This window comes from Budorcas taxicolor, chromosome 5 (assembly GCF_023091745.1).
Source record: "Budorcas taxicolor isolate Tak-1 chromosome 5, Takin1.1, whole genome shotgun sequence".
Taxonomy (NCBI): domain Eukaryota; kingdom Metazoa; phylum Chordata; class Mammalia; order Artiodactyla; family Bovidae; genus Budorcas; species Budorcas taxicolor.
In genome coordinates this window covers 32,372,327-32,444,415 of record NC_068914.1, presented here as the reverse complement: position 1 = coordinate 32,444,415, position 72,089 = coordinate 32,372,327, and the positions used below count along the sequence as shown (strand labels likewise).

The 72,089-nt window shown below is 40.4% G+C and overlaps 2 protein-coding genes and 1 non-coding gene across 3 annotated transcripts; 2 read left to right on the top strand and 1 right to left on the bottom strand.

The window, feature by feature from the left end:
- Positions 1 to 4,629: 4,629 nt before the first annotated feature.
- TRNAS-GGA (transfer RNA serine (anticodon GGA)) lies at positions 4,630 to 4,701 on the bottom strand. Its single transcript has one exon. It is a non-coding gene; the product is annotated as a tRNA-Ser (tRNA).
- A 10,562-nt stretch (positions 4,702 to 15,263) lies between these two features.
- LOC128047262 (40S ribosomal protein S26) lies at positions 15,264 to 15,695 on the top strand. The gene has a single exon (XM_052639351.1). The coding sequence runs from the start codon at positions 15,273 to 15,275 to the stop codon at positions 15,618 to 15,620; it is 348 nt and encodes a 115-aa protein (XP_052495311.1). The 5' UTR covers positions 15,264 to 15,272; the 3' UTR covers positions 15,621 to 15,695.
- An 11,293-nt stretch (positions 15,696 to 26,988) lies between these two features.
- Positions 26,989 to 55,339, top strand: LOC128047260 (zinc finger protein 248-like). Its single transcript, XM_052639349.1, has 5 exons — positions 26,989 to 27,031; positions 28,871 to 28,912; positions 48,067 to 48,193; positions 48,474 to 48,569; positions 53,850 to 55,339. Exons 2-5 carry the CDS (start codon positions 28,898 to 28,900, stop codon positions 55,337 to 55,339), a joined length of 1,728 nt encoding a protein of 575 aa, XP_052495309.1. The 5' UTR covers positions 26,989 to 27,031; positions 28,871 to 28,897.
- Positions 55,340 to 72,089: the final 16,750 nt, after the last annotated feature.

Here is a 72,089-nt window from a genome sequence, read left to right as displayed (position 1 = left end):
ATGTTATTAATTCCTCGAGTTTTACACATGAGGAAATGAAGTACCACGAGGTAACTGCCGGATAATTCCTATGTACCAAGTTCTGCCCTGAACCGCAGCGTCCCTCAAACCCGCCCCCTCTTTCAGGCAGGGCTCACCCATCACGCCTATGCACTTGCCCGGCTCGCATCTACGCAGTCCACCTCGCGGAGAGGCCGGACACATGCGGAACCGCAGCCTCACCGAGGTCCCCTGTCCCCTCGTCCGACTCTGGCTACTTCCCCTGACAGAGACTCCGCTTAGGCAGCCCCTACCTGTCCGCCCTCTCAGGTTCTGACGCCGAGGGTCCTGCCCCCCGCCCGCTCTCTGGAGCCGCGTAGGGTACCCCTCAGCTGTCGCCCAACCTTTCTGCTTCGTCTGCCACTCCCACTCGGGCGGCACCTACTCAAAGCCGAGGACGCAGACCTAGACGCTTCAGAACCGTCTCCCACAATACCACCTGAGACATTTTAGAGGTAGAGCCTAAAGGGTATTGCACATGCGCAGAAGGAGCGGCAGACGAGCAAGTCCCATAACCACGCGCGGCGAGCTCTCGAACTTCCAGACTCTTGTTTCCCAGAAGCCGGCTCCCGGAGGACCTTGAGAGAATTTTAGAAATCCGACACCTTCTTTAGGAATTCAGAGTTTCTGGGCTAGGGTTATCACTTCTGCTATATGCAGCCCTGAGGGGTTTGGTTTGTTTGTTTGTTTGGGGTTTTTTAGTACCTCAGAAAAAGTCTCACAGCCAATGTGCCTTTTAAAACAGCAAGTTGCCCAAAGAAGCAAAGTTGCAAATCAATGTAAATTATGAATAAAAATAGGAAAGTTACTTTAAATCCCAAGACATAAATGAATTAAATACTAGGAAATAGTATCAATAAGATGGTACTCTTTTAAAGTAAGCAATAAATAAGAGCCTTTCTTTCAGCAATGACAAACGTAAGTTGGCACTTCAGCTATCAAGTAAAAATAAATCCAGGCTTCAGGTAAAGAGGAACATTTTTAAAAGACGATTGCAGTAGAAATAATGCCCTGATTTAAATATCAGAAAGCATCTCAAAATTAAATAGAAAAAGGCTTTTCTTTCCTAGGAAGGAATAAGAAGAATTAACAGGAACAACAGGAACTAATTGGGCAAGTGAGTGGAGGAGGTGAAAAAACAGCAGGATGGGGTAGTCTGACAGGAAATTTGTCTGATTCTGATTAGCCGTTTTTAGAATGAGCCCTTAAGGGACAGAGGGATATTCTGTATATCTGTGTTTGGTCAGACTAGGAGAAAGTTCAGGGGCTTATGAGGGTGAGAGAAGTCTGATTAAAGTTTGACCCAAGCTACACCTACCATACAAGAAATTCTTAACTGAGTCTGTTAGCCTGAGAAGGAAGGCTACTCAACACCAGGACAATAACTTAAAGTCATATTAACATATAAAGAATACCAGTGAAGATTACATAAGTAAATATAAAAACCAGTATTTTGGGGGTTTTTGTTAGTAACTCTTTTGTTTCTCACGTAATTTAAAGACAAACCCACCAGTGGTAATTGTAAGACAATATTAACTCCAGCCTAACAGAGGCAATTCTGACCTAACAGAGGCAGAAGAGATTAAAAAGAGGTGGCCAAAATACACAGAAGAAAATACAAAAAAGATATTAATGACCTGGATAACGATGGTGTGGTCTCTCACCTACAGCCAGACATCCTGGAGTGTGAAGTAAAGTAGGCCTTAGGAAGCATTACTAGGAACAAAGCTAGTGGAGGTGATGAAATTCCAGCTGAGCTATTTCAAATTCTAAAGGATGATGCTGTTAAAGTGTTGCACTCAATATGCCAGCAAATTCGGAAAACTCAGCAGTGGCTACAGGACTGGAAAATTTCAGTTTTCATTCCAGTTCCAAAGAAAGGCAATGCCAAAGAGTGTTCAAATTACCATACAATTGCACTCACTCACATGCTACTAATGTAATGCTCAAAATCCTTCAAGCTAGGCCACAGCAATACATGTACGGAGAACTTTCAGATGTACCAGCTGGATTTAGAGAAGGCAGAGGAACCAGAAATCAAATTGCTCACATTCACTGGATCTTAGAGAAAGCAAGGGAATTACAGAAAAACATCTGCTTCATTGGCTACGAGAAAGTCTTTGAATGTGTGGCTCACAGCAAACTGTGGAAAATTCTTAAAGAGATGGGAATACCAGACCACCTTACCTGTCTCCTAAGAAACCTGTATGTGGGTCAAGAATCAACAATTAGAACCTTACATGGAACAGCTAACTAGTTCAAAATTGGCAAAGGAGTACGACAAGGCTGTATATTGTCACCCTGTTTATTTAACTTATATGCGGAATACAGCATATGAAATGTTGTACTGAATGAGTTACAAGCTGGATCAAGATTGCCAGGAGAAATATCAACAGTTTCAGATATGCAGATGATACCATTCTAATGGTAGGAGGAGAAGAGGAACTAAAGAACCTCTTAATGAAGGTAAAAGAGGAGACTGAAAAAGTTAGCTTAAAACAGCATTCAAAAACTGAGATCATGGTATCCGGTCCCATCACTTCATGGCAAATAGGCGGCGAAATTTTTTCTTTTCTTGGGCTCCAAAATCATTGTGGATGGTGACTGCAGCCATGAAATTAAAAGATGCTTGCACCTTGGAAGGAGAGCTCTGACAAACCTAGATAGTGTATTAAAAGCAGACATCACTTTGCCAACAAAGGTCCATATAGTCAGAGCCATGGTTTTTCCAGTAGTCATGTATGGATGTGAGAGCTGGTCCATAAAGAAGGCTGAGCCCCCAAGAATTGATGCTTTGGAATTGTGGTGAAGAAGAGACTTAAAGGAAATCAAACAAGTCACTCCAAAAAGAAATCAATCATGAATATTCATTGGAAGGATTGATGCTGAAGCTGAAGCTCCAATACGCTGGTCACCTGATGCAAAATCTGACTCATTGGAAAAGACCATGATGCTGGGAAAGACTGAAGGAAAAGGAAAAGGGGGCAGCAGAGAATGAGATAATTAGATAGCATCACCAACCCAATGGACATTCATTTAAGCAAACTCCAGGAGATAGTGAAGGATAAGGAAGCCTGGTTGTGCAGCTGTCCACAGGGTCACAAAGAGTCAGACATGACCTAGCAACTGAACAATAACAAAATCAAATATTTAAAGAATTTTCCAAACTCTCCCATAAAATAGCAGAGGAGAGGTGACTTCTTAACTCATGCTATGATACTAGCATTATCCTTGATACAAAGACATCAAAAAACAAAAAATACAGATGACAATTCCTTATCACTATGGAAATAAAAATCCTCAACAAAATACTAGCGAACTATTGAATAAATCCAACACCATATTAAACAAAAAAGACTACACACCATGACTAAGTAGAATTCATTCCAGGAATACAAGTGATTTAACATACAGAGTTGCTATCACATACAATTAGCCATCTTGCATATTTTGCAAATTGCTTCATAATAACAGTTGAGAGCAACTTAAAAATAAACTATACTGATGCATAACATGAAACAGTAGATGGCATATAAAAGTAATAACATAGATATACTAACTCACAAGTGGGAGTGGTTTTACATGTTTTTAATAAAAATTGTAGTTCAACCAAGAATGTGAAAGTTCTCATTGTTTCTTAATAATGAGAGTTAATATTTACTAATTGAAGTTAATCCTTCAATACTACAGTCTGCTTTATAATTAATAATTCCTTATATTAAAATTTCCCAGTTCAAGTTACTAAGTGCTATGTTGGCTCTGAGCAATACAGAATTGGTATCAGGAGTGATCAATACAGAACGGATACCAGGAGTGATCTCAGGAGACACTCACACAAAATGGAATTTTAGGATTGGTTTGGCTCTGCCTTTTGATTTGAATGCAGTACTGCTCTCCTTGCCAATGTAATGCATGATATGTAGAGACATCACAATTAATGAATCTACCATGTATGAAGCACTAACTGAAACGTGTGTCTTGCTGGCCCAAGAGGCTATAGAACTTGACTATTGTAGCAGTAATGATGAATATAAGGATTGTGATGTGGAAGAATTTCTTCTGAGTGCCTTTGGGAATTTACAAAGAGGAAATAACAAACTTAGGTCTGTCAGCAAAATCACAGTGTGAGAACCAGACAATTTCCATGACAGCCCTAAAAGAAGCTCTTATTCATTGCTGCTGTTATGTCTGACACTGATAAAATTCAAACAGACTTCTGTTTCTGGCCAAGGTGGAGTCATCCCATTTTTTACAATTATTCTCTCTTACAACAAAAATATCCTGAACATAATACAACAAGAAACCATAGAAAGTCTCTGAAAGGTGGAAAGAAGGCAAACTGTCTGTGGGACTACCAAGGCATATAGTACCACTAGAGCAATGGTGATGATTTCCCCTGGTTTTCTTGTTACCTCTTATACATCTCAGACTGCAGAAGCCCGAAAATAAAACAAAAGTGAAAGTGAAGTCGCTCAGTCATGTCCGACTCTTTATGACCCCATGGACTGTAGCCTACCAGGTTTCCTCCCTCCATGGGATTCTCCAGGCAAGAGTACTGGAGTGGATTGCCATTTCCTTCTCCAGGGGATCTTCCCCACCCAGGGATCAAACCTGGGTCTCCTGCATTCCAGGCAGACGCTTTAACCTCTGAGCCACCAGAGAAGCCCAAAAATAAAACAAAAGCCAAGCTTTTTCCCTCTAGCCAAAGGGCCAAGAAAAGAGATGCCTAACAGAACCCACTCGCCCACTTTGTGCTGTGTGGTAGCAGATGATGGTGCTCTGATTCCCCTACTCATCCACCATTCCTTCCTAGTGAAAGTAGGCAGTGTTTCAATTTCCCCTGCTGGGCCATGCAACACAAGCAGGGATGTGAATTTCCATCTCTACTCAATAAGAAGCAGAAGGTTCTCTGATTAAGCTACCACAGAAGTGTCAATGGGGCTGAGCCAGGAGCTGATTTTTCATCTCTCACCTAGTGGAAGCAAGTGGTATTTGGATTCCTCTGCAAAGGTAATGACAGAGGAGTCCTGTCACTGATCCGACTGAGCAAGGTAATACAACTCAGCACTCCACTTTCTTTCCATCTTTAGTGTCAGTGAGGCCCAGTGGGTAGCTGAAGCTATTTAGTGACCTGGCAGCAATAAGATTAAATAAGGCAATATAAGTTCTTTTAATTTGGTGCCTCCAACCACCTAATGTCAGGGGAGCCCAATGAGCAGCTAAGTATCTACCCCCACTGGCAACAATGAGGCAGAGCAAGTGATTCAAGGGAGAGATAGTTGACACTCCACTTCCCATTTCTTCGTGTCAGGTGGCACAGGAGAAGCTAAGCCTCCACAATTCAGCATCAAAAAAGAACTATGGGTGGAAGGCAGGTACTGAGCTACCTTGTTCCCCTGGTATCAGCAAGGCCCAGCAGGGAGCGAGCTTACATGCACAGCTGGAGACAATGAGATGGTGTGAGTCAGGGCCCTTTTCTACAAAGAAGATGTCAATGCGACTGAGGCAGGGACTGACAATATATCCCACCCATCTACAAAAAGGCAAAGTGAGTCAGAACTCCACTTTTTCCAGGGTAGTATCAGCAAAGCCCAGTGAGAAGCAAAACATACACTTCCAACCAGGTTTTCATGCTGCAACTAAACAATGGGACTGCCTATTTAAAAAGAAAATGAAATAGGTCCAATTGTCCTGAAATATAATATCCCAAATGTCCAGGCTACAATTGCAAATCTCTCATCATACCAATACCTAGGACAATAACAACTTGAATGAAAAAAAGACAGACACCAACATTGAGATGAATTAAATACTGGAATAGTCTGATTGGGATTTTAAAGCAGCTGTCAATCATCAAAATTATAAATATGCCTGAAACCCAATGAAAAAAATAGAAAAATCTCAGCAAATAGATAAAAGTTAAGAGAGGGAGAGAGGGAGGAACAGGGAGAAAGACAGAGAAAGGGAGAGAGAGAGAGAGAAGAAAATGGAAATTAGAGAACTGAAAAAATTCAATAACTAAATTTTGTAAATAGCTGTGTGGGATCAATAGTAGAGTGGAAATGAAAAGGACAGAATCAGTGAATCTGAGATCAATAGAATTTACTCAGTTGACATTGAAAAAATGAACAGAGTCTCAGGATCTCTGAGATAACAATAAAAGAGCTAACATCCCTGAAGAAGAGGAGAGAGAGGAACTGAAAAAGTACTTAAAGAAATAATGGCTGAAGCTTTCATAAATTGGGGGGGGGGGGGGGGAATTAAGCCATAATCATAAAATAAACTGAGCAAATCTCAAATAAGCCTGAAGAAATCCATACCAAGTTACATCATAATTAAACTTAAAATAAAAATCTATAGACAAAGAAAAAACCTTGAAAGCAGACAGAGAAAAAAGACACTTGGAAAGTTACTGTCATTTGAATTGATATTCTCCTCAAATAATAGAGATGAAAGGAGAAACAGATGAATCCACAATTATATTAATAGTTCAAGATTTCAACACCCCACTCTTAGAACTACTAAACAGTAAATCAGTAAGAATACAGAAAAACAACACAGTCAACTAACAGGACCTAAGTGAAATATATAAAACACTCTACTCAAAATCAACAGAATATATATATTTTTCAAGTACCAAAGAAACCTTCACTATGAGAGACCATACTGAGTCATAAAATAAGTTCATAAAATTTAAAATTACTGAAATTATACATAGTATTCTCTCTGATCACAATGTAATAAAATGAAATCAGTAACAAAGACAATAGGAAAATCTCTGAACACTTGAAAATTTTAACAACATATCTAAATAACAGTTGATAAAAGAGGTAGTCTCAAAGGAAAATTTAAAAATATATAGAACTGAATGGAAATTAAAATACAGCCTATCAAAATATTTGAGACAGTTAAAGCGGAGTTGTGAGAAGTTTATAGCACCAAATGCTTACTTCAGGAACAAGGCAAGACCTCAAATCAATTATGTTAGTTTCTATTCCAAGAAACTTAAGAAAAAGAAGAACAAAATATACCCAAAGTAAGTAGACAAAGGAAATACTGAAGATAGAGCAGAAATCAATGAAACTGAAAACTGGAAAGCAACAGAGAATATCAATGAAAGAAAAAGTTGGTGCCCCAAAAAAATCAATAGAAGTGGTAAACCTCCAGCAAGACTGACAAAGATAAAAATAGACATAAAACATCAATGTGAGTAAAGAAACAGGTACTTTCACTATAGCTCATTTATTCATTAAAATGATAATAAGAGAATACTGTGAACAACTTTATAAGCATAAATTCAAAAACAGAAAAAACAGATCAATTTCTCAAAAACAACAAACTTACAAAATTCGACCAAGATGAAATAGACATCTGAAGAGTCCTATAGCCAATTTTTAAAATTGAATTTGTACTTTTAAAAATTCCCTTTAAAAAGAAGATGCCAGACCCACTGAAGAATTCTATGAAAAATTTAAAGAAGAATTCATATCAATTATATACAATCTTGTTCAGAAACAGAACACTTCTCACCTCATTTTATGACATCTGTATTATTCTGATATTAATATCAAATCAAGACAGTACAAAACTAAAACTATAGACAAGTATTTCACATGAACTTAGATGCAGAAATCCTCAGCAAAATACTACCAAACTGAATCCAATGATGTATAAAAAGAATTATACACCATAATCAAGTGGAGTTTATTCTAGGTTTGGAAGGCTGGTTCAGATTTTAAAAAAATCAATCAGTGACATCCACCATATCAACAGGCTAAAAAAAAAAGTCATATGATCATATCTGGCTCAGAAAAAGCATCTAATCAAATCCAACATTTACTCATGATATAAAAATAAAAACTCTCAGGAAACTAGGAGTAGAGGGGAACTTCATCTTGATTATCTACAAAACATCCTACATTTAACATCACAGTTAGTGTTGAGGGACTGAATGTTTTCCTCCTAAAGTCAGGAACATCATCATTCACCATGCTTATTCATTCAGCATAATACTGGAAGTACTAGATGGTACAATAAAGCATACATATAGATACACAAGCAATAAAAGGCATACAGTTTGGGAGGAAAAAGAAATAAAATTATCCCTGTTTGCAAATGACATTGTATATTGTATATAGTCTATGTAGAAAATCCCAAGGATCTATAGAAATCTTTGAGAATTAATAAGCAAGTACAAAAAGGATCATAGGGTGCAAAACCTATCACATTTTCATATACTAACTAGGAGCATATGGGAACTGAACTGAAAAACACAATACCATTTACAATTACTCCATAGAAAATGAAATATTCAGGTGTAAATGTAAAGCTAGCAACTTACGAAAGAAAACCAAAAGTATAAACAAATGGAAAGGCAGAACTTGTTAATAGATCAAAAGCCACGACATACGAAAGGTGGTTGCTGACCGTGTACCAGGAATTAGGACTGAAACAAGCATCTTGAATTATAATTTTGTTATTTGTTCTTTACTTCACATGGGACAAGAAATCTTGGTGGCTGAGACGGTAAAGAATCTGCCTGCAATGCAGGAGACCAGAGTTTGATCCCTGGGTCAGGAAGATCCCCTGGTGAAGGAAAGGGCAACCCACTCCAGTATTCTTGCCTGGAGAATTTGAGGAGACTAGCAGGCTACAGTCCATGGGGTCTTAAAGAGTCAGACACAACTGAGCGACTAACAACAAAAACCAAACTCGTGTGGGACATGGAAGAAGAGTTAAGGAGTCTCCAGAGCTGCATCTATAGGGCTTTGGGAGGAGTGAGCCGCAAGCAGCTGCTCAAACCTGAAAGTAAATGTGTCTCTCTTGTGCGGAGATATTAGTATTTTCTATATGTCTCACTGATTCCTCATCCGCCATCTACCCTAACTTCAGCTGCTTCAAATGAGGGATGGGTTCTTCCTATCCTTAAAGGGATCAAAGACCCTAACAGATCAATCTGAATATGCTGGGGGACCTCAGGGAAGAGTCTTAAACTTTTAGAGCTGTATGGGATACAGGCAGCCTAGTCCCCACCCTACCTGGTCCCCTGGGGGAAAAAAGGCACTGGACAGGGATGCAGAAGGTGCTGTGGACTATAGGGCAGAGCCATTGCTTCATGTAAGGGGGTGTAAAGAAAAAGCTCCTGAGCCCAGTGCTCCCCAGATGCCGGAAGGCACACAGGAGGAGATAAGATTGGGGATATGTACCAAAGAGAAAAATTAAATCTCAAATGCTTCAGCCATCTCCTTAACCTAGCATCCAATACTCTCCATCCTTCAATCCCCTCCTTCAAACCCCCAACCAAGAGGTAGCAAGATCTGGAAGCTGTTAACGCCTGCAACAAGCAGATGTTAAGCGCCTGTGTTCCTGTAGGAGAAAAACAAACAGAAAACCACACATGTCCAACTGAGCCAGTTCAAAGAAACAATGCAGTGAAAAAGAAAAAAATGTAAAAGTGACTTTGTGGGTGGGGCCCTTTGGACAGATTTGATGTACAATATTTTAAAACAAGACTTTTTAAAATTCATTTCCTCTTTAAACGTTTTGGCCACATCCATGTGGCACGTAGAATGCCTGAGCAGGGATATAACTCATGCCCCCTGTGTTGGAAGTCTGGAATCTTAACCACTGGACCCTGGAAGTCCCTTGATGTACATTTTTACTGTTGTTTTTGCATTAGAATTATAGTAGAATATTATAAGCTCTACTTCCCTGTCTCATAAGTTTCACAGGATATTCATCCCATGGCTGAAGAGCTGCAGGTAGAGAAGAATATTGGGCCTGACTTTCTGGTCATTAGCCACCAGTGATCAGGTCATGATTTAACACGAGTTCCCCTCACCTTATTGAATTCTTTAGAAATTGGAGATGGTACAAGGTTCTGACACTGATGCCTTTTGCCTACTGGAACCTCTGGCAAAGGGACTGGTATTTCTTATGGCTTTGGACTTTGGGTTTTGGCATGGCTACTACAGCTATTACAATACCTTGTTCCTGAGCTGTTGTCCAATTAAATTCCTGATACTTAGAGACCTCGTGAGCCTCCTATGTCCATTTTGAGGGTGAGTAACCTTGAATCCATGATGGATAAGGTGGGAAAGGACCAAAGAAACCTTCACTTGTGAAATGGATATGTACACTGGAAAATGCAGTAGCATCTCAGCTTTACTTGCAGCTATCTCTGTGGAGGAAACTGTATCTCCCTCTGTGCTGCCTCAAAAACGCCCAAAGTCACCAGCTCCTTGGGGCTTTCATTTCACAGATGATTCTGTGACTGCTAGGTCCTGGTTTACTAATGCTCCAACTAAATTGAAACTCAATATTGTCCACTAATAGCCTCAGAACCAGCTTGACCAACTATACAGACTGAAAGGGCTTAGGGTTGTTCCTACTGTGGGCAGAATGAAGACTTTTCTTTCCTTCTTTTTTTTCTTTTAACCCAGTAAAGAAACTCTCTTTGGGGCCAGGAAATTGGGAAACTGGAAACAAATTGCAGGTGATGATGGAACTGTTTCACTCATGTAGGTGCCCACAAAGAGCTCTCAGTTCAGTTCAGTTCAGTTGCTCAGTTGTGTCCAACTCTTTGCGACTCCATGAACCGCAGCATGCCAGGCCTCCCTGTCCATCACCAACTCCTGGAGTCCACCCAAACCCATGTCCATCAAGTCGGTGATGCCATCCAACCCTCTCATTTTCTGTTGTCCCCTTCTCCTCCTGCCCTCAATATTTCCCAGCATCAGGGTCTTTTCAAATGTGTCAGCTCTTCGCATCAGGTGGACAAAGTATTGGAGTTTCAGCTTCAACATCAGTCTCCCAGTGAACACCCAGGACTGATCTCCTTTAGGATGGACTGGTTGGATCTCCTTGCAGTCCAAGGGACTCTCAAGAGTCTTCTCCAACACCACAGTTCAAAAGCAACAATTCTTCGGGGCTCAGCTTTCTTTATAGTCCAACTCTCGTATCCATACATGACCACTGGAAAAACCATAGCCTTGACTAGACGGACCTTTTTGGCAAAGTAATGTCTCTTCTCTGCTTTCTAATATGCTATCTAGCTTGGTCATAACTTTCCTTCCAGGGATAAAGCATCTTTTAATTTCATGGCTGCAATCACCATCTGCAGTGATTTTGGAGCCCCAAAAAATAAAGTCAGCCACTGTTTCCCCATCTATTTGCCATGAAACTCAGCAGTGGCCACAGGACTGGAAAAGGTCAGTTGTCATTCCAATCCCAAAGAAAGGCAATGCCAAAGAATGTTCAAACTACCGCACAATTGCACTCATCTCACACGCTAGCAAAGTAATGCTCAAAATTCTCCAAGCCAGGCTTCAACGGTACGTGAACCGTGAACTTCCTGATGCTCAAGCTGGTTTTAGAAAAGGCAGAGGAACCAGGGATCAAATTGCCAACATCCACTGGATCACGGAAAAAGCAAGAGAGTTCCAGAAAAACATCTATTTCTGCTTTATTGACTAGGCCAAAGCCTTTGACAGTGTGGATCACAATAAACTGTGGAAAATTCTGAAAGAGATGGGAATACCAGACCCCCTGACCTGCCTCTTGAGAAATCTGTATGCAGGTCAGGAAGCAACAGTTAGAACTGGACATGGAACAACAGACTGGTTCCAAATAGGAAGAGGAGTGCGTCAAGGCTGTATATTGTCACCCTGCTTATTCAACTTATATGCAGAGTACATCATGAGAAATGCTGCACTGGAAAAAACACAAGCTGGAATCAAGATTGCTGGGAGAAATATCAATCATCTCAGATATGCAGATGACACCACCCTTTTGGCAGAAAGTGAAGAGGAACTCAAAAGCCTCTTGAGGAAGTGAAAGAGGAGAGTGAAAAAGTTGGCTTAAAGCTCAACATTCAGAAAATGAAGATCATGGCATCTGGTCCCATCACTTCATGGGAAATAGATGGGGAAACAGTGGAAACAGTGTCAGACTTTATTTTTTGGGCTCCAAAATCACTGCAGATGGTGATTGCAGCCATGAAATTAAAAGACGCTTACTCCTTGGAAGAAAAGTTATGACCAACCTAGATAGTGTATTCAAAAGCAGAGACATTACTTTGCCAACTAAGGTCTGTCTAGTCAAGGCTATGGTTTTTCCTGTGGTCATGTATGGATGTGAGAGTTGGACTGTGAAGAAGGCTGAGCGTCAAAGAATTGATGCTTTTGAATTGTGGTGTTGGAGAAGACTCTTGAGAGTCCCTTGGACTGCAAGGAGATCCAACCAGTCCATTCTGAAGGAGATCAACCCTGGGATTTCTTTGGAAGGAATCATGCTAAAGCTGAAACTCCAGTACCTTGGCCACCTCATGCGAAGAGTTGACTCATTGGAAAAGACTCTGATGCTGGGAGGGATTGGGGGCAGGAGGAGAAGGGGACGACAGAGGATGAGATGGCTGCATGGCATCACTGACTCGATGGATGTGAGTCTGAGTGAACTCCGGGAGATGGTGATGGACAGGGAGGCCTGGTGTGCTGCGATTCATGGGGTTGCAAAGAGTCAGACATGACTGAGCAACTGAACTGAACTGAACTGAACTGATGGGACCAGATGCCATGATCTTAGTTTTCTGAATGTTGAGCTTTAAGCCAACTTTTTCACCCTCCTGTTTCACTTTCATCAAGAGGCTCTTTAGTTCTTCTTCACTTTGTACCATAACCTCTCTAAGACCAACTGGAATCAGCTGCCAGCATCCAGGTTGCAACAAATGTTGCCTGGATTCATTGCCTTTCTGAACATGGCAACATGTCCACCTCCACAGACTGGGCTAAAAGGAAAAGACTGTTGCTGATGCAGAAGCTATTGCTGCATGCCACACCTGTGACTCTTGTCAAAGCCAGGCTTGGACCAGCCATTTCAGGGCCTGTGGACACACACGTGCCTGTGAGCACGTGTGCAGGAAGGCAGTGCAGGCAACCTTGGAAACGGGCCAGGCAGGCTGGGTGGGGTAAGGGTGTCTGTGAGGCTAGAGTTCTTTCAAGAAGCAGCAGCCTTGGGCCTGCATGTCTCTCGGTAGTGAGCCCACATTAAATGGAGCATGCCCTCCCTGCCCACTCCTGGCAGATGCCAGCTTCAGTATTTGACCTCTTCTGGGGACTATCTGGCACCTTACCACTGCTGACATTTTCTTCTGGTTCCTGACCAACCAACACCAGCCACATGAATCCATTTCACATGTATGGCTTTCTGAACCATTTCTAGTTTGACAACCTGCACCTTTATATGGCAAAAGGTACTCAACACAGACTGGTAATCTTCAGATCTCAATGCCATATTTAAATGATGGCCATTGAGATATTGCCCTATTAATGATGCCTTATTAATAAGGATGCCATATTAAATGATGATGGCACATCTGCCATCACATATGAGAGGAGGAATGGATAATTGGTTTAAAGCAGAGACATTGAGCACCAGTCAGGAAGTGCATCCCCAGTAAGGACCTCAGAAGGTGCCCCTCAGAACCTGGCCCTGGGGAGGAGCTGGGCCTTGTTAACTGCCTGGCACCATCTGCCTGAGGTAACATTCCCCATAAAAACCTCAGGTTCTTAACCATTTCCTCTGAGGTATTATCTTTTAGACCATTGCTCTCCTAGTCAGGACTTAAATGTTTAGCATCCTTGCAAAGTTACTTGGGAATGCAAGCCATGTGGCACACCCAAAATAAATTTTTTTTAAAGTGTATGTAAGGATATGGAAAAATAGGAACCATCATACACTTAAGGTGAGAATGAAAAATGGTGCAATCACTGTGAAAAAAAGTGGCAGTTCCTCAAAATATTAACCATGGAATTAACATCAGAATCAGCAATTCCTAGGTAAATACCCAAGAATAACAAAAACATGTTCAAACAAATCTTCAGCTGAGTTCAGTTCAGTCGCTCAGTTGTATCTGACTCTTTGCGACCCCATGAATCACACCACGCCAGGCCTCCCGTTCCATCACCAACTCCCGGAGTTCACTCAGACTCACGTCCATCGAGTCCGTGATGCCATCCAGCCATCTCATCCTCTGTCGTCCACTTCTCCTCCTGCCCCCAATCCCTCCCAGCATCAGAGTCTTTTCCAATGAGGCAACTCTTCACATGAGGTGGCCAAAGTACTGGAGTTTCAGCTTTAGCATGATTCCTTCCAAAGAAATCCCAGGGCTGATCCCCTTCGGAATGGACTGGTTGGATCTCTCTGCAGTCCAAGGGACTCTCAAGAGTCTTCTCCAACACCACAGTTCAAAAGCATCAATTCTTTGACGCTCAGCCTTCTTCACAGTCCAACTCTCACACCCATACATGACCACAGGAAAAACCATAGCCTTGACTAGACGGACTTTAGTCGGCAAAGTAATATCTCTGCTTTTGAATATGCTATCTAGGTTGGTCATAACTTTTCTTCCAAGGAGTAAGTGTTTTTAATTTCATGGCTGCAATCACCATCTGCAGTGATTTTGGAGCCCCCCAAAATAAAGTCTGACACTGTTTCCACTGTTTCCCCATCTATTTCCCATGAAGTGATGGGGCCAGATGCCATGATCTTCATTTTCTGAATGTTGAGCTTTAAGCCAACTTTTTCACTCTCCTCTTTCACTTTCCTCAAGAGGCTTTTGAGTTCCTCTTCACTTTCTGCCATAAGGGTGGTGTCATCTGCATATCTGAGATGATTGATATTTCTCCCAGCAATCTTGATTCCAGCTTGTGTTTCTTCCAGTCCAGCATTTCTCATGATGTACTCTGCATATAAGTTAAATAAACAGGGTGATAATATACAGCCTTGATGTACTCCTTTTCCTATTTAAAACCAGTCTATTGTTCCATGTCCAGTCCTAACTGTTGCTTCCTGACCTGCATACAGATTTCTCAAGAGGCAGGACATGAATATTTATAGCAATGTTATTCACAATAGCTAACAGATGGAAACAACCCAAACATCCATCACCTGATGAAGGGATAAAGAAAATGTGGTACAAAACAAAATTATTCCACATATCAGAATATTATTCAACCATAAAAAAGAATGAAGTATTAATACATGCTAAAACATGGATGAATTTTGAAAAACATTATGCTAATGTGAAGGAAATCAGTCACAAGAGACCATAAATTGTTTGATTCCATTTATATAGAAACAACAATAGATTAGTAGTTGCACAGGATTGGGGGATGAAGGCACCGGGGATGACTGCTAAAGCATCGGGAAGCCTCTCTCGCCTCGGCGCTTCCAAGATGACCAAGAAAAGAAGGAACAACGGTCGTGCGAAAAAGGGCCGCGGCCACGTGCAGCCTATTCGCTGCACCAACTGTGCCCGATGCGTGCCCAAGGATAAGGCCATTAAGAAGTTCGTCATTCGGAACATCGTAGAGGCGGCAGCCGTCAGGGACATTTCTGAAGCGAGTGTTTTCGACGCCTACGTGCTTCCCAAGCTGTATGTGAAACTACATTACTGCGTGAGTTGTGCCATTCACAGCAAGGTAGTCAGGAATCGCTCTCGGGAAGCCCGTAAGGACCGAACACCTCCACCCCGATTTAGACCTGCGGGTGCTGCCCCACGTCCTCCACCAAAGCCCATGTAAGGATCCAAGTCCTTAGAGACTGAAGAAATATTGGTGTCTCTGAAAAGACAATAAAATAGAAATTATAAAAAAAAAAAATAAACAAAGCATAGGGAATTTGTTTTGAGCTGATGAAACTGTTCTATAATTGACTGTGGTGATGATCACTCTTATCTGTGAATACACTAAAAATGACTGAATTGTACAATTGTGCACTTTAAATGAATGAGTTGTATGTTACATGAATTATATCTCAATAAAACTGCTATTTTTGGCACTTCCCTGGTGATCCAGTGCTTAAGACTCTGCACTTCCAATACATGGGGCATGGGTTTGATCCCTGGTCAGGAACTAAGATCCCACAGTCATGCAGTGCAGGCGAAGGGAAAAAAAAAAAAAAAAAACTATTATTTTTTTTAAATGACAAGAATATGTTCAGTTCAGTCGTTCAGTCGTGTCTGACTCTTTCAGTTCAGTTCAGTCGCTCAGTTGTGTCCGACTCTTTGTGACCCCATGAATCACAGCACGCCAGGCATCCCTGTCCATCACCATCTCCCGGAGTTCACTCAGACTCACGTCCATCGAGTCAGTGATGCCATGCAGCCATCTCATCCTCTGTCGTCCCCTTCTCCTCCTGCCCCCAGTCCCTCCCAGCATCAGAGTCTTTTCCAATGAGTCAACTCTTCCCATGAGGTGGCCAAAGTACTGGAGTTTCAGCTTTAGCATGATTCCTTCCAAAGAAATCCCAGGGCTGATCTCCTTCAGAATGGACTGGTTGGATCTCCTTGCAGTCCAAGGGACTCTCAAGAGTCTTCTCCAACACCACAGTTCAAAACTATCAATGCTTCGGCACTCAGCCTTCTTCACAGTCCAACTCTCACATCCATACATGACCACAGGAAAAACCATAGCCTTGACTAGACAGACCTTAGTTGGCAAAGTAATGTCTCTGCTTTTGAATACGCTATCTAGGTTGGTCATAACTTTTCTTCCAAGGAGTAAGCGTCTTTTAATTTCATGGCTGCAGTCACCATCTGCAGTGATTTTGGAGCCCCAAAAAATGAAGTCTGACACTGTTTCCACTGTTTCCCCATCTATTTCCCATGAAGTGATGGGACCGGATGCCATGATCTTCGTTTTCTGAATGTTGAGCTTTAGGCCAACTTTTTCACTCTCCACTTTCACTTTCATCAAGAGGCTTTTTAGTTCCTCTTCACTTTCTGCCATAAGGGTGGTGTCATCTGCATATCTGAGGTGATTGATATTTGTCCCGGCAATCTTGATTCCAGCTTGTGTTTTTTCCAGTGCAGCGTTTCTCATGATGTACTCTGCATATAAGTTGAATAAGCAGGGTGACAATATACAGCCTTGACGCACTCCTTTTCCTATTTGGAACCAGTCTGTTGTTCCATGTCCAGTTCTAACTGCTGCTTCCTGACCTGCATACAGATTTCTCAAGAGGCAGGTCAGGGGGTCTGGTATTCCCATCTCTTTCAGAATTTTCCACAGTTTATTGTGATCCACACAGTCAAAGGCTTTGGCCTAGTCAATAAAGCAGAAATAGATGTTTTTCTGGAACTCTCTTGCTCGACTCTTTAATATGATCCAAAAGCTAACCTATGATAGCTCTCAATGCCCAAACATAGAACACTTTGAACAACATAATAATATAGCAGTACTGAATGAAGTGAAAAGAGTGGGAGCAAAAGAGCTGACCTAAAAAAGTGGGGAGCGACAACATAAATGAATCTTACATGAATTTTGCTAAGCCAAACCCTGGCAATATACATAATTCCATGTGACATTCTGAAAAGGGTAAAGTTACAGAAAGAAAACATATCAGAGGGTGCATCAAAGCAGGCTGAGCACAGCCCTTAGTAGGCAGCCATTGCTGTGCCTCATTACTCTGCACTCTGTTACCAGGCAATAGGTCTTGCTCAGCCACTGTTCGATGCCTCAGGGTGCCCCTCCCACAAGCAACCAACTGTCAATAAGTGACCGTTAGTTGTCCTGCTCAGCTAGTGTTCAATGCTGCAATGGGCCCTGCCTACAAGTAACTGTTAATAAGGGACTGTTAGGGAAGTGATTCAGCCAAGGCTCAGTGGTGTGGCGGTCATCAGGTGGTGAGTGAGGTAAGAGTCAGACTCAGGTCTTCTCCTTGAGGCCCTCCAGCTCATCCAGCCTTGGGTTGAAAGGCCCAGGGAACAGAGTGGGAACTATGTTCTGTAGGGCCCCAGAGCCCTTGCTAAGGCCCTTCACTAGGTATTGGCACAGGTATTGAGGTAGCAGTGACCCTCTCCCTGATCCCTGTCTCTGAGACCTAATAGCAGTGGCTGTCTGTTTTGGTCACAGTCTCTGAGACATGATTTTCCCATTTAGGCACCCTGAATAGATTGAGGGCCAGTTGGGCTGGGTGCCTCACTCCCTCAGGGACAACTGGGTAGGGTGTGGGAACCTGGCCTGAAGGAAATACCAACTGAGATCTGCCTCCTCTTAGCCAGGACTGGGACCTTGGAGGGTGAAAGCTATGCCTTGGGATTTTACCCTTTCTTTCAGGACAGAGAATAACATTCGTTTGGTAGAGATTTACAGGAACATCTGCCATGACCTGACCTCAAGAAGATCCTACAGCAAGAAATTTGCAACAACCACACCCATCCCTCACCTTTTGCTTTTAAAGGGGCTTGTCGAAAGTTTTCAGTAACTTTGGGATTCTGAGGGCATTAGTCACCCATCTCCTTGTATGAATCTGTAATAAGCCTTTCTCTGTACTAAACTCTGTTTTAGTATTGATGGGCCTCACTGTGTGTTGGGCAGAGACTTGTGATTCATTAACAGGTTGAATAACCATGGTTGTGTTAGGCAGTTAGAATAGGAAAAAGGAGTCCAAAATGGTTGTGGCTAAAAGACAAAGAAAGGAAAAAGCCCATGAAGGTGGAACAAAAGAAAATCTGCAGATGGAGTGAGAACCTCAGGTGAAACAAACAGCTCTCCTGGCTAGCCCAGTTTACATAGGGAAGGCTCAGGGGGAGGAGACAAAACATATAAAAAGAGGAGCCAAGATTGAGCCTCTCTCCTTTTTGGGTCAGCCCACCCTCACGCCTCGAGGATGTACTATCTTTTGCTTGCCAAATAAAACTGAGCTGTAACTGAGCTGTAACACAGGTCTGCCATTTCAAATCTTTGCTGTGGCGAGACAGAAACAAGGAAATTATACACTCCCCCCAACATATCTGGTGCCTTAAATCCGACATGTCTCAGATTTAACCTGGCTGAAACAACCCCAGCTCAGCCCCAGCAAGCAGAGACCAAGCACAGCAGAAGCCCAACTTGGTGAAAACTCACATGGTGGAAGCTGAATGCAAAGGAAACCCAGTGCAGTGGAAGTGACAAGAAGCCTAGCGTGCTGGCAACTGGGACAAGAACAAAGAGCAGAAAGCTCATGTGGCTCAGTGTCAGATTCCAGAAGACCTCCAGTTAAGGTAGGAGGTTCTCGCCCCTATGTCTGGAAGGACATATGGCTAACAAAATCTTAATTCCTTTACAATCTCTCGTTTCTTGTTTCCTCAAACCCCCTGAGAACAGACGAGCAGCAGTGGGTGCAATTGAGGGACTCTGGCAGGGGATACTCCCCAGTGTGTCCCAAAGGCTCTGCTGTGTCCTGCACCCTAGTAGCTGTTGCCCAAGCGGGTGAGGGTTCTTCTGTCCTTAACCTCCTTTGTGCCAAGGATCAGGCCAATGAAAATTGTGTGCACAGGTCAGGTATATAGCAGATTTTCCAGCGAGTTTTGAAAGGGGTTCCTTGGCACGTTTTTCCCACTGCTTTTTCCTCCCATCCTTCAGTTTCTCTCTCCATCTATGCCACTGTTTACAAAGTATAGAGCAGGTCATCATCTTTCCATTTCTGAAAGTTGTGTTTGAAAGTGTTTACCTAAGACTGGGACTCAAACCCACGTGGCAGGTACTATGTGCTATGCTCAGTCACTCAGTTGGGTTCTACCAAAGCCCACAGTGCCTGGTTTCAGGACATAATGAAGCTCAGGTTCTTGATATCTTATTGCAAAAAGAATTCAGTGAGAGACACAGCAATAGGTAAGAGGTAGATTTGTTTGGATTCAGAGAGCAGCACAGTCCACAGTGTGTGAGTATGGCAGCCATGAAATGTGTGGTTAGTTTTTGTGAGCTGGGTGATTTCATATGCTAATGAGTGGGAGGATCATTCCAACAATTGGGGAACCACCCAGTCCTTGGTCTTTTGATAGTGCCTTGGAACTGTTCTGGTGCCTCTGGGTATGTTATTTAGCTTGCAGATTGAGGATCAAGGTTTAGTTAAATTTGACTGGTCTGCTATCTTGGACCCATTTGATTTTAATCATTTTATGCTATGCCCTTGGGCTATGTTATTCTTTCAAAAGTTGTGCCCTGCCCCCTTCAGTCCTGTTTCATGCTCTTTTCATGAGCCCCATCTGGGCCCACAATATTGTGTCTATAATCTTCTGGAAGGACAACCAGAAAACAGCTGGCCCTGGGGAGGGAAATACTGTATAGTATCCAATCCCTCTAGAGAGTCAGGCCTTCATCTTCCATGTTTCCTACATGTGTGACAACAGCGCCTCTCAGTGGACCTGCTAGGGTGGGTGACAGGCACACAATACCTGCCAGAAGTCCATCTGTTGGTGGCATCCCTTCAAGGGCAATTGGGCTTCCAGGGACAATGTTTATCACTTTGGGAGTTAGCCCTGCAGGCTGTTTGGGCCCAAACCCTTACCATCCTTCTCCTAAAGTTACAAACATACTCTCAGATCAAATCTCCACTCCACTTTTATGGAACATATGGTCTATTGCCTATTATCAATTTGTCCTTAAGCCACTTACTAACTCCTACAACCAGGACCCTGCCCCTTTGTAGGCAACATCGCTCCACCAAGCTTATTATTAAAATATTCTTAATGCCCCTAACAGGACCAGTTAACCCACTCATTTGTCATTACTTCTGTTATTACCTAAAGTGGGTCTATTACAATGAAATGTTTACCATTGGAAACACCCTAAACTGCTCTTATTGAGGACTAGAGGAGGAAATCAGTGAGGAAATTATACTATCTCAGAGCAATAAGAGGATAAGGCTCATGGCTATTTTGCCAGGTTCAGTCGCAGGCCACAGGCTTGGATTGCTTTACATCATGGTACCTATTTCCATCTGTGGTGGAGAAACTGGCAATGAGTTAAGATTACAACCCCTTAATCCTACCCAGCACTAGTCATGCTAGCGACCTTAGGGATGCCCAGCTCCAGCCTGGGATCCCAGGAGGTCGACCTGCCTCGACCTGCCTAGGGATCTGGTCCCTGGGAGGTTGTCACACCTCAACCTGCTCAGGGATCCGCCAGTCCAGGGGTCCCAGGAGGTCGACCTTGCCTAGAAACCAGGTCCTCAGGAGGTTATCACACCTCAACCTGCTCAGGAATCTGCCAGTCCAAGGGTCCCAGGAAGTCGACATGCCTCGACCTGCCCAGGGACCCAATTCTCAGGAGGCTGACTTGCCTCAGCCTGCCCAGGGATTTGATCTCCAGGAGGCTATTATGCCTCAGTCTGCCTGGGGATCTGCACCTGACTCAGGGATGCCCAGCTCTCAGGTTGCAACAGTACTGCGTAGGATAAGCTTCAGAAAAACTCACCCCTAAGGAGGTCCACCCATGGAAATAGAAGGAAGCCTATTAGTTGTGGGAATGTGCCTGGTCTCAGCAATAACTCAGGAGTCCAACAAGAACATCATTGCCTTTCTGGAAAGTCTGAAAAAGGCCCTCCAAAAGTTTACCAATATGGACTTAAAGACTCTTACGAGGGACAGGTGATTTTAAAGGACAAATTCCTTTCCCAAGGTGCATCAGACATCAGGATAAAGTTATAACAGCTGGAGAAGCAGGACCCTGCTGCCTCTTTAGATGAGATGGTCCAGACAGCCACCAATACCTTTTAGAACAGGAGAGGGAGGCCAAGGCCCAGGAAAGGGAGAAAAGGAAAGAGACAGGGCGTGCCCAGATGCTGGCCGCCCTTCAGGGAAGCCCTATGGCAAACCCCGAGTACTTGAAGGACAAGGCATGAGGTAAATGCCTAATCTGTATACAGGCGGGACCTTGGGCCAAAGAGTATCCAAACCGTGGCAAGTCTCCTAAAATGGCTTGCTACAAATGCTATCAACTGGGACTCTGGACTGTACACTGTCCTTGGGACCCAAGAGCCTCAGGGTTAAGGGCCAAGCTTTCCCTCACGATGGTTGTTTGACAGGACTGAAGTGGCTCACTCCAGCCAGCCCACCGGTCACAGATAACCTTCATGGGGCTGGAGCCAAGGGTGCAGCAAGATGTGGCAGGTAGAGCCGAGAATTTCTTGGTTGACACAAGGGCTACCTACTCTGTCCTGACCTCCTACTCTGGAGCCTTCTCCTCCCAAACCTGTACCATTTTGAGTACTACAGGAAAAACAATTACAAAAAGATTCACCTGAGCACTTCTTAGTTGCTTGGATGGACAAATATTTTCCCACCAGTTTCTGGTGGTCCCTGAGTGTCCTACTCCCTTACTGGGAAGAGATCTTTCTCTGCTTTCGAAATCTTGCAGCTATTGCAGTCCTGATAGAAGATGCTTTAAAACTCTCTCTTGGGGGCAAACTATTTTTACCAGCTACCAAATGAAATAACTCCTGAATGGCAGAAGCCATTTATAGATGTCTGATCAAAGGATCCGCAGATATCAAGTAGTGCTGATGGAAAACCCAGGCCTCACTATATCTATCCCCTTGTGAGGTTCTTAACCCAGCCATCCTCCTGTCTACCCCCAAGGGCTCTCTCCCTTCACTCTTGCCTAGAAACTTTGGACCATTGTCCAAAACCCTGAGAGAGATCGTCAGAAGATTTTCTGACCAATTCTCAGCAAATCTGGCACACTGATGGAAGCATCTTTGTGTTGGATGGAAAAAGAAGAGCCAGATATGCAGTAGTCTCCGATTTTGAGATCATAGAGGCTAAACCTTTGCCACCGGTACTTCAGCCCAATTGGCTGAGCTCATAGCCCTGATTCGAGCTTTAGAGCTGGGAAAAAGAAAAAGAGTAGTCATTTACACTGACTCCAAGTATGCCTTTCTGGTGCTACATGAACATGCTGCTATTTGGAAAGAAAGAGGCTACTTGACCACCCCAGGGTCCCAAATCAAGCATGGTGATCAAATCCTTAGGCTCTTGGAGGCAGTCCATCTGCCCACTGAGATTTCAGTCTCCCATTGCAGAGGACACCAAAAGGGGAGCATGGAAGTGGCACAAGGGACCAAGCAGCCAATCAGGCAGCTAAGAGAGCAGCATTACAGAACAATGACCTAGTAGGGGCTGCCACCTTAGTTCCACAGACTAATTTGCCAGAAACTCCTTCATATATTGAAAGTGAGACTCTTAAAGCTAAGAGTGAGGGCTTTCAAGAAGATGATATGGGGTGGTTCCAAAAGGAGGGACTCCTTGACTCTTTTTTCTGCCTGGGAACCTCCAGTGGAAGTTGGTCAACTCCTTACATGCCACCACTCATTTAGGGGAGAAGGCCCTCCAAAGATTACTAGCAAGGTCCTTCAGAGGAACAGGCCTCCAAAATGACTATAAATCAAGTGGTCTCCTCTTGTCCCACTTGCCACTTAAACAACTCCAAGGAGCTAGAAGACTCCAGCCTGTCCAACAGCGTGGGACATACCCAGGAGAGGACTGGCAGATGGACTTCACCCAGATGCCAGTTTCTCAAGAGTATAAATACCTACTAGCCATGATAGACACATTCACAGGGTGGATTGAAGATTTTTCCACCTGGACTGAGAAGGCTGAGGACGTAGTAAAAAAAAAACAACAACAACAAAAAACTGCTCCATGAAATCATTCCAAGATTTGGTCTGCCCAGGTTATTACAAAGTGACAATAGGACATCATTTACTTCTAAGGTCACCCAAGGGGTCTCTAAAGCATTGGGCATTACTTATTACCTCCATTGTGCCTGGAGGTCTCAGCCTTCAGGAAAAGTAGAAAGAGCCATCTAATTCTTAAAATCACCAATAACAAAGATAACCCAGGAGACTTCCCATGAATGGAAGGAGGCTTTACCCATAGCTCTCCTCCACACCCATATTGCCCCTAAGGAAAAGGTTGGTCTTAGCCCTTATGAGATGCTATATTGGAGACATTTTGTTTTATATCAATGACCTCTTCCTAGATCCAGAGGCTCAGACCCTCTGGTCTTACACCATGGCCACTGGGCAATTCCAACAAGAAATACCCTTGTGGGGTGTCAACCAGGACCCAAAAGATTCTAAAGAGCCACCACTATATGCTCCAGGGACTCAAGTCCTAATTAAAGTCTGGAAAGATGGGTCCCCAAAGGCTCAACTTCAGCCCCACATGGAAGGGCCCCTACCCTGTAATACTTTCTACCCCCACAGCAGACAAGGTACCAGGGCACAAATCTTGGATTCACTACTCACGAGTCAAGCCATGGAAGAAAACAGAAGAGGGCACTCAGTACACCTGTGAGCCCCTGGGAGATCTGAGATATCTATCCAGGACTACAAATGAGTGTCATTCTAATGAACATGCTCAATTTAAGTTTCCAGGAATAAGGTTTCTCACAATAGCTCTAAAGAGCCAACACAGCTTGACAGAGCTTGTACTCCAAAATAGATAGAAGATAGATTTCCTAATCCCTGAACAAGGAGGGACTTGAGCTATCTTGAATGAGACGTGTTGTTGCTGGGTAAATACCTCCAGCCAAGTTAAAAAAGTCTCACAGTCCTCAAGAAAAACATTCAGATCCTATGGGATCTCAAAGAATGAGCTGGAGAGTCCTCAAAGTGGCTATAATCTCTCTTTGGGGGATCCTTTTCCTGGCGAAGTGGAATTTGGAGTTAGCTAATGCATCTACTAACCCATGTTATCACCATATTAATGCTGCTTATGATCGCTCCATGTATTAGCAATTGTCTAACCCATTTTGTCTGCCCAGGTCAACAAGCTACAACATGCAATGCCAGTTCAACAAGGATATAGAAAACTACACCCAACCACAGAAAATAGCACTCACCCTTAGATGGACACTGCTATAAGGACTCTGAAGCTTGAGACTAGCAAGAGAGGGAGGCCCAATGCCCCTAGTCATCCCAGCTCAGCAGGAAGTAGCCAGAGAGACCTCAACACCCCTATTCCCAAGGAACTGGGCCTCCCATCTCTTGAGGGGGGAATGTTAGCTGGTTAGAATGGAAAAGAGTCCAAAATGGCAGTGGCTGAAAGACAAAGAAAGGAAAAAGCTCGTGAAAATGGAACAAAAGAAAATCTGAGGACCAGAGTGAGTACCACAGGTGAAACAAACAGACCTCTAGCCCAATTTACATAGGACAGGCTCAGCAGAAGGAGACAAAACATTTTTATAAAAAGAGGAGCCCAGATTGAGCCTCTGTCCTTTTTGGGTCAGCCAGTCTTCACACCTCCAGGAGGTACTATCCTTTGGTCACCAAATAAAACTGGGCTGTAACAAAGCTGTAACACTGATCTGCCATTTCAAATCTTTGCATTGATACAGAACCGAGGAAATTACACACTCCCCCGACAGTTGGGAATAAAACAAATATCCATACTGATATAAATAAATGATGTTATAAATAAATTTGGGGAATGAAAATCTTCCCTTACAGAAGATTTCCAATTAATAAAGAAAGAGGTGAAATATTAAATCACCAACTGGAATACCACAGTAATAACTGTTGCATGCAAGATCCACCAATGAAAGGTAATATTAGTGGCCAAAACTCTAAGTAGGAAGAGTATATCTGCTTAACCTCAAAGGTTCTCAACCCAAATTTACTACTAAATGTGGCAGTTTAAAAATATCACCCTAAATTTGAGATGCAGCTTATTTCTGCCCCCACTGAGTGCACTGGACTTTGTAACCAGTGTATACACTGGACTTCTAAGCATAGATTGGAAAGGGAAAAATCCTAAAGATTGTGGAGAAACTCGTCAGACACGACCTTAATGAAGTAACCAAGGCTAATATAAGTTATGTTGATAATCATGTGTCCCCTCATATACAGGAAGGACACATCCTCTCTGAGATATTTCTAAAAATCTAAAACTTTAGTCCAATCAGGAGAAAATATCAGACAAACTTAAATTCAGGGACAATCTTCAAAATATGTGACCACTATTCTTCAAACATCTGAAGGTAATAAAAGACAAAGACCAAGAAACTATTATAGGTTGGATGAGACCAAACAGATGTGATGATTAAACATACTGTGGTATCCTGGATTGAATCCTAGATCAGTAAAAAGGACATTAATGGAAAAACGAATAAACTCTGTAGTTTCATTAGAATTGCACTCATATCACTTTCTTAGTTTTGCTAAATGTACCACGGTTTTGCAAAATGTTAACAATTAAGGGAAACTGGGTGAAGAGTACATGGGACCAACCTGAGCAACTTAAAGTTATTAAAAAATTTTAAATGACGTTGACCGGAAAGAGTTAACTACATATTCTTTTATGAAAAGTTCATCATAAACTAACAGGCTCATATGATTATACTGTGTTAAAAATGTCATGAGAATGCCCACATAAAAGAATATATATTTGGTTCCAGGGAAAACATAGTTGGTTTGGAAAGATGAGAAAGTGCTTTCTTCCTTAAGTTTAATGTATGAACAGTTTCGCATACATGAACAATTTTTATTAATACTGAACTGCTAGGTCGCTTTTTTCCTCATTCCAGAGAACAACTCCGCTGCTCACAGATATCATTTTAGTTTACAAAAATTTGCTGTCTAAACTGCTAGAAGATAAGTTTATCAAAACTAAAATAACATCTGTTCACTTTCATAAATAAAATTCAGGTACCACTTGATGTGTCTAGTCAAAAATGCACACTGCTTTGACATACATCTATGGGACACGGACAGAATCCAGGGTTCAGGTAGCAGGAGTGATAGTAATCTCTCAGTTCAGTCAATAAGGCAGAAACTCTCCAGCTGATTTCTAGAGTGGGCATGGTGTATATTTGGCAAGAATCTTAAGAAACATACTGAACAATTTATGTGCTGGAACTCATCCTAAGTGCTTTTACAAGACAAACATTCTGGATCTTCATAAAAACCGTTAGTTAGGTACTGTACTACTATTAGCTTACTTTTACAATTTAGGAGTGAGGCATGCTTCTATAGGTAGAGCCACTTTTCCAAGGCAAACTACCAGGAGCTAAATTCCAGCTCTCTGCTACCGCACCGCGCCGCGCCGCTCCCTCCCTCCCTCTGCGCATGTGCATCCCCGCCTTCTCCGCCTGGCTCGTCCTTCCGCGGCCTCCAGCCCCTCGTGGGAAACAATCCCTGGCCTCCAGGTCCACGGGCGAGGGAGCTGCGGGTGAGCCCCGGAGGGTGGGGGCGAGGGCCGAGCGGGCTCCGCGCGGCTGGGAGAGCCGGCCGAGGCAGCGGTGCCGGGTGGTGGGTTGGAGCCCCGCGAACACTGCGCGACCCCGGGAGTCTGCAGCGTCTGCAGAACTGAAGGGACGGCAGGCGGGGGCGCTTCTGCCTTAAGGGGCCAGAGTCCCGTGTGGGAACGCGGCCTCTCAGGCTCACTCGGTCTGCAGGTGTTCCGCCCCTCAGCGGAGCGGGCGGCGCTGTCCTGTGGCCGCGGGTGGGGAGTGCGCGTGCGTGAAGTGTGCGCTGGGCCCACGGGGGTGGGGGGCGGGCGGGTAGGAGGTAGGGGAAGAGCGATTGCGCCTGTGTGACATGTTTGTGCGCACTTCACGTAGTGACGTATGCGTTTCTCCTGCGCCAGGCTTACGGGGAGCCGGGAGGCTATAGACCATTGTCTCCTGCAGGGCCCCGAAATAAATGAATTTCCAGGACCAAATTGCCGCCTAGAGACTTGGTTTTCTTATCTGTAAAATGCAGACCTCTATAGTGCTTGCCGCTTTGGGTTGTTTTGAGCGCCCACATTTTGTCAGCTGCTGTTATGTTTGTTCTGTATAAGCGGCTGGAGCTTGGGCCCCTCAGTTAAGTCGTTTGTGAAATGGATTGGAAGGGGCTGGACCACCTAGCCACCAAAGCCTTTTCCTGGCTCTGTTAACATTACTCGGATCCTAAGTTATTATTTGTTATATCTTCATTTGTTGTTGTATATAATCATGACACGGTGTCCTGAAGCCATCGAAGGCTGTGTGATGGGACAAATTTAAGAAGAGAGAGGTGAGCTGGAGATGAGCGGGGTGGACACACAGGCTACACAGGAAATGACACCGCTTTAGAAATTTGTGAAGCCATGGTTGGGGTTGAAAGGCTCACCAGCCATAGTTAAAATTCTGTCATTATCCGTCCCTAACACCTCTTCCTCTCCTAACTCTCTCCATTCATTCTTTGCTGAGGTTAGCTGTCCTCGAGCAGTGTTCCATTGTTGATGGCATCTAGAGAAATGCTAAGGTTCCTGCTCCCCCTAGCCTCAGACACACAGGATGGTAGTTCAGACAGGTCCTTTTTGAGTTATCAGTTTCTTATTGAAAGATGCAAAAAGAAATGAGCCCGAGAAGATGATTGGCTCTGATCATGCAGTTTGTTAGTGACAGAATCACAGTTGAAAGTCAGGTCTGCAGATATTTGGGCCACAGCCCATTTTGTCATTTTGTTAGGTCAGAGTTAGTTTTTTATGAAAAGATCCTTTTGAAAATTGTAAGCGGCTTAGAACAAACTTTTTAAAAAAATAAATCTTGCCTTAAACACCCCCATCCCTTTTTTCAGAGGTTTCTTTGATTATCTGATCTCATAGGATTAATGGTGTCAGCAGATGAGATTCAGACAGGACTTAGTGACTAAACAACAACAGTAAGAAGGTGTTTTTACCCCCTAGAACCTCAGTTTTGACAAATCCCTAGTGTATCTTTTAGGTTACTGTTCTGTTAAGCATCCTCTCATGTTTTTAATTTTTCTGTGTCACAAAACCTGAATTGGTAATAAATCTTCCCAACCGAGGGATCGAACCCAGGTCTCCAGCATTCTTTATGGACTGAGCCACCAGGGAAACCCGGTAATAAATCAGTAAGAAGCAAAAGTTTACATTCACTCAGTGAAAAGTATCAGGTCTAAGGTCAACATAAATGGGAGCCACATATGAGCAGGTAAGTGTCTTGTGTGTGGAGCTGTGTAGGCTGGTGAATCTAGAAACTACAGGACAAGCCAAGTTCTTACTTCCTTCTTTCTCCCTCAGCTCTCCCTCCTCCACTAAGAGTGAAAAATGAACAAATCCCAGGTGAGTTTTTTTTTTTCCCCACTTTATCCAAAATGAGTTTTCTAAAGTTTTTAAAGTTTTATTAAACCGTGTGTCAGCTCATTTGTGTTTTTAGCTTCAGTAGCAGATAGTCCTGGCTTTTGTTTCTGCATTTCCACTTAAATTTCAATCTAATACATGCAGTCTTGCTCCTTCAATACCTCTCCACCTGAATCATTTCTTGAAAAAGCCACCAGATTGTAGTCAAATCCAGTTTTTGTCTTTGTCTTAGTCTTAGTGGACCCTTTTGCAGCATTTGATACTATTACGTGGAGTCTGTTTTGAAAGTCTCCTCTGTTGTCTATGACACTAAGCTCTTAGTTCTCCCTTTCCTAACTTCTGTGCCTCATGAAGTTGTCTTTGCCTTTTGCCGCAACATTGCTTATCCCTGGGTTTATTGCTTATCCATTGTTTCTCTGTTCTTAGACAACTGCCCTTCTCAGATACCTATTTTTCCTGACAACTTTTGTCTTAAAAAATTAAAATACTTTAAAATTGTTAGTATATTAACATGGTTTTTAAAAAATGTAAGTGATACAGAGAAAATAAAAATTCACATCCCTTCCCCTCTGTACCTTAGGCTTCCTCCACGTAGGATTTGTTTAGCATCTAAACTGTGTCTCTTTCACTGAGAGTGAGAGAGGTTTTATTAACAACTATGCTGGAACAACTGGCATATATTGGGACAGTCCCAGATGAACTGCAGTGTATTGTCACTCAGCTATAGGTATACATTATTTCTGATTTCTTGTTTGTCCTTCCAGTGTTTCTTTATTCAGTTGAAAGAAAGTATGTGCCCTCTTTTATTTAAATGGGAATCTATTATACTTAGGGCTTTTTAAGTTTAGATGTACCTGTACATACCTGGAGCTGATTCTGCTGCTCAGAGAACCACACTAAGTAGTGAGTCTAAACATTGTTTCCCATTCTTTCTTTTTTTGGTTGCTTTTTTTCACTTCTTTTTTCAGCTTGTCCCAGGGAATCTTTCTGTAACAGAACATAGATTTCTTCTTTCTTTGTTATAATCACATGGAAATTCAATTCTGAATGTTCCACAGTTTATTAAACTAGTAATTAACTATTTCCAACCTTTTGCTACTACAACCTATGTTTTAATGAATAACTTTGTACATTAGGTTTATTCTGTCATATACATTCCCAGAAATGAGATTAATTCTGTCAGGTAAATTCCCAGAAGTGATATTTGGGAATATATAAATTCCCAAACGGTTGACTACAATTGATAAACTTGATCTGTTTGGTGGGATTATAGATACTTCGTATTTACATTGGCATTGCATGAGAGTGCTTTTTCTCCACAGCTTCTCCCATAAAAATAATGTGGTTCACTTTTGGATTTTGACATCTGATAGGTAAAAATTTGTATTTTATGTAGTTTACATCTGTAATTATCCTAATGCTCAGTGAGGTTGAAGATTTTTTTCACATATCTAAAAGATGTCTTGTTTGTATGTTTCTGTGATCTGTTCATATCTTTTACCCATTTTGCTCTTAGGTTTCTGGCTTTTTTTTCTTTTTTTCAATGTCTGGTTGGCTCTTTGCATGTTAGTGATCCTAATGCTTATCTTTCATATAAGTTACAGAATATTATTTTCTTGGAAATCATTTGTCTTTTGATAAGTGTTCCTGGTTTCCCTCCCCTCCCCATGCAGGTGTTCTGCTTCAGGATACCACATCTCACTTAGTCATCATGTTTCCTTAGGCTCCCCTTGGCTGTGACAATTCCTCAGATTTTCCTTGTTTTTGATGACCTTGTCAGTTTTGAGGAGTATAAATCAGGTGTTTTGTAGAATGTCCTTCACATGGGAATTGTCTACTGTTTTTCCTATGATTATATTGGGGTAATTGTTTTCTTGGAGAAAGACCACAGAGGTAAAATGTCATTTGGTCATGTCTTATCATCTCTCACATGACTTTTCACTTTTCAAAAAATGATGTACCACTGTTGATCATCAGCCTGAAGCTGTGTGGTATTAACTTTCTCCACTGTAAAGTCACTCTTTTTTCCCCTCTGTTTTCATAATATACTATTTGGAAGGAAGTGGGGGGTTATACCACACCTCCTTCTCAGTAGAGTATCCACATAAACTATTAGGCATTCTGCACAGGAGATTTTAATATTTATTAACTCAGTCAGCAGAGAAGGCGATGGCACCCCACTCCAGTACTCTTGCCTGGAAAATCCCATGGACGGAGGAGCCTGGTGGGCTGCAGTCCATGGGGTCACAGAGTCAGACATGACTGAGCAACTTCGCTCTCACTTTTCACTTTTATGCATTGGAAAAGGAAATGGCAACCCACTCCAGTGTTCTTGCCTGGAGAATCCCAGGGACGGGGGAGCCTGGTGGGCTGCTGTCTATGGGGTCTCACAGAGTCGGACACGACTGAAGAGACTTAGCGAGCAAGCAAACTCAGTCAGTGTTTAATATCAATATGAACTCATGGCTAGTTATTTTTTTACTTATTATAGTCCAGTACTACCTTGTTCACTTTGTTGCTCAAATTGTTTGTTCCAGCTTGGTTATTAAATAGAGCACTTTCAACAAACCCCATTGTTGTGTTTCTGTTTGAGTACTTCTTCTATACTTTCTGATGCTAGAAGATAGTCCAGGCTCATATTTCCTGCCCTAGAATAAGCCATTTTCCCCTGAAGAGCTCTGCTTCCTTTTATTGGAGCTTGGTGTTAGAAACCAAGATTGGGGGGCTGAGTATGCTATTGGTTTGTAATTCCTTATAGATCCTGTCAGCTGACTGAACAAGAAAATATATATGTATACTAACATATATCTATGAATATTTCAGTGTGTAACCATCTGTATTTATATTAAGCTAAGTATTAGTTCACACTAATGTCTCCTGCTATAATCATTATCACCTGAAACATTCTGACCTTGTCCCCTTGCTTGTCTATAACTCCCATTCCAGCATTTTGGCCACCACCATCCTCATTTCATTTACTTAATTGTTGAATTCCAGCATACATATATAAGTTATTTCAAAGTTACTAACCTATGGACTCTTGGTTCCTTCCAGTTTTTGGTCATTATGAATTAAGCTGCTAGAAACATATGTAGGTTTTTACATAGATACATGTTTTAAAATAGCTAGAGTGTGAAATTAAAAATACTTGATCATATGTTAAGACTTCAGCTTTGTACAAAGTTGAAACTGCCCAATTATTTTATAAAAGTGCTGTATCATTTTATATTTCTAATTATGAATGAGAATTCCTCTTGTTCTTCATCTGGACCTGAAATTGACGTTGTCATTGTTTTAGATTTAATGGTTCTAAAAAATGTGTTATGGTGTCTCACTTTTGTTTTAATTTACATTTCCCTAATACACATAATGGGCTTCCCTGGTGACTCAGTGATAAAGAATCCGCCTCCAATGCAGCAGATGTGGGTTTGACCCTTGGGTAAGAAATATCCCCTGGAGAAGGAAATGGCAATCCACTGTAGTATTCTTGCCTGGGAAATCCCATGCACAAAGGAGGCTGATGGGCTACAGTCTATGGGGTCACAAAGAGTTAGACACAACTTAGTAACTGAAGAACAACAATGACAAATGACACTGAGCATTTGTTCATAAATTTATGAACTATCTGTATGTCTTTACTTGACCTGTTTGTTGACATTTTTTATCCATTTCTTAATTAGGCAATTTATTTTCTTACTATTAAATTTTCAGAATTCTTTTATATATTTTACATGTAACTTCTTTATTAGATATATATGTTGCAAATATTTTCTCCCAGTCTATGGCTTGTCCTTTCATTTTCTTAGAAATGACTTTTGCAGGGTAAAATATTTTTAATGAAAGCCAATCCATGTATTTTTTAAAAAATGGAATGTGATTTTTCTATTGTATTCAAAAACTTTTCATGAAACACAAGATCACATAGATCTCCCATCTTCTGTATTCTAGAAATTTAATAGTTTTGCATTTTATATCTAGGTCTGTGATTCATTTTTGTTAACATTTGTATAAAGTGTAAGGTCTGTGTCTAGGTTCATTTTTTTTTTTTTGCATAGATGTAGAGTTGTTGAAGCATCATTTGTCAAAAGACTGTCTTTTTTCAATTTAAATGCCTGTGGGGCTTTGTCGAAAATCAGTTGACTAAAACAAACTGATGAATACGACAGCAAAGAAACAGACTCACAGATACAGAGAACAAGCTAGTGGTTATCAGTAGAGAGAGGGAAGTGGGGAGGAGCATGGTAGTAGGGGGTTAAAAGGTACAAACTGCTATGTATAAAATAAAAAAGCTATAAAGATACACTGTATAACACAGGACTATAGTCAATATTATATAACCATTATAAGTGGAATATAGTCTTTACAACTTGTGAATCACTGTGTTGTACACTTAAAACTTACATAGTATTTATACATCATCTATACTTTTTTTATTTCATCAGGTGACTATATTTCAGTAGATCTGTACCTGGACCCTCTATTCTGTTCCATTAAGCTGTGGGCTTCTTTCACCAATAACGCACTGTCTTGGATATTTGTTGTTGTTGTTTGGTCACTCAAAGTGCTCAACTCTTTGCGACCCCATGGGCTGCAGCACCATCTCCCAGAGCTTGCTCAAATTCATGTCCATTGAGTCTGTGGTGCCATCCAACCATCTCATCCTCTGTTGTCCCCTTCTCCTCCTGCCTTCAATCTTTCCCAGCATCAGCATCTTTTCCAATGAGTCGGTTCTTAGCATCAGGTGGTGAAAGTATTGGAGCTTCAGCTTTAGCATCAATCCTTCCAATGAATATTCAGGGTTGATTTCCTTTAGGATTGACTGATCTCCTTGCTGTCCAGGGGACTCTCAAGAGTCTTCTCCAGCACCACAGTTTGAAGGCATCAGTTCTTCAGAGCTCAGCCTTTTTTATTGTCAAACTCTCACATCTGTACATGGCTACTGGAAAAGCCATAGCTTCGACTATATGGACCTTTGTAGGCTAAATAATATCTCCGTTTTTTAATATGCTGTCTAGGTTTGTCATCGCTTTTCTTCCAAGGAGCAAGTGTCTTTTAATTTCATGGCTGCAGTCACCACCCACAGTGATTTTGGAGCCCAAGAAAATAAAGTCTGTCACTGTTTCCATTGTTTTTCCATCTATTTGCCGTAAAGTGATGGGACCGGACGCCATGATCTTCATTTTTTGAGTGTCGAGTTTTAAGCCAGCTTTTTCATTCTCCTCTTTCACCTTCATCAAGAGGCTTAATTTCTCTTTGCTTTCTGCCATAAGGGTAGTGTCATCTGCATATCTGGGTTACTGATATTTCTCCCAGTAATCTTGATTTCAGCTTGTGCTTCATCCAGCCCAGCATTTTTCATGATGTACTCTGCATGTAAGTTAAATAAGCAGGGTGACAATATACAGCCTTGACATACTCCTTTCCCAGTTTTGAACCAGTCTGTTGTTCCATGTCCATTCTAACTGTTCCTTCCTAACCTATATACAGGTTTCTCAGGAGGCAGGTGAGATGGTCTGGTATTCCCGTCTCTTTAAGAATTTTCCACAGTTTGTTGTGATCTACACAGTCAAAGGCTTTAGCATAGTCAATAAAGCAGAAGTACATGTTTTTCTGTAATTCTCTTGCTTTTTTGATGATCCAACAGATGCTGGCAATTTGATCTCTGGTTCCTCTGGCCTTTCTAAATCCAGCTTGAACATCTGGTTATTTGTACATGTTATTTGGTAGCTTTGTATAAGTCTTGAAATCAGGTAATGTGTAAATCCTCTTTTCCCTTCTTCCATATTCCATTGGCTATTCTAGTTGCTTTACCTTTCTATATAAACTTTAGAATCATTTTGTCAGCATCTCCAAGATAGCTGGGATTTTTATTTGAATTGCATTGAATTTGTAGATTAAATTGGAAGGAACTGACATCTTAACAATACTGAATTGTCTTGAGTGATGAATATGGACTGTCTTTCCTGTTATCTAGATCTTTGATTTCTTCCATCAGTTTTTTTTTTTTCTGTATATCCCTGTAATATATTGTATTATTTTTATATTTGAGTCCTTTTTTTGGTGGTGGTGGTGTTGTAAATGTTTTTTTTTTTCATTCAAAATATGAAATTCCAGTAGTTTATTCTGATATGGGAAAACAGTTGGCTTTTTTATATTGACTTTGTATCCTATGATGTTGCTATATTTGCTTATTACTTCCAGGATTTTTATTCTTTTCCTTTTTTCAGAGTCTTTGGGATTTTCTACACAGACAATCATGTTGACTTCAGATAAAGACAGTTTTATTTTTTCTTCCTAATCATCTACCTTTTATTTCAGGTTTTTCTGTTTGTTTTGTTTTAGGTTTTTCTGTACTAGCTAGGACTTGAATAATAGTCTTGAAACAGGGCATCCTTGCTCTTTTCCTGCACTTCAGGGAAAAGTATCATCTCTTAACAGTAAGTATTGAGAGGGTAACAGGCAGGAAGGCCAGGGGTCTCCAAACAGAGGAAATAGCCTGCAAGTATCAGATGTTTTTTTAAAATTTCTCTCTTAAGCAGCAAGAGGAAACAAACTGGTGATATATTTTTTCCCCTTCTCTACACAAATTTAAAAAGAGGTTTCTCTTAAAATACTGTGTTGCCATAATGACACCTGGTTCCACCTGAACTTAACTTTTCTCAAATTTTGAGCTAACAAATACATTTTTCTTATGGAAATGTTTGTCTTAAGCTATGTTAATGTGCTATACATTTACCCCAGATTCTGTCTTCAAGTCGGTTCCACCTAAAGGCTTAGAACTGACTTGACAAACCACTATGCTATCCTCATACATTGTTCTCCTAATCTATGTAAATGAAACTATTTGTATGATAATCTGCCTTTATACAAGATTCAAGTCAATCATTTTATGGCCCCAATGAGCCCCCTGGTGCCAAGATTATCTCAAAATGCATCCTGTGGGTGAGGGGCCTGGTGCCATTCTCTGAGTTTTGAGACATTGCTTTCTTTCATTAACAGACTGCTAGTAACTATATAACATCCAGCTAAAGACTAACGGGCGAACATCTTTCTGCCCCCTTCTGATGTCTATGACAAAAGCTTTCTCTATCCCTTTTATACTTTAATAAAACTTTATTACACAAAAGCTCTGAGCGATCAAGCCTCATCTCTGGCCCCGGATTGAATTCTTCTCCTCCAGAGGCCAAGAATCCCGGCATCTTTCATGGTTCAGCAACAACCTTTCAGTATGATGTTCTCTTCATGAAGTTGGGAAAGTTCCCCTCTATTCCTAGTTTACTGAGAGGTTGAGAGGTTGGTTTTTGTTTTTGTTTTTCATTAACATAAATGACTGTTTTTTCTTCATTAGTTGCTATTAGTGTGTCATTTTGCTTCTTTGACTTCCTGATATGTTCGATCATGTTGTTCTTGTCTTGTTTTTTTTTTTTTAACGTTGACCCAGCCTTTCATACCTGCAATAAATTCCACTTGGCTGTGTTTATATTTCTTTTTATACATTGTCAGATTTGATTTACCCATGTTTGAGGATTTTTGCATCTCTGTTATTGAAAGATAACCTGAGCTTTATTTTTCTCATAATATCCTTATCTAGTTTGGTATTAGGGTAATGTTGGCCTCATATAATGAGTTTGAAAGTTTTATTTCCTGGAGGAGATTATGGAGAATTGTATTAGTTTTTCCTTAAATGTTTATTAGAATTCACTAGTGACACTGTCTGGGTTGGTGCTTTCTATTTTGGAAGTATTTTAATTACTGATTTAATTTTTTTAGCAGAAATGAATCTTTTCACATTATCTGTATCTCCTTTGTGTGAATTTCATAGCTGTGTCTTTTAATTTCATCTGTGTTACCAATTTTTCGGGGACAGAATTGTTTGTAGTATTCTCTTATTATTTTTTAATGTCATTAGGATTAGTAGCATCAATCTGTCTTTCATTTCTGAGATTCACAGTTTGCTTCTTTTTTTCTTGGTTAGATTGGAGGCTTTTAAAATTTTTATTGATCTTTTCAAAGAAGCAACTTTCAGTTTCATTGACTTTTTCTATTTTTTTCACATTTTCAATTTAACTGATTTATTTTAATAAAAATTCCTTTATTTTGCTTGCTTGGGCTCAGTTTGCCTTTTTTTCCCTTTAGTTTACTAAGATAGAAGGTTAGATTATTGATTTTAAATCTTTTCTAATATATACATTTGATGCTATAAATTTCCCTCTGTGTACTGCTTTCACTGCATCCCACAAATTTTGATACATCATATTTCCATTTTTATTCCATTTCATTTAAAGTAGTTTAAAATTTTCTTTGCAACTTCTTTTTTGACCTAAATGTGTTATGCCCAAGTAGCGAAATCTCCCAATGACCACCAGGGAGCCGATATCCGATGCAAAAGCAAGAGAGTTTTTATTACCAAGCTCGAGCTGGGGCTCCCACCGATACCGACGCAGCAGCTATAGGGAGGAGCCCTGAGCTCTGGGTTACATTGCTTATATAGGGTATTATCGCACGAAAAATTCAAAAAACGGGAGTCTCCGGGTCTGCTTGGTCACCTTCTGGTGAAGGGTTAGGTGTTGAGTTCTGATTGGTTCTCCTTTCCCGGGCTTGACTCGAATTTCCCGGGCTGGCCAAGGGTTCTGATTGGTTCGCAGGTGGTGGGATGAGGTCAGGGGATTTCCAAAGGCTCTTTTCCCGGAACCTTACAAAATGGAGTAGCTTTGAGTCTTTATTCCCCCCTTCTCTAGGATCCAGGACAGACCCAATCATGGGTCTGAGGTCAGCTCTATATTGTCTCCTGCTAAGGGGACCGTTGGCAGGGCCGCATATTGGGATCTGAGTACCATGAGCTGCACCATGTTGATGCAGTTTTTGATGAAGGCCACTAGTTAGTTTAGTAAGCATGGCCTGAGGGTGAGTAGCAGTAACAAGATAATCAGGGGCCCCACCAAGGAGGATATGAGAGTTGTGAACCAGGAGAATGAGTTGAACCAGGATTCAAACCAATTTTGAGACATTTCTCTCGTGTTTTTTTTTTTTTTTGACTCAGCCCTTTTCTTATCTTGGCCAGGGACTCCTTGACTACCCGAGTGATTCACATAAAAACAACGTTCTTCCCCTAACGCAGCACATAGGCCCTCTGAGAGACTTCATACTCAAGATACTTTTTGGGAATTGGGGCGGAGGTCTCTTTCTTCTGTAACTTCTTCCTGCTGTGCATGGGCATAGGCCTGCCTAATAGAGCAGAAGTCTCTCTCTACCTGATCTAAGTTGGGGTTTTCCACATCTGAAACCAGCTTCTACCCTTGTCGTAACAGCAATTTAGTTGGCCCCTCTCAGAGATGAAATAGACAAGGGCCAAACAGGAGACCTAACAGGATGGTCATCTCTGGTCCCCGGAAACAGAAGGCAACATTTGGGGTGAGGGTTGCAGGCTGTGACCCCTTCTGATGGGTTGGTTGGTGGTGAGGCAACAGAGCTGTGCTCCAGGAATCTTGTGTTCAGTCTGAAGTTACCATCTCCCACCTGAATGGGGGCTCAAGGACATTGTTATGCATATTTCTTTGAGTAGGAACCAGGACTCTGTCTGGAGGCTGTACCAACCTTTGATTGTTTCTGTTTTTGTAGACCCTCCCTTCCCTGATTAGCAATTGTTTGAATCCATGCTTTGGAATTCAGCGAAGGCCAAGGAGGCTGAACAAAGTCTATATCCTACAGATAAGAAATGGAGAACACAGAACAGATCTGCACTCCAGAGCCCCACAGAGTCTCGCTCAGTTTTAATTTTAGGGAACTAGGCAACTATGACTGTGATAACTTCCTGTCAAAATGGGGCATAGGACTGCCCCAGCTTGGAGTATAGACACTGAATTGGAAGTATTTGAGTTCCAAGTTTTAGATCTGAGTCTTTTATGATTAAAATCTTAATCTCATTTCTTTTTAGAATAGGTCTGAAACCCAGTCTGGACCTGGCACTTCAGGGAAACTTGTAGCCATGTAGCCAGTTGCCTAGTATTATAAAAAGTAAGGTTACTAGCTTTCAGCAGACATTGTTTTGAAAATGGTGGCATCCAAGCCTGACACGACTCAGAAAACTCAAGTGTTTAGCAATACAAGGTCTAATCCGAAAGTACACCCATAGTATCACCTAGTTATTTCCCAGGATATCTGAACCATAGCTACTCTATTTTGACTTTTAATTGTAAACTTTTCCTTAATAGCCAAAGCAGATTTCACTGTTAATGACGTCAGTGTTTCTCTAGGTATGAGAAGATGCAAGAATTGGGACTCATAAAATCTTTTCCTGAAAAGATCTAACTATCTGAAGGCCTGTTCTGCCAGTTTTTCCCAGAGCACAGAGTGCCTCATTCCTGATTTTCACCCTGAACTCCTTTTTCAGGGGCATTGAAAGTCAGCAGTTGCAGCGGCCATGGTTTAATCTTTGTAGATGCAGATGGCCAGTGTCAGTCTTCAGTTGGCAGAGCCCCTTTTTGCTCATAAACTTGGCCATGATTATGAGGGGGCCAGTTCATGACCATTTTATCCCATGGTGCTGAGAGTGTCCATTCTCAGGTAAACAGGCCACTCAATGTACTGTTACTGGACTAGGCCATAAAACAGTATCTAAAATTCTCTGGACCACCTGTCTTACTAGCTTTTTGGTCCAGGAGAATATTCCCTCTTGTTGCTTCTTGCCATATCTAGAGTTACACAGTTACCATCATTGATCTCATACGGGACTATATATTATTCTATTAGAGGCCTCACACACATACAGTGTAAGAAACAGCAATTTTGTAAAACAGGTGAAATACAAATAACATAGCCAGCAGTATTAGTAAAGTCACAAGTAAGACTTATGTTAAGAACTTCCATTAGATGTAGCCCAGTATATCTTCAGGTTATCTGACTTAGTCTGCCCTGTAGAATCTTTATCTTCCAGGGAAATTATATATTGGCACCATCTATAAGGAACATAGCCCAGTTTTCTAGTGTCACTAGACTGATTATCTTTAGTTTGATTTAATTTTTTAAGTAAATTTTCTCAGGGCCAACCAGTTAGAGTCTGGTAGTAGAGAAATTTACCAAGGTAACCCAGAACTAGACACAGGTTATTGGCCACAAACCCAACAATTGGATTGATTTTGAAACTAGCATAGGATCAGGCCTATGATAGAAAAGCATTTAACTTATATGCAAAGGTCTAAGAAGTCAAGAAAACATAAATGATCATACGACTCAGGTCCAGCATCTCGGGGAAGCTGTCTACCTCTGATGTCGTCGTCTTCTCATCCTGGTGTAGTGTAGTTTCTCTTGATAAAAAAAAGTCCTTCCATCCATGTTGGAGACGACAGTCCCTTAAATTATGTCTTTTTCTAGTCCTGGTTGCAGGTCATGAGGCATCTGATCTTCATCCAAAGATAGAGTACGGAGATAAGCTTCAGAAACAAACTTAGGGTGTTCTTCAAGAATTCAATTAAATTTTACATTAACATTACATAACAGTAAAGAACTATCTAAGAGATGAGTCTTACTAGATGTAGACCTCCATTAACAAACTGGTATTTAACATTTCGAAATATCTTTTTTTTTCTTAAAGTTACCCTTATTTTTATTAAATATAACCAAATTAAGGCTAGTTTGTTTGCAAAATAGGTCTGTTTTTACTGATTTTGGTCTGATGATTTTTATAACCATAATTGATTATAGGCTTTTTATTTTGCTGAAACATTTGTAGAGTCTCAGATTGAACTTTTAAAATAAAACAGGGCTGGGAAACTCACACCAAAGGCTTATCACAGATTTTGCATAACAAATCTAGGTGAATTTTTCCCTTTTAAGGTCTCAAAAATTTCTTGACATTTTTGTATCCATTAGAAAACCTTCCTAACTCATTTGATAATCTCTTTTTAATGTAATTTAACCAACCAAATAAACACAGTTTAATATCTCTCTTTGGGATGTTTCAGGGGCCCTCTGAAGCACCCCAAAGTTAGCTAGAAGCCAAAAGTGCTTCATAGAATGATTTAGGAAGTTTTGTCAACAAATATCAGAAAGGTTTTGAGCACTCAGTCAGATGGGACGATAGGTCACTGTAAAACAATAGCTATTCACTCAGCCGAAGTAACAGTATGGGATTTCAGAAGCAAATACAGAACAGACCATTTAAGAAGCAAATGAACTTAAATCTATTGTCAAATGCAGTTCAACATCTGAAGAAAGTGTGTCCTTTTAACAGAGAGAAAAGCCAAATTCAAGTTTTTGCGCCAGCTTATTTTTAGTCATTAACAGTCCCAAAATTTTTTAGCTTCTTTGTAAGAGGAAACTAATGTTCAGTAATAAATGTTTCAAAATTTTACTCTATTTGGAAATGAGCTAGCTAGTCAGTGAACTTCCATCACTTAGTTTAGCACAACCTAATTCAAGTTACCCCAATTTGGACAGACTATTTCAGACAGACATTCTTAAAGATAATTATTCTTAATAGAGTTTATCTAAATGCTCATATCTCATTTACATTTTTTAGAAGTTTTTTTTTTACTTGAGGTAATTTTTTTGTTGACAGACTTGTAACAGATATAATATTTAACTCATATGAAACCTAGGTACAATGAAAATATTTTACTTAACCTTAAGTACTCTTAAGACATGTTTATATTAAATAGGTCAACAAACAAACATTAATATCAGGTATTTAACACTAAATATTTCCCAGTTCACATAAACCTGGAATTTATTGTTTAATTTAGAATTACTTGATTTATAAGCGCTTACCTTAAGCCAAATAAATAGATCATATACAAAAATATTACCAAGACATATTTAGACAGACACAGTGTAAGATCTAGCTTTAAGTCTTTTTTTTTTTTTCCTCAGTGTCAGGAGTTAGAGATGGTCTAGATACGTGTTCCTGAGAGCCCTGGTCTCAAGGCGCAGGGAAAGAACATCAAGTTTTAACAAAATGGCGGCAGGTCTAAACCACATGGTTGCCAGACAAAGCAAAATTTCCTTTTCCAGGGGATCTTCTCGACCCAGGGATCGAACCCAGGTCTCCCATATTGCAGGCAGACGCTTTGACCTCGGCTCCACCAGAGAAGCCATTAAATACAAAAATACAGTCTCTCAGAAAACCTCCTATAGAGACACAGAACTTCAGATTCAAGTACTAACATCAAAGATTTCAAGGAAGGAAAGGAAGCCAGGTTGAAAAAGAAGGGAGAGGAGGCAGGAGAAGGGGGGCAAAAGGGGTGGTCTTACAGACGTCTCCTGCCACCTACAGATACCCAGGCGTTACGGGACTTTTCCCTGGGCCTCCAGAGAAGGGAGGACTGGAACTCGGCCCTACCAGAAATCAGAACCAGAATTCGAGTTCTCTGCCAAGAGGAGGTGATCAGTCTCCAATCCTCAGCTCAGGCTGAGGGCCCTTCGACCAGATTCCTGCGTGCAGGACTGGGGGACTAGAAAAACAGGGAAGGATAGGAAGGGTTAAGGAGAGGAGACAGAGAGGGAAGGGGAGAGAGATCAATAAAGTCTCTCGTTCCTTACCGGTAGGGGCACTCTGGCCAGTTGTCCGCGTCAGGAGACCAGGGACAAAACGGTCCCAGTTGCGGCCGCTGGGTCTGGTCCATTGGCAGGCAAGCTGGCCCCTGAATATCCCAAGTGGTCAGGATGTCAGTCTCGGCGAAGAAGAGTCCCCGCCAGAGTCGCCATTTGTTGCAGGAAGAGGGACCCTTTCCAGGGCCCGAAACTGGGCTCTTGTCTAACACTCGGAAATGAATTGTCCGAGGAGACACGTGCTGACAAAGGGAACTTGGTCAGGGTGTCCAATCCGCGGTCAGAAGATAATATCTCAGACTCGGTGTAAAGTTCCCAAGTCAGAGGTGCCTTCTGAGGGCCAGCCTACATGGAAGGTCGGCCATTCTGCACTGCAAAAAGTGATTAATTTATTCCTTTTAATTTCTACACTGAGGTCATGAGCGCGCATCTTGACCTCCTTAAAATTATCAGTAACCAAGGATAGAGGTGTGGGGCTAGAATGGTGTTGCCCCACCGTCCCTGGATCAGTCAGATGTTGGTAAATTAACACAGACAATACGAACAGCCACACAAACAGAAAGAGAGACAGGAGAAATACACCTCCAGGAATCCAGAGGTAAAACCGAATGACGACGGCCTCCGGCTGTTCAGCGGGAGCGACCCGCTATTGTCTGCAGAGAACAGGGGCACTCCGTCCCCACACGCCGGGGTCGGGGACGTCTCCCAACGACCCCCACCGGTGACTCTCCGGCGCGTCTGCCTGAGTCATATACCAGTCTCAGATACCAGGCCCTCCCAGGAGTGAAAAGAAAGACAGAAAAAAGCTTACCGGCTGCAGATGACTCTCCGGATCGGTCTTCCCATGGAGCCGGTGGGAGATCCCGGACAAGCCCCCAAATGTTATGCCCAAGTATCAAAATCTCCCAATGACCACCAGGGAGCCGATATCCGATGCAAAAGCAAGAGAGTTTTTATTACCAAGCTCGAGCTGGGGCTCCCACCGATACCGACGCAGCAGCTATAGGGAGGAGCCCTGAGCTCTGGGTTACATTGCTTATATAGGGTATTATCGCATGAAAAATTCAAAAAACGGGAGTCTCCGGGTCTGCTTGGTCACCTTCTGGTGAAGGGTTAGGTGTTGAGTTCTGATTGGTTCTCCTTTCCCAGGCTTGACTCGAATTTCCCGGGCTGGCCAAGGGTTCTGATTGGTTCGCAGGTGGTGGGATGAGGTCAGGGGATTTCCAAAGGCTCTTTTCCCGGAACCTTACAAAATGGAGTAGCTTTGATTCTTCAAATGCTATTTAATTTTCAAGTATTTGGGAGATTTTTCAGCTATCTTTTGCTTATTGATTTCTCTTTAATTCCATTGTGGTCTGAGAATATATTTTTTATGATAGCTATTGTTTTAAATTTGTTACGGTGTGATTTGTGTCCTAGGCTATAACCTATGTAGGTGAATGTTCATAAGAGGTAGAATAGAATGATAGAATGTGTGGTTTATTTTTTTGGATGGAATATTCTAGAAATTTCAGATCATGTTGATTGACAGTACTGGTCAGGTCATCTATATACTTACTGCTTTTCTGCCTGCTTGATTTCTCAGGACAATTGGAGGGGTATTGAAGTCTCCAGCTGTGGTTATAGATTTGTCTGTTTCTCCTTTCAGTTCTGTCACTTTTTGCTGTATGTATTTTGATACTTTGTTGGATACATACGAAGCCATCTAATGAGTTCTTAATTTCAGATATTATAATTTTCTACTTTGGAATGCCCATTTTATGCATGTATGTATGTATGTACATGTACATGTTTGCATACACATTTATCAGAGGTCCCCAAGACTATCACTAGGTGCAGTGATTTTCTGGGATGACTCAGCATGTAGTTGTACTTAAGGCTGTGACTTTTTAAAGTGAAAGGATACAAAGCACAGTCAGCAAAGGGAAAAGATACTTGGGGTTTAGTCCCAGGTAGAGGATGCCAGGCATAAGCTCCTAAGACTTTTCCCAGGACAGGCTTAAGTCCTATAGCAATGAGATGTGATGACAAATGTGAAATGTCTGCCAGGGAAGCTCATTAGACACTCAGTGTTCAAAATGTTTATTAGGGGCTAGTCACGTAGGTACTGTTTGCTTAACATATAACAAAATCTCAGACTCCAAAAGGAATGTGCATGAGCAGAAAAAACCATATACTTTACACAAACAGTTCAGGCTCAGTGAACCATTCTTACCAAGAACTGGTAAGAACCATCATGAACTCCAAATTCCCAGATACCAGGCACAAGACACGCTTGTAGCAGATCTTTCAGAAGACAGCAGTCTCAGGCCTGCTCTATTAATTATTTATCTACAACAGACATAAAATGTATCTGTTGACTTCTCCCATCCTTTCATTTATTTTGATCATATTTTCCTCTTTTATATTAATTGTAATTCATTCTGAAGTTCTTTTGTGTTACAATATCTGAGTCTCTATGTTGTTATTCACTCAGTCATGTCTGACTCTTTGTGACCCCATGGACTGCAGCATGCCAGGCTTCCTTGTCCTTCACCATCTTCTGGAGCTTGCTGAAACTCATGTCCATTGAGTCTGTGATGCCATCTAACCATCTCATCTGTTGTCCCCTTCTCCTCCTGCCTTCAATGTTTCCCAGCATTAGGGTCTTTTCTAATGGGTCAGCTCTTTGCATCAGATGGCCAAAGTATTAGAGTTTCAGCTTCAGCATCTTTCCAGTGAATATTCAGGGTTGATTTCCTTTAGGATTGACTGCTTTGATCTCCTTGCAGTCCAAGGGACTTTAAATCTTCTTCAAAACCATAATTTGAAAGCATCAGTCTTTCAATGCTTATCCTTCTTCACGGTCCATCTCTCACATCCATACATGACTACTGGAAAAAACCATAGCTTTAACTATACAGACCTTTTGTAGGCTAAGTAATACGTCTGCTTTTTAATATGCTGTCTAGGTTTGTCATAGCTTTTCTTCCAAGGAGCAAGTGTCTTTTAATTTCATGGCTGCAGTCACCATCTGCAGTGATTTTGAAGCCCAAGAAAATAAAGTCTGTCACTGTTTCCATTGTTTCTCCATCTGTTTGTCATAAAGTGATGGGACCAAATGCCATGATCTTCGTTTTTTGAATGTTGAGTTTTAATCCAGCTTTTTCACTCTCCTCTTTCACTTTCATCAAGAAGCTCTATAGTTCCTGTTTGTTTTCTGCCATAAGGGTGGTGTCATCTGTGTATCTGAGGTTATTGATATTTCTCCTGGCAATCTTGATTCCAGCTTGTGCTTCATCCAGCCCGGCATTTCTCATGATGTACTCTGCATATAAATTAAATAAGCAGGGTAACAATATACAGCCTTGATGCACTCCTTTTCCTATTTTGAACCAGTCCATTTATTCCATGTCCAGTTCTAATTGTTGCTTATCGACCTACATACAGGTTTCTCAGGAGGCAGGTCAGGTGGTCTGGTATTCCCATCTCTCTAAGAATTTTTCACAGTTTATTGTGATCCACACAGTCAAAAGCTTTGGCATAGTGAAGCAGAAGTAGATGTTTTTCTGGAATTCCTTTGCTTTTTCTATGATCCAACAGATGTTGGCAATTTGATCTCTGGTTCCTCTGCCTTTTCTAAATCCAGCTTTAATTCTAGAAGTTCATGGTTCATGTACTGTTGAAGCCTTGCTTAGAGAATTTGGAGCATTACTTTACTAGCATGTGAGATGAGTGCAATTGTGCTGTAGTTTGAGAGTTCTTTGGCATTGCCTTTCTTTGGGATTGGAATGAAAACTGACCTTTTCCAGTCCTGTGGCCATTGCTGAGTTTTCCAAATTTGCTGGCATATTGAGTGCAGCACTTTCACAGCATCATCTTTCAGGATTTGAAATAGCTCAACTGGAATTCCATCACCTCCATTAGCTTTGTTCATAGTGATGCTTCCTAAGGCCCACTTGACTGGCTCTAGGTGAGTGGTCACACCACTGTGATTATCTGGGTCACTTAGATATTTTTGTATAGTTCTTCTGTGTATTGTTGCCACCTCTTCTTAATACCTTCTGTTTCTGTTAGATCCATACCATTTCTGTCCTTTATTGTGCCCATCTTTGCATGAAATGTTCCCTTGGTTTCTCTTTAATTTTTTTGAAGAGATCTCTAGTCTTTCCCATTCTGTTGTTTCCCTCCTATTTCTTTGCATTGTTCACTTAGGGAGGCTTTCTTATCTCTCCTTGCTTTTCTTTGAAACTCTGCATTCAATGGGTATATCTCTCCTTTTTTCCTTTGCCTTTTGCTTCTATTCTTTTCTCAGCTTTTTGTAAGGCCTCCTCAAACAACCATTGTGATTATGCTTTTATTGTCCTTTTCCTTTGGCCTTGTCTCTTCATATAACATGAAATTTTCTGTTGGATGGTGAGCATTATATCTAACAACACAGATATTAGGAGAGGCTCCAGAAGTTATCTCAAGTAGAGAGGATTCATCCTTTTCTCTGCTGGGCAGGTAGAATACAGAACCTGTCACTTTAATCAGACATGAGTGAGCTTGGTTAGGGCCCATAACATATTAGTTTTAATCCTTCTTTTCATTTTAACAACTGAAAGTTTTACTTCCTTAGTGAAAGTTAACTTTATAATACAAAAGATAATATGAAATAACTTTTTCTTGGTCATCCCATTCTACTTTTTGTATAGTGCTAGCTCCTACAGTTTCCAGTTTAATACATATTAATGTATATGTCTCCTCATTAAGAATAATATTTGTAGCAACTAGGACCACCCTTCCACCCTCTCATGGAAACTCAATTTATACAAGATACTACTTTTATCCTACATAGTATAGCATTAAAGAAAAGCAAAAGCAAAAGTCGCTCAGTTGTGTCCAACTCTTTGCAAGTCCATGGAATTCTCTAGGCCAGAATGTTGGAGTTGGTAGCTGTTCCCTTTTCCAGGGGATCTTCCCAACCCAGGGATTGAACACAGGTCTCCCACATCTCAGACAGTTTCTTCACCAGCTGAGCCACCAGGGAAGCCCAGCATTAAAGAAAGCAGTCCTAAATTTAAAGAGATTCATTTCAGTTCAGTTGCTCAGTCATGTCCAACTCTGTGACCCTATGGACTGCAGCATGCCAGGCTTCCCTGTCTATCTCCGACTCCCGGAGCTTGCTCAAACTCATGTCCATTGCATCCATGATGCCATCCAACCATCTCATCCTCTGTCATCCCCGTCTCCTCCTGCCTTCGATCTTTCCCAGCATCAGGGTCTTTTTTAATGTCGGTTCTTCACATCTGGTGGCCAGCTTATTGGAGCTTCAGCCTCAGCATCAGTCCTTGCAATGAGTATTCAGGATTAATTTCCTTTCAGATTTTATCTAATTTTATCTCCTTGCAGTCCAGGGGACTCAAGAGTCTTCTCCAACACCACAATTCAAAAGCATCAATTCTTCAGTGCTCTGCTTTCTTTATAGTCCAACTCTCTCATCCATACCTGACTACTAGAAAACCATAGCTTTGACTAGACGGACCTTTGTTGGCAAAGTCATTCTTTTAAAGATTTTCCACTCGTATAGCTCTGACAATTTCTTATAGAAAAGGAATGTACTGTTACAGGAGCAAGTGTCATTCAAAGATGTATGTGTGGACTTCACCCAGGAAGAGTGGTACCTGCTGGATCCTGCTCAGAAGATATTATACAGAGATGTGATCCTAGAAAATTATAGCCACCTTGTCTCAGTAGGTAAGAATTCTTTTCCACATGATTACCAGTAGCATGCATTTCTTAGCTGATGAAGTGTAAAAACTCCCTGTGAAATTTTCTGATGGAGATTCAAGGCCTTAGATGACTGGTCCCTTTTGGCCACTATAAAGTATGCTGTAGTCTTACCTCCCTTGGGAATTGGTTTATTTAGGCACCTCTTTTAGATAGCTCCCAAAGCTGTACCTTTCTTCCCCATCATTTTTTTAGAGTTCCTGAAGCCAGATTGTTCAGCCATAGTCCTGTGTTACTCTCTTTACAGGGAATTGTATTACTAAGCCAGAAGTGATCTTCAAGATCGAGCAAGGAGAAGAGCCTTGGATACTAGAGGAGAGATTCCCAAAACAGTGCCGCTCAGGTGAGTTAGTGAGTTCACAGGCAGATGGAAGCCAGAGGAAATGAGATCTTAGGCCATTGGTATATGGTTCCAACCCCTGACCTTTGAAAGTGATTGACAGTTGGCCCACATACTTATGTGTCCTTAATCACATTCTTCTGTATGTCACTTTCACTCATAAATGCTTCCCTTTGTTCTTTGACATTTTAGAGTCATCTACCTATATCCATAATCCAAACTCATTTGGCTCCATCTGAGATAATTTTTCTTGATTATTTTAAAATTGTCCACCTTCCATCTATTGTCTTTGGACATCTTTTGTTAGATGGTATGATTCATGTAATACTTTCACATATTAATTTAACAAATATATGGTGAGCATTCAATATGATCCAATTATGTTTATACATAATTAAAAGAATGTCCCTGTTATCAGAGTGTGTATTACAGTGAGAGACAAAAAGCATACATGTGTATGTATGAAGATGTATGTGCATGTATACACACACATGGTGTTGGGTGGTGGTAAGTACTGTGAAGAGCTGAAGCAGTGAAAAGGGGGTTAGAGAATGATAACACGCTATTTGGTACAGAATTCTAGAGAAAATGGGCTTCCCTCGTGGCTCAGCTGGTAAAGAAACCGCCTATAAAGCAGGAGACCTGGGTTCAATCCCTGGGTTGGGATGATCCCCTGCAGAGGGGAACAGCTACCCACGCCAGTATTCTGGCCTGGAGAATTCCATGCACTGTATAGTCCATGGGGTTGCAAAGAGTTGGACACGACTGAGCAACTTTCACTTCATTTCAAGAGAAAATATATTTTATGAGGTACAGAATAGATATGAGTCTCTAATAAATTAAAGTGTGAGCTCTGTGGATTCTGAATACTCCAGGCAGAGGGAACATCAGGTCCTGGTGTTAAACTTGTCAGACTAGTGTGCTATTAGAGTATCTGAGGAATGATAAGGATGTCATGGTAGATGGAGGTGAGTGGGCATGGGGGAGATTGGTAGATGATGTCATAAGTAGCATGGACTGTGGTAGATATATTAATTTGATTTTGAGTGATGTGGGAAATCCTCAGGCTTTTTTCAGTATATATAAACCAAATTAAGCTGGCAGATTGGATTTACAGTTTAAAAGAATCTCTCTGACTTCTCTGTTGTGACCATGTGATGGATGGATGGTGCTTAGGCACAAGCAAGGAAAGAATACCAGTTAGGATACTATTGTATACCCAGAGGAGAGAAGCTAGTAGCTCAGGCTATGTTGGAAATGCTGAAAAACAGTGGATTTGTACATATATCTTGAACATGAGGCCAAGAGGATTTGTTACTAGGTTAGATATAGAGTGTGAGAGAAGGAGGAGTTGAGCATGAATTCCAATGATTCTGATAACTTAGAGTATCATTTACTGAGAGAAAAAACTTGGAGGAGAGATTAGAGGAGAGTTAGTACAGTTGGTCACAAGAGGCTTGGGATAACTGCTAGATTCTGGGAGACACATACATAGAATTTCTTTGTAAAAGACCACACAGTAAATATTTTAGGCTTTGTGGGCCACACATGGTCTCAGTTGCTGCTGCTGCTCTTCCTCCTCTTACATCTTTCTCTTCTTTCTCTTCATCCTCACTCCTCTCTGCTGCCTTTTCTGTGTATTTCCCTCTGAAAACAAAAACATCCTTAGTTCTAGGCCCACAACCTTGCAGTCAGAGTTTGCTGACCCCTTTTCTAGAGAGTGGTTGTTTGTAAATGAGAGAGGTAGTTGTGGCGCAGTAGTGCTTTTACAAGGTGTGTAAATCCACTAAATCTTGTCATTAGAGGAGATTGAGGGGAACAGCCTGAGTCACTTGAAAATCAGAGAGCCTGGTTTCCCAGGGGTCAAACAAGGGACATTCAGCCATCCATTACTACCTTAAATGGCAACCATGGGTTCAGTGTCCTAAACCTTTTACCCTGTTACTAGTTTTTTCAAATTCCTAATGTTATTTTCTTTTCCATCTTCTTCATCTTCATCTCTTCATTTTCTCACTTGTCACTGATACCTGACTTGATCTTCCTAGTTGTTGTTTTCTTCTACCTAAAGCATCCAATTAATCTTTCACTAGCCTAACAAAGTTGATCCTTATTAATAAATGAAATCACAGTCTCCTTTCAGTGACTGTCAGTAGCACTGTTTTACATATCTGTATCTTTTTTACTGTTCTTCAGAGTTCATTTTAAACTTCATGCTATCTTATGTATTATATTTCACTCTTAAATATTTTCTCTTTTTTCTATAATTTTCACTTTGGTTTATTTTGCCTTTTAAGTAACTTAATTAAAATTGGGTATGCCAAAGTGTTTAAACATTGCATGGTTTATAACAATGGCTTCTTGTTATTATTTTGGGCTTCTCTGGTGGCTCAGAGGGTAAAGCGTTATTATTTCACTTATTTTAAGTTAGTGATCAATGTTTTTGCTGTAACTTAAATAGTCTGTGTTTTATAACCCTAACCCACTAGCATCTGTAGCCCCAAAACTCATACCTGATGATATGATTGTTGCTTAGGGTTTCTATCATTGCTGAGATTTTGTTTTCCCAAAGAGAAGCTTAAGATAATTATTAGAATCTGAGATGGAATAGGAGGTCTCATATATACATTAGTCCAGGATTCTTGGGCTTTCCTCACGGCTCAGTTGGTAAAGAATCTATCTGCCTGCGGTGTGGGAGACCTGGGTTTAATCCCTGGGTTGGGAAGATCCCCTAGAGAAGGGAACAGCTACCCACGCCAGTATTCTGGCCTGGAGAATTTCATAGACTGTATAGCCCATGAGGTCACAAAGAGTCGGACACAACTGAGCGACTTTCACTTTCAGTATATATAGATATATATACATATATTATATATGTAATATATGTGTGTGTGTGTATATACAGATATACATATACATCTATATCTATACATACACACACACAGACATATATATACATACACACCATATATGGTATAAAGTACATAGTTGAGGCCAGAACTAGAAGTATCCGTACTTTCCTTTCATACTTCTCCTGATTCTGATGTTTTAATAATTACTTTGTTGAACCAAGTTTAGAAGAGATCACTCTTTTTCATCCATTCAGAAAGCATTCTATAGTATTTTTACTAAATGCACATTCCCTTATTTTATCCTGAAGTACAGGTTGAAAATAATTCGTATGCACATCAGTTTTTAAGAATCATAAATGTCCTGTCTCCTCAGTGAAGTTAGAGGAAATAGAATTTTGCTAACACCTGCCTAGACTGTGGTCATGACACAGGGTGTATCATTGAGCAATGGACTTGTTTCATCTTACAGTGAATTAAACAGGTAGTAACTTCTAAAGGCAGCAGGTAGAGACTGAAAATGATAGGGATGTTGTACAGTTTGTTGGCTTTGTTATTTTATTATTACTTTTGTGGTTTGTTGTTTTAAATTAAAGTAGCATTTCCTGGAGGATGTTCAGGTCCCAAGGAGAGCCAAGGCTGGAGTGTAACTAATTACGTAAAAGGTATGTTGTTCAGAATGAGTAATTTGTTAAATATCCAGCTAGAACTGCACAAATATTTTTTAATGGACTTATAGAATTGTGACTTGAACTCATAATATGAATTCAGTTTTTGTTTTAATTTGTGTTTGTCAAGATAATAACTAATATCAGTCTTTCGAGCCATGGGCTCAGGACTGTCTTAGATTTTTTTTAACATATGATTAATATTGTTTCACCTAGTTAGTCACTCAGTCATGTCCAACTCTTTGTGACCCCATAGACTGTAGCCCACCAGGCCTCTGTCCATGGAATTCTCCAGGCAAGAATACTGGAGTGGGCAACCATTTCCTTCTCTAGGGGATCTTCCCGACTCAGCAGTCGAACCTGGGTCTCCTCCTTTTCAGGCAGATTCTTTACCATCTGAGCCACCTGGGAAGCCAGTTTCATTGAGTAATGACAGTAAAGAATAGCCAAGAATTTTTACAATAAAGTTTGTTGAAGGCCTCAGAACCATGTATTAATAGAAAAATACGATCGTTATAGGTCTCATCTGTAAGTAAAAGCCACAGATGAGTCTAGATATGAAAGCAGAAAACCTTGACATAAATGATAAACTTAGATATGAAAGCAGACTTAAAGATCAGTATTGGTTCAGGAACAAAATTGTTTTGGGGGAAAGTAAGGCAGCAGATTGAAATAAAGAAGCATATGTCTTGTGGTTGGGACAACTTCATTAACAGCTGTGAGCAAACAGAATAAGCCTGGTCCTTTTGCAGAGATGGTCTGTCCATCGTCTGTTTTGTATTTCCTGTTGGGCATTTGTGTTGTTGTGAATTACAGCTTGATAGAGAGTTAGAGTCTGGATTAAATCCTTTAGAGCATGAGGAAGTAGGTACCTTCAGAAATTTGTTTTGATGTTCATATATCAAATGGGGAAAAGGAATAGCAACATGCACATTAGTGAGGATCCTACGACAGTAATCAAGCTGTGGGAAGGTAAGGACAAGAAAGCATGATTTGCCTCTGTCAAACTGAGTTCATCCTCTAATATGTTTCTTAAACAGTCTATTTTTCTTTAAAAACAAATAAAACAAAAAACCTCTCTTGTTAAACTCATCCAGTTCTTGGAGTTTGCTGTTCCCTAAATGAATAACTCTTACAAAATCTCCATCTCTTGCTTACCATGTCTTATTATAATTATTCCATGTGAATTAAAGGAATCCTGGGCTATCAGACTATTCTTCTGAACCTGAGGTAGTTGGTGTTTTCAGAACTTTAGTCCGGTATTGATGTGTGGAGTAGAAGCGAGTACTCTAGTAGGAATCACACCAGGTAATCAGTGTCTGAGGGGGTTAGGACTGTTTTGTTTCCACCAAACATAGTTCATTTTCTGAAAGCCCTTGTCTACTAATCTTCAGTGTAATGATATTCAGTGTTCAATGTCTCTGTTGGGCTCACTCCATTCTCTTGAGATTCTTGATTTCTGAATCAGCCACTCTCTGGTTCCCTGTGTTTTGAATGTATTTCACCTTTTTCTGTCTAGTTTTAAAGTGTGTATTAATTAAGTATTAAATGTTATTGCCAGTTTCCTTCCCCTATTTTTACTGAAGCATGTTTTTATTTTCCACTCAAACCAGAAAAGTAAAGAAAATGTATGCTGGATTTTAGTTCACACCAGAAAACTGAGCCTAAAGCAAAAGAACTGACTGTGTTATAGGGCATTTGTGTAAAAGTCAAATTCCATTAGAAGTGTACTAGGATTCATAAGATGTGATTATTTTTCTCATTTCTAGAAGACTGGAAAGTTGATGACCTAATAGAGAGCACCCAGGAAAATCAAGATGAACATTTTTGGCAACTTGCTTTCACCAGCAACAAAACATTAAGTACAGATAGTGGTGACAGAGTAAGGAAAACTTTAAATCTAGGTACAGACTCCATTCCTTCAAGCAATTTTCTATATAAAATATGTGATTCATGTGAAGTGAGTTTGAAAAATATTTCAGGCTTAATTATTAACAGAAAAAACTATTCTAGAAAGAAGCCTGATGAGTTTAATGTATATGAGAAATTGCTCCTTGATATTGGGCATGACAAAACTCCTCCTGGAGGGAAATCTTATAATCAAAAAAAGAATGTCCTCAATCATGAACAGGATCTCACTCAGTCAATTTTTGACCAGCCTTTTGAGTATAATGAAAATGGAAGAGGCAAACATGGAGAGGCAGCCTTTTTCACAAATAAGAAAGTTCAGATAGGAGAGACACACTGTAAATATAATGAATGTGGAAGAACCTTCATCCAAAGTTTCAAGCTCAGTTTATCTCAGAGAACTCATTTTGAAATGGAGCCATGTGAATGCAGCATTTGTGGTAAGTTCTTCTATATGGATTTAAGATTGGGACATCAGAGAGCTCTTATGGGGGACAATCCTTATGAATATAATGAATATGGGCAAATTTTCTGCGACAATTCAGCTTTCGTTATCCATCAGGGAACTTACACAAGAAAGATTCCCCATGAATATAAAGTCAGTCACAAAACTTGGGAAAAGTCAGCTCTCTTTAAACATCAGATAGTACACATGGGAAAACCTTATGAGCACAATGAAAATGGAAATACTTTCAACAAGAAGTCACATCTCACCCAACTTCGAAGAGCTCACTCAGGAGAAAAAACTTTTGAGTGTGGTGAATGTGGGAAAACATTCTGGGAGAAGTCAAACCTCACTCAGCATCAGAGAACACACACAGGAGAGAAACCCTATGAATGTACTGAATGTGGGAAATCCTTTTGTCAGAAACCACATCTTACCAACCATCAGCGAACACATACAGGAGAAAAACCCTATGAATGTAAGCAGTGTGGGAAAACATTCTGTGTGAAGTCAAACCTCACCGAACATCAGAGAACACACACAGGGGAGAAACCCTATGAATGTAATGCATGTGGAAAATCCTTCTGCCACAGGTCAGCCCTAACTGTACATCAGAGAACACACACAGGAGAGAAACCCTTTATATGTAATGAATGTGGTAAATCCTTCTGTGTGAAATCAAACCTCATTGTACATCAAAGAACTCACACAGGAGAGAAACCCTACAAATGTAATGAGTGTGGGAAAACCTTCTGTGAGAAATCAGCTCTCACTAAACATCAGAGGACTCACACAGGGGAGAAACCCTATGAATGTAATGGATGTGGGAAAACCTTTAGTCAGAGGTCAGTACTCACTAAACATCAGAGAATTCACACAAGGGTGAAAGCTCTTTCAGCATCCTGAACATTAAGAAGCCTTCATCCACACTTTGAAATATGTTATACAGGTTTTTAAAATGAGATGAATGAAACCCAAAGAATATCACAAATTCCTTTAGAGAGTGAGGTTTTATTGTAATTCAGATAATTAGTACTAGAATAAAACCTTATTCATGTTTGGAATATGTAAAAGCTTTCCAAAAAAAGTAAAACTTTTCATCAGAAAATTTATATTGAAGGGAAATTCAGTTACATAATATGGTGGAAAAAAACACCTTTGTCTAGAATTTATGTTGTGTAGTAGTGCCATATTCTGGATGTGATACAAAAATTTTATTGTTGTTAATAAATAGATGATACTCATTTACAGTCATATTCACAGTGGAATCTGAAGTTTAAAGATGTTAAATGACAACAGCATTAAACATTTATATGAAGAGTCCTTGATGTTTGCAGGCCTTTTGTGGGTATGCTAATATCATAGAAATTTGAGGTATTCTTGATTGGTATATTAGAGCCTAACATGCTTATGAAGAGAAAATCTAAACTCTTAATTAACTGTTATAGTCTATATTAACATTTCCCACACTAGATAGCATCAATGTCTTTTTAGGTTGTAATAATTATGTATATATGTATATGTAAATGTATTTATACACACTTACCAATACACAGTGATGTGCTGCAGTAAGTTTATACTAACTTGCAAGCACTGCTGATAAATTTTCAGGAATTTTATGAGCCATTTGTTAAACACAGTCATTATTTTAAAGTTAAAGTATTAATTTACAGTTAAATAATATTAAAAAAACAAAGGTAATACATACTCAACACTCATCATTTCCTAATTATTTCACAGCGATTTGCTATTATCTTTGTTCTTTAGGTTATCTATATTATTAAATCAGCATGGTGAATATTATATAATGATGTAGTACTATACATCTGTGACCAGCCCTATGTTCAGTGCCATCGTGTTGGTAGTGTGGCATTAGTGGGAGTATTTACAGTGGTACATCACTGTGTATATATGAAAATACGTTTGGCAAATTTAAAATACTAGCCACATACCCCTTCTCCCATTTCCATAGATAAATGACTCTGTCCATTACTGCTGAATGGCCTCTTCAAAAAAGAAGCCAAAATATGTTTTTTGGGAGGTTTTTAACTACCTATGCATCAATCCTGTTTTCAGTACTACCAGAGACTCTGTGATGTCGCCAGGATATGCTGTTTTACTACCTGTTGCTTACCTTTCTTCTAATTTTGCTGGCATATGTGAATGAGTATGGCCATTATTACTGAGCTTCCACTTCGATAAAAAGGCCAAACAATATTTTCCTGAGGTTATTCAGCTGCCTTGGGTCAGTCAATAATGTGAATGCTGTTAATAACAATGATAATTACATAAATTTTGCAAAGGTTAGCATCAGTTATGAACAGTAATGCTCACAGTATTCAGCAAATAAAAAGTAGTGTTGTATAATGAAATGCTTCTGTCCTACTCTTGGTGCTTTATTGCTGTATCTATTTGGGCATGATATGTGTAACCCAAGTTGTATGTAACTCAGGAACTATGTATTTAATTTAATAGAATGTAATATACTATCTCTCTCCTTTGTCCTACTGTTTTCTTTGCTTCTTTGGAAAACACTGATAAGAAGTTCCAAGAAACACTGCCCACCAAATAGCCATTCCCTGCTTCTTCCTTGTTGGGCCATGTTTTGTCTTTTTGTCCATCCTTTCCCCAGATGATTTAGGGGTAAATCCACATTAGTCGGAGAAGGCAATGGCACCCCACTCCAGGACTCCTGCCTGGAAAATCCCATGGATGGAGGAGCCTGGAAGGCTGCAGTCCATGGGGTCGCTGAGGGTTGGACACGACTGAGCGACTTCACTTTCACTTTTCACTTTCATGCATTGGAGAAGGAAATGGCAACCCACTCCAGTGTTCTTGCCTGGAGAATCCCAGGGACGGGGGAGCGTGGTTGGGGTCACACAGAGTCGGACACGACTGCAGTGACTTAGCAGCAGCAGTAGCAGCCACATTAGTCTTAAGTTAATCATGAATATTCTGTTCTAGTGATTTTGTTGGGATGGGCAGGTGAATAATGAGATACTTGGAAAATATTCTCAGTGCTTTGGGGAAAGAACTCAGTGATAAAATATTGTCATGACATGGAAGAGATTGTCTCTCATCTGCTGAACTTTTTCATGGTTGTATGTTATACTAGATTATAGTTGTGGCCTGGTAGGGCAATAGCCTGAAGAGAACAGTACACAAGATGGGAAAACCCTGACTCAGAGGTACTGTCACTGAACTGCACAACTCTTTCTGGACCTGCTATCTGCTAGGAGTTTGTATTACTGGGACAAAAGAGGCTTATTGTTTATTGTTGGAGATGTCTGTTATTTAGCACTGAAGGCATTCACCTGATTCAAATGAATTCTTTTCTAATAGAAGTGTTAATATTCTATACAGCAGTTTTAGAGATGAATTATTTTCTTTAACAAATTAATATAGGGAGGGATGTTTGTATCAGCCATGGTTCTACTGAAAAACAATTCTGATCCAACTAAGAAGACTTTCATGGGAGACTTAACTACAGTGGTTTGCCAGAAACAAGGGATATTGAAGCACCTAGAGATTAGTGTCCCCAGGAGGCCATTACCCTTCTAAGTCCATAAGGGCAAAGGATGAAAGCAGGTGTTAACCAGAGCCCAATAAGAGCTGCTGCTCTTGTGGAGGAGGGGCAGTCTCATGGGAGATATTGTCATCTCCAAAATTATGCACCACATTCCTGGAACCCAATCAGATGCCATCTGCAAGTGAGCCCACATGGGCACAGAGAACGTAGAGGGGAATGTCTGGGTGGAGCCATTGGAGAATAAGCAGCACAGTGTTTTTTATTCCCGTAAACTCCTATATAATGGCTCAGTATTAGAAATAAAATTATTCTTCTAGTTGAAAGTTAAGTATGTCTGCTTCATTGTGCTTTTATGCTGTCATAAGTAAATTCCTTTTGGAACTGAGCGCTGTGGCAGGTATGTCTCTCATTTGATATATGTGAAGCAGACCTGTTAACTTGATTATTCATATAACCCCACATATTTCTTGTCATATGTGGTGTGAGGTTAGCAGCTCTGTGTTCTTCCAAATAAATAGCAAGTCCTCTCTGCACTGTTTGATTAATTCGTTCTTTTTCTTGTTGGCTTGATATGACCACTGGGGTAACTGGTTACCTCTCTAGGTAGCATAATAGTAGATGTTTACTCACATATTATAATAAATACATTTTATGGGATTTTTAATTGAAATATAATATTTTGACAGTATTTCTGATTGGTAAAATTCAAATGCCCATAAAATAAGACACTGGGGTGTTATAAATTCTCTGTAGGTAGATACATAAGGTTAAGAAAGTGAAAGTATAGTTGCTCAGTGTGTCTGACTCTTTGTGACCCTATGGACTGTAGCCCACCAGGCTCCTCTGTCCATGGAATTCTCCAGGCAAGAATACTAGCATGGGTAGCCACTCCCTTCTCCAGGGAATCTTCCAAACCGAACCCGAGTCTCCTGCATTGCAGGCAGATTCTTTACCATCTGAGCCACTAGGGGCACCCATATATGTGTTAAATTACATGGCAAAAGACCCAGGATACATGCTGATCTAAAAGCCAATTGTTATTTTAGGGGCGATAACTATTGCATGTAAAGATTGGAGAACACTCTTCTGTTATACTCCAAAGAGTCTGTATGCCCTCTTCTCACAGTATGGGCCCTGGCATAATCAGCATAGTCCTAGGAAAGCTTAGGAAATTGCACTACCCAATGGTCACAAATCATCACTGCCATACTTCACCAAGTTCTTCCATTTTAAGAAATATAATTAAAGACTGACAAGAGCAGAGCTTGTCATCACTAGGGCCTTCAAGGAATTCTGAAAACCCTCTTTATTCTCTAAGGACTTGAGCCTTTTTTGAGGGGTTAGACAACTGAGAACGTTTGGCCTGTGTGATATTGGAAGTAAATTCAGGATAAGATCATCTCTTTTACATAGGGATAACCTCCCCTATTTTGTGGATAAGGATTCTGAACCCAGAGAGGATCAACCATCCCATACTTTAGACTCCAAACATGTTCAGGGTGGCATGAAAAATATTAAGCCTCACTTCTCCACCTCCCCAAGTATCTGAGGGGAACCTGCTCTCGAACAGTGTGTGTCTAAGAGTAGACACCAGTTTCTCATTGTCTGGAAGACAAGCCTGAGTGTGAAAGGAGGGGCAGGCTGGGAAAGGGGAGACTTAGTTCCTCAGACAAAAGGAAGGAATTTGAGATTATGTACTTTAAAAGATTATGTAGTGGCTACTGCAACTCTTATACATTCTTCTAGTAATATAACCTATTTTTGTGTACATGGAGTTGGCATTTACCTCAGATGATACCATCTCTTCTGGCCCCATGTCTGTATTCATGCAGGAATAATCCTTTGTTAAAAATAAGCCAATGAGAACCCATTCTAGAGTATTTTTATTGAAAAGTCATCATGACCAGATAGCTTGTGTCCTTCTTGCTGTCAGCAGCCATATCAAGAAAATACATCTCCATGGGAGAACATGATGATAAGTATAAAATTTTCCCACTTATATACAATGGGAAAAGTTGTCAGAACAAGTGATTTTATGTAGTGTGGAAAGGGAAAGACCTCAGTGGGGAGGCCAGCATGGAGGGAAGGAGCCATTTGAATATCTGGAAGAAGCTCTGTATATATAATGCATATATATGTATAACCTGTTTTGTTTTGGCATTGGGCCCATTTTCTATCTTGAACTTGACCTCCTCTTGCCTGATATGACCTATCACTTCATATCCAGTCTATACTTGACAGGGAAGGTATACTTTGCAGAGCCATAGACTCTGGGAGGGTTCAACTTATGGGTAAACTATATGTCTTCAGCCACTACCCCTGTTTATTGCTTCCAATTGGAGACTGCATCTTCCAATTGGTAGGTTGCCCTGAACCTTTATCTGTGTTTTTTGGGGAATGCTTATCCTGTTGAATCCCTGTTATTTTCACACTATCTTACTCTGCCATCCCAACACCACTAGTTAAATAAGCCCATTTCTCTCCACTTCTTTGAAACACTATCATAGACTAAATTCTTATCACAGTCTTAGGACTTAACATGTATATTTCCCTACTCAAAGCTAAAATATTTAGATTATTATAGTTGTTAAAGATACATTTTCAGATAAGCATTAGTCTCCATTTTCACAAAATGTTTGACTCTTCCCAATATTACACATAAAATTTACATTTGTTCTAGCAATGAAACCAAAAGAAATAAGTAACTTGAGATTTTGTTGGGAATGTTGTGCCATAATATACTTCATTTTTTATTCAGAAAAATGATTTGTACCTCTAATTACACCTTTTAAACGGTTGTTTAATAAAGTTCATTTCCTTCATATAGATTCTTCATATTTGTTATTTATGTTTACATATTTTTCTTTGAACTTGTAAACCTCTTGACTGTATTATTGTGGACATAAGAGGGACACTTTATATTATTAAAATTTATTTACCAATAAAGATTTTCACTGTATGCTCAATGAAAAGATAGTCACAAAGCATTTGTTAAAAAAAAAAAAAGAGCTGGTACTTAAAGTTAACTTTGAGAGAAGGGGGTTTCTTTTGAGTAATATTTGTTTTTTTGTATGTTTTCATTTTTGTTTCATAATTGTGTAATTTTTCCAATTTAACATAATTTGCAACCCAGGAGAAACCCTGATTACCATAGATATGACACTTTTAAATTGTTGGCCTCTGTTTTCAGCTTTATTTAAATGTTGTACCTGTATTCATAAATGAAGTAGATAGATTGGTGACATACATCTGGGGTAGTTTTATGTTAGTATAGAGTCAAGATGTGATTATAGCCCATTTCTGAATCATCTTCTTGGGATTATAAAAGAGGAGCATCTCCTGAGAGAAGAGGTTATTTATTTAGGAAGCACTGAAGGGAGGGACCATAGAGGCTAACGTCCACTGAATCCAGAAAAGTGACTAACTGGGCCTCTGACACTGGGAAGGCAAGGTGCAGCCTTCTGCTCTGCACATGTGCAGTTCACTGCCTCCAGCCTCCTAAGGTTCCAGTGTCTCACCTTCAGAGACCTGGTTGGGGCAGAGAGCTGGAAAGGAAGTTTGTACACTTTGGGGTTCTGTGGAGTTTGACAGTCAGAAAAGAAGATTATTTTACAGTGGATAGATTCCAAAATTCTCCAGATGCTTCTCAGTTGGGTCCATTTACATTTTAATTTATGCCCATAATATTTTTGTGCCTGCCCTGGACTTACCTTCAGATAAAGGCCTCTGAAGACAGGCTGTGCTCCAGGGTCTGTGTTTCAGCATAATGGGGACAATGCAAAGAGAGAGGATGAAGACTGGAATTAAACAGGGGATGGGCTGTGGTTGCATTTGTTACTTTCCTTGAGGAAAGCTCCTTATGTCATCAGCCAGATGTGTGCAGTAAAATGTATACATCTTAATTCCAGAAGATCTTTCTAGAGCTGTACATGCTAGGGCATGAGGTCTATGCCTGTTATTGAGAAGAGTTGTTAAAGGCTGTCTGGTAAAAGCTGAGGCTATGGGGTGTTAGTGGTGTGTAGTAAAGCACACTGTTCACAAGCATGGACTTTGGAGTTATGTCTGCATACATGTCCAGATTCTACTACTTAATAATACATCTGTGATTCTACATAGGCATTCTACACTGAGCCACTGAAAACCTAAGTTTATCCCTCTCTAAAATGTGAATGACAGTGGTACCTACTTTATAGAGTTATAGGACTTAAATAAGCAAGTAAATTTTAAATTTGTTCATTCAATCAATAGATAGGAGTCAGACAATTTTACAATTGATTAGGAGTTATTTGAAAATCAAACAAAAAAGTCTTTGGAGACTTACATAACCAAGATGGTGAAGTAGGAGACCCCAGCATCCCCCAACAAAGATCAAAAAATAATTATACAGGAACAAAAACAGCTCTGGGAGATCTCAGGAGTCCAGTTAAGCCTGAGTAACAGAGCAAAACAAGAAACCTGAGAAGAACTCAAAAAGGAAAGGAAGTACCGCTTCATTTTGCCTGCATCATCCCACTCACCCTGGCCAGCAAGGCTCAGTGCCAGATGGGACAACACAGCTAGAAAGTTTTCTTGAAAAAGGAGGAGCAGGCAAGCAGCCAGCCTCCCCAGCCTTTCAGGGCATCACATGAAGGACTCACTTAGGTTTCACTCCACCCAGAAAGTGGCACAGCTGAGGTGAACCGAGGTAGCTAGGAACAAGGAAGAGCAGGGGCCACCAGTATCAGTCACATAGTGGGAATAACCACGGTTCTGAGTCACCTGTTCTGCAGAGGATCTCAGCAGCTTTCTCACTGAAGAAACCAACAGCCAGCACAGCCACAGAGTCCCTGCAGACTTCACCAGTTTTTGCCCAACAGATATTTGGATTTACAGACAGCAGCTGCCTGAGTGCTTCTTTACTCCTTTCAGCTCCACCCCCTCCTCCAGAGCCTGGGATCCACAAGAGCACATAGTGAAGACCTCTGCAGCTGGGAGAGTGTAAGACACCAGCCTAGACCCCACACTAACCTCTAGCACCATAGGCACCCTTGAGGTTAGCTCCTTTAGCTGTGCATTTGCATACTGCCAGCCTCTTTTTTTTTTTCCAGTCTTTATTGAATGTGTTACAGTATTGTTTCTGTTTTATATGTTTTGGTTTTTTAGCCACAAAGCACTGGGATCTTAGCTCGCCAACTAGGGATCAAACCCACACTCCCTTCACTGGAAGGCAAAGTCTTAACTACTGAACTGCCACGGAAGTCCTTGCCAGCCTGACTCTTGTCACCAATTTCTTTTGCCATGTTCATACCTGTTGTGCTGTCCTGTGGCCATGGAAGTGCATGCTGTCAGCCAAGTTCCCCATAAATGCTTGTGGGCCTGGATTCAGCCATATCTCAAGTCACTGCACTGTATCTCTCAACTCACTGGCAGCTAACACACTGCCAGCTGTGCACTGCATTCCTCTGGCCAGAACAATGTCACTAACATCTACTGCTGTGTGCCTGTGGCTATACCTTACAGCCATAGGAGTGCATGGCAATCAGTTCAGTTCAGTCGCTCAGTCAAATCCAACTCTGCAACCCCATGGTCTGCAGCACACCAGGCTTCCCTGTCCATCACCAACTTCTAGAGCCTACTCAAACTCATGTCCATCATGTCAGTGATGCCATCCAACCATCTCATCCTCTGTTGTCCCCTTCGCCTCCCACCTTCAATCTTTCCCAGCATCAGGGTCTTTTCCAATGAGTTGGTTCTTCACATCAGGTGGCCAAAGTATTGGAGTTTCAGCTTCAGCATCAATCCTTCCAATGAACATTCAGGACTGATTTCCTTTGGGATTGACTGGTTGGATCTCCTTGCAGTCCAAGGGACTCTCAAGAGTCTTCTCCAACACCACAGTTCAAAAGAATCAGTTCTTCGGTGCTCAGCTTTCTTTATAGTCCAATTCTCACATCCATACATGACTACTGGAAAAACCATAGCTTTGACTAGATGGACCATTTTTGGCAATAGGGCCCCATTAACTGCATCTAGACCCAGATTCAGCCCTGTCTCTTGTCACTGGTCTGCATCACTGCACTCACCTGCAACTACCCTTGCAGCTGTGCACCTGCATGTTCCTAACCTGACTCCCTTAACTGGCTTCGCTGTCATGAAAGTAAGTGCCTGTGGAGACACCCTGCAGCCACAGGGGTTCACACCAACAGCCAGGGCCCCCACAGCAGCCAGTGTGCCCACAGCTGGTGCAGGGCCTTGTTGCTGGCCCTGGTCCTCACCACTGTGTGTCTGCAACCAACCCCTGTATGAACACCTATGCAAGGATACAGGGATGATGAAAAATTAGGGAAATATGACAATAGCAAAGAAACAGTAAACTTATGGTGAAAGTGAAAGTCACTCAGTCGTGGCTGATTCTTTGCAATCCCATGGACTATATAGTCCATGGAATTCTCCAGGCCAAAATACTGGATTGGGTAGCCTTTCCCTTAACTGACCACAAAGAAATAGAGATTCATGAATTGCTTGATAATTCAAAATGCTTGTTCTAAATATGCTCAGAGAGCTACAAGAGAACACAGATTAAGAATTTCATGAAATCAGGAAAACACAAAAACAAAATAAGTTCAATGAGGAGAAAGCATTAAAAACAAAAAAAAAGATTTTAGCTGAACAACACAATGAAAAATAACTTCACCAGCAGACTGTACCTTAAAGAAGAAAGAATGAGTGAACCCCACAAAAAGATCACTTATAATTTATCCAGACAGGAGGAGAAAAAAGGAATGAAGAAAGACTATGGGACTAATGTGATACCATTAAGTGAAACAATATATGTATCATGTAGACCCAGAAAAAGAGGGAGAAAGACAGAAAATTTATTTAAATAAATAATGGCTGGAAACTTACCAAACCAAGAGAGAGATTTGGACAGCCAGGTACATGAAACCAATAAATCACCCAATCATTTCAATCCAAAATAATCTTTTCCAAGACACGTTTTAATAAAACTATCTGAAATCAAAGACGGATAAAAAGCAGGAAGAGAAAAAAATTTTCTCTCATACAAGGAAACCCTCATGAAGCTATCAGTGGATCTTTCAACAGCAGTCTTGCAAGCCAGGTTACGTTTGAAGTGCTGAAAGAAAAGAACTGCTAATCAAGAATGCTTTACCCAGCAAAGTCATCCTTCACTTTCCCAAACAAAAGCTGAAGGAATTCATCACCACTAGATTGGCCTTCATCTAAATTATTTCATCTGATTAATGATTGTCACATAACTTTATTGCTACTTCTGTCTTGGGTATTCCTTTGGAAAAGATGTATGGATTCATTACATATATACTGTCTATAGATTATAAGATAAAGTCAAGTATATATCTGCTGATACTTTTTGAGTTGCCCTGTCTTTATACTTAGAAAAGTCTCTTTAATAGTAGGCTTCCCTGGTGACTCAGATGGTAAGGAATCTGCCTGCAATGCAGGAGACCAGGGTTCAATCCCTGGGTCAGGAAAATACCTTGGAGAAGGAAATGGCAACCCACTCCAGTATTCTTGCCTGAAGAATTCCATGGACAGAGGAGCCAGGCAGGCTCTAGTCCATGGGGTCACAAAGAGTTGGACACGACTGACTATAACTCACTCACAGACTGGCCTTACGAGAAATGCTGGAAGGAGTTATTCAAGTAGAAACAAAAAGATGCTAATGAATAACATGAAAATATACAACAGACTGGTAAATATAAGTATTCTAAGTCAGACTTGGAATTCTCTAATACTATAATATGTGGTGTATCAGTACACACCACATATTATTTTAGTATTTAATAGATACTAGATTTAATAGATAGTATTTAATAGATACTAGATACTACATTTAATTCTAGTATCAGTATAAACCTAAAAGGACAAAAGCATTAAAATAACTATAGCTATAATAGTAAATGGATATACAATACAAAAATATGTAAATCAGCAGCATAAAATGGGGGGATTTAAAAAAGCACAGATTTTGTATGTGATGGAAGCTGTTTTGAGCTTAAACTGTTTTGTCAGTAAAATGTTTCAAATAAGCCTCATGGTAACCAGAAAATAAAAACCTATAGTAGATTCACTCAAGAAAAGGGAATCAAAGTATACTTTATGCAAAAGAATGAAATTGGACTGTTTATATGCAAAAGAATGAAACTAGACCTCTATGTTACATCACTAACAAAAATTAAAATGGATTAAAGTCTTAAACATAAGATCTGAAATGATAAAACTCCCAGGTGAATGCATAAAGAGCTCCTTGACATTGGCAGTTATTTTTTGGATGACACCTGAATCACCAGCAACAAAGGCAAAAATCACAGGTAGGACTGCATCAAGCTAAAAAGCTGTACAAAAAAAGAAGCAAACTATGGAGTGGGGGGAAATATTTGCAAATAATATAAGTGGTAAGGGGTTGATATCCAAAATATATTAGGAATTCACACAACACAAAGGCAAAAAAAAAATAAACCTGAAATAATTCTGTTTTAAAATGAGCAGAGGAACTGAACAGACATGCCTTCAAAAGAGACATAAATGATGTTGAAACAACATCACTAGTCATCAAGGAAAATTAAGTCAAAATGACAATGGCATATCACCTCACACTAATAACTCTTATCAAAAAGACAGCTCAGGGCCTTCCCTGATAGTCCAGTGGTTAAGAATCCATGCTTTCACTGCAAGGGGTATGGGTTCCAAAAGACAGTTAACAAGTGCTGGTGAGGAAAAGAGTACTCTGGTGCACTGCTGGTAGGAATATAAATTGGTAAGGCTACCAAGGAAAACAGTACAGAAATTCCTCAAAATGTTAAAAACAGCACTACCATATGATCCAGGAATCCCACTCAGTTTATATCCAGAAAAAATAAAATCACAATCTCAATACCTACACCCATGTTCATTGCAGCATTAGTCATAGTAGCCAAAATATAAAAACAACCTAGGTGTCCACTGACAAAGGGAAAAAATAGAAATAATATATACATATTTTACATATATACAATGAAGTATTATCCAGCCATCAAAAAAGGAGAAAATCCTGCCATATGAGATAACACAAGGTCTGTCAGACCTTGAGGGCATTAGGTTAAGTGGAATAAGTCACATAGTGAAGGACAAACACAGTATAATCTCATCTATATGTGGAATCTAAAAACAGTGTAGAATACTGATGGGCTGAAAGGTGGGGGAAATGTGAAGATGTGGGGCAAAGGATACAAACTCATTCATCAGATGAATAAATTCGTGGATCTAAAAAAGAACTTGGAGACTGTAGAGTCAATACTATTGTATTATATAATTGAAAGTTGGTATGAGAGCACAGCTTCATTGTTCTCACAATAACAACAAAAAAGTAATTAATGTGAAGTGAAGAATATGTTAACCTTACGGTGGTAACCATTTTGCCATCTACAAGTGTATCAAATCATCACATTTTACACTTTAATCTTACACAATATTATATGTCAATTATATCTCAATAAAACTGGGGAAAATCTCTGTCTTCTTATAGAGCTTATTTTCTAACAGGGACAACAAACATAAAAACGGTTACTTATTACTCCCAGAATGGCAGCAAATGTAAAAACAGTTACTTTTGACTCCACAGACCCACTCCCATGTGAAGCAAGCAGATGCTTCACATGATGTGTAATGAAAGTGTTCTTTAAGCAAAGTCTCTGGAAATTGTCCTAAAGGCATATGGCAAAGAGGAACATTCAAGAAAATCTACTCACGCTCATTAAGAACAGCAGGAGTTTGTGGTATTTGAACCTCAACTACCCCCACCCCTGCCTCCCTAGCTCAAGTCACATGCTATGGCATCTGTCTGGGAAAGGCAGGCTTCCAGTTATTTCTTACATTTCTCCTGCAGCCTCTTTTACAGCCTGCATTGTAGACAAGTGCAGCTGAAGAAAAGCCAAGAGCTTCTATTCCCGAACACACCGAGAATACTGAGGCCCCAATCACCCCCAATTTGACTATGTTGGGTAGAGGTTCCAAGCCAAAAGGGAAAACGAGAAGACCAGAGGCTACTATGTCCACACAGCATTATCCTTCTAAACTATGGGTGTCACAGAAGAATGCCACTGTCTCCACTCCTACATCTGGGGCATGGCTCAGAGATTTTTGCAAAGGGGAAAAGGCAGATCATAGAATCAAGAGGTCCTATGCTCTCTCCAAGGAGACTGAAAGCATCATGAGAGATCTAGGCTAAATCATGGAACATGTAGTTTACTAGAAAGAAGCAAGGAAAAGACAAATAAGTGTCTACCTGAGCTCAAAATGCGTCTCAAATATTGACCTCAGAAACTTTTCACAGAAGGCTGTCCAAAGCCAGTCACAAAAAGAGAACCTTGAAAGCAGCAAGAGAAGCAACTTACCACATATGAGGAATCACCAAGAAGAATATCACTAGATTTTTCACCAGAAACCTTAGGTGCCAAAAGGCAGTGGGTGGTATATTCAGAGTTCTAAAGGAAAAACAAAAACACAACAATCTGTCAAGAATCCTATATCCTACAAAACTGTCCTTCAAAAATGAGAAGCTAAGACATCGGAAGATAAACAAAGGCTGAGGAAGTTTGTTACCACTAGACCCATCCTTAATAAAATGTTAAAAGGAGTCCTTAAGATAGAAATGAGAAGACACTAGACAGAAACTCAATACTGTTAAATAAATATCTATGGTAAAGTTAAATACATAAATAATTATAAAAACTAGTGTTACTATAACTTTTTTGTAACTCCACTTTTTTTTCTATGTTAATATATAGATGCATTGAAAATTATTAGTGTATGTTTTGGGATACATAATGCACAAAGATGTAATTTTATGACATCAGTAACTGAAAGGGGTTGGAATAGAGCTGTAAAGAAACAGAATTTTCATATCTTATTACAGTTAAGGAATAAATTGAAATTAGAATGTTATTAACTGTAAAGTGTTAAATGTAATCCTGATAATAAATGCAAATAAAAGTAGCTATAGAAAATACACAAAAGGAAATTAGGAGAAAATTAAAAACACCAAATACTTTGGCCACCTGATGCAAAGAACTGACTCATTAGAAAAGACCCTGATGCTGGGAAACATTGAAGGCAGGAGGAGAAGGGGACGACAGAGGATGAGATGGTTGGATGGCATCACCAACTCGATGGACATGAGTTTGAGTAAGCTCTGGGAGATGGTGATGAACAAGGAAGCCTGGTGTGCTATAGTCCATGAGGTCGCAAAGAGTCAGACACGACTGAGTGACTGAACTGAACTGAACACTTCACTACAAAAAGACTAAATGGAAGACAGTGATGTAGAAAATAAGGGGAAAAAAAGTTATTAGGCATATAGAGAATAAATAGCAAAATGACAGAAATAAATCCTTTCTTATAAGTGAAATAAATGTAAATGGATAAAACTCTCAAATCAAAAGACAAAGATTGGCAGAAGGATTTTTTATAATGAGCCAATGGTATGCTGTTCTACAACATATTCACTTTTCATCTGAAGACAAAAATGGATTAAAAGTGGAAGGATTGAAAAAGATATAACGTGCAAATAATAGCCAAGAGAGAGCAAAGGTCTCTATACTATCAGTTTTTTTTAAAGGCTTTCAAATTTTAAGAGATAAAGCATTATATTTTATGTTAATAAAAATTGAAAAATACAGATGTACCCCAGTGTTCATTGCAGCACTATTTACAAAAGCTAGGATATGGAAGCAATCTAGATGTCTATCAGTGGATGAATGGATAAGGAAGCTGTGGTACATATATAAAATGGAATATTACTGAGCCATAAAAAGGAACACATTTGAGTCAGTTCTAATGAGGTGGATGAACCTAGAGCCTATTATACAGAGTGAAGTAAGTCACAAAGAGAAAAATAAATATCATATATTAACACATATATATATATGGAATCTAAAAAAATGGTATAGATGAACCTATTTGCAGAGCAGCAGTGGAGACACACAGAGAACAGACTTACGGACATGGGGGTGGGGAGAGGATGAGAGGATGGGATGAATAGAGAGAGTAACATGGATACATAGACACTACCACATGTAAAATAGATAACCAATGGGAATTTTCTGTATGTCTCAAGGAACTCAAACTAGGGCTCTGTAACCTAGAGGAGTGGAATGAGGTGGGAGGTAGGAGAGGTTCAAGAGGGAGGGGACATATGTATCCTATGGCTAATTCATGTTGATGTTAGCAGAAACCAAGGCAATATTGTAAAGCACTTATGCTTCAATTAAAAATAAATTTTGTAAAGAAGTATAGTGAAGTGAAAGTGTTAGTTGCTCAGTCATGTTTGACTCTGCACCACATGAACTTGTGGCCCACCAGGCTCCTCTGTCCATGAAATTATCCAGGCCAGAATACTGGAGTGGGTAGCCATTCGCTTCTCCAGGGGATCTTCCAAACCCAGGAATCAAACCCAATAAAAGGTCCAGCCCAATAAAAGTTTCAAAAATAATCATTTATGCACCTAATACAAACCATCAAAATAGATGAGGCAAAAATGAACAGAAAAGAAGAGAAATATATAGTTCTGCAATACTGCTTGGAGACTTTAATACTCTATTCTCAATAGGGGATAGAAGAACTAGATAGAAGTAGAGAAATAAAGGATTTAAAAAAAACAGTAAATCAACTAGATATAACAAATGTATACAGAAAACTACCAAACAACAGGAGAATACACATTCTTCTCAAGTGCACATGGGACATTCTCCAGAATAGGCTATGTTAGTCCACAAGTTAACTCTCAATAGATTTTAAAAGATAGATATCATAAGAAGTATCTTCTCCAACAACAACAGGATGAAGTTAGAAATCATAAATAGAAGAAAAGCTAGGAAATAAACAAATTTGTGGAAATTACAAGACACACTTAAAAAACCAATGGGTCAAAGAAGAAATTACAAGGGAAATTGTAAAATACTTAGAGACAAATGAAAGCAAAAACAATATATCAAAACTTATGGATTCCATGAAAGCAATACCTATCAGTTGTTACATTTAAAAATATAAAGGAGCTCAAAACAACCGAACTAGGAACTAGGAAAAGAAGAACTAGCTAAATTCAAACATAACAGAAAGAAGGAAATAATAACAGAGTAGAAGAAAATAGACAATAGAAAAGCAACAGAAAAATCAGCAAGCTGAAGAATTGATTTTGAAAAGATGAATGAACTTGACAAAACTTTAGCTTGACTTAAAAAAGAGAAGGCTCAAATTACTAAAATCAGAAATGAAAGTAGGGACATAGCTGCTCATCCTACCGAAATAAAAAGAATTAAAAGAAAGTACTGAGTAATTTATTGCAACAAATTGCATAACATAGATGAAACAGATTCCTAGAAACACAGACCTACAAAGACTGATTCATGAAGAAACAGGATCTGCGAAGATTGACTCATGAAGAAATAGAGAACATGAGCAAGATAAAGATGGCAAATAGGAGGATGCCAAGCCCACCTTCCTTCACAAACACATCAAAACTACAACAACATATAGAATGACTTTCCCTCAAATCAACTCGGAGACTAGCAGAACAGCTCTTCTACAACCAAGGCTGTAAAGAAAGATCCTCACAGGGTCTGGCAGGAAGGGAGGAGTGACCTGGTTGGGACCCACATCCCTAGTGGTGGACACAGAGGAGGAGCTACATCCCTGAGGAGTGAGAGGTTTGAACTACACATTAGGCATTTCAGCTATGGGGGTCTGATACCAGAAAATATGAGCCTTCTTAGCTTGTTAGGAGCTTCTTAGCTCCTTCTTAGTTTGAGGAGTATGTGCACAGTTTTGCTTTACTCCAGGTCACAGCACAGAGGCAGTAGATTGAAAACTGCCTGGGACTCTGGCAGGCATGCCATGACCATCCCAGGGTACCTCCCAGCCTACATCAGGCTCCTTGCTCCAGCCCCTCTTGCAGCGATGCTATTTCCCAACCTAAGGTAGAGACTACTATTGCTAATGATAGTGTGCACACAGGGAGGGAACAATTGGGTAATGCCAATTTATCAATAGTAGAAACAGTAGACAAATATCATCAAGGACATAGAAAACTTGCATAACACCATCAACCAACTATGATTTACATAGTCAAGGCTA

Bases quoted from the DNA above. Each gene is read 5' to 3' on its own strand.
- LOC128047262 (XM_052639351.1), top strand. From the start codon at position 15,273: ATGACCAAGAAAAGAAGGAACAACGGTCGTGCGAAAAAGGGCCGCGGC.
- LOC128047260 (XM_052639349.1), top strand. The intron at 48,194-48,473 runs GTAAGAATTCTT...CTCTCTTTACAG, and splicing joins TAGCCACCTTGTCTCAGTAG to GGAATTGTATTACTAAGCCA. The intron at 48,570-53,849 runs GTGAGTTAGTGA...TCTCATTTCTAG, and splicing joins CCCAAAACAGTGCCGCTCAG to AAGACTGGAAAGTTGATGAC.